We start from the raw sequence: 72,089 nt of genomic DNA, 5'->3' as shown, positions 1-72,089 counted from the left end.
AAGCCTCAATTGGTCATCGTTGTTGCCTATAAAAAAAGGTCGCGATTATTAGTTTTCGGCGGGATCGCTTACAGCGCATACAGTTTGGCCTGTCCCTTCTTTTCCCCAGGAGCTCCTCAGGATTAGGTGACCTGACACATACATAGTGTGTGCCCTTTTTTGGGCGCCTCGTTCACTGCGAGTTCCACCAATACGTGACTGATGGAACATAATTACCGCGGCGCCTGTAGCCTTTGCCAAGGGACCGCGTAAATTTGAAGACGGTGGCCAAGTCTGGTCGTAAAGGCTAAGAAAAGATACATTAATTACTAGGAGAGCCATTAATGTAAACTTTAGTACTTACGGTGATTATTAAATGTATATGAAGACCGAAATGTGCGAGTGAGTTGTCGCTGTGGGGGAGATGGAGCTGTCTTAGTCGCGAGGAGTGACTTCGACCAACTGATCATGGGTGATGCCTCCGCAGAATCCTCCGGGGCATTCTGGGTTGGGTGGGTGTGCTTGGCTAGGTCAACGATAGCCACCAAAACTTTATATATTTCCCGTCACTCTTAATTATTTGCATTGTTTACATTCTGCTGGTTTTGATTGTTAGTGAGGACCGATAGTTTTTGTGATGTGAGACACGAGTCATCGATGTTTAATGTTAGGGAGCTGTAGGGAGCATTGGGGGTCCCTGCCCTTAGCAAACGAGCTAGCCGGGGCGGTCCCCATGAAAAATAATGCAGTTCCGTAACATAGTGGCGCCCAAAGTAAAAAAAAAAAAAAAAGTCGACGTCGCCTCGCAATTAGGAATTTGCCTCGCATAGCCTTCACACCGGTGACTTGCAGGGCAACAGCAGGTTGCATGCAACTGCACCGGGAGTGGTGGGCTGCGAGGCACCAGGAGGCTTGAGTCCGAATGGATACCATGGCTCCTGGTCACAGAGCAGACTGGTCGTGACTGCCGGGTGGCATCTTCGCCTGAAGGACTGAAGGATTTGCATCCAAGGTGGTCCGTGCAATAAGCACGAAAGACGATTATTTCTGTGATAACTCTGTGATATAAACTGTGATAAAATATGTTAGGGCGTAGTATTTATATTTTGTGTTTGTGGGGTAGAGTGCGTTGTACCTGAGGCTTTTGTTTCTCGGATGTGTTTGATATCTTCTGTCGATTGGATGCTTAAATGTGTGTTCGTGACCCGTGACTTACACGCGCTGAACGAACACCTCGATTTAAGGATCAAACTACATAACGGGAAAACAAAGCCAATAGGACTCAACCACCTGCCAAAGTCCTTAACTGGTGGCTATCACCACGAGTGATAGCCAGTTCAGTTGACCATTGGCTAGGATGTGACGGGAAAAATTGGGTTTTCGAGAAAGCGCAGGACGAGTTAGGTCGGAAGTCCACCGGCGGGGTCAGTTCCATCTCCCCATGTCAAAAAAATCTCAAAAGAATCAAATCAAAAAAGAAAAAATCATTTATTTATTAACTCTATTTATTTATTCTATTTATTTTCATATATTATTTATTCATTTTACGAAATACTTATTTATTTACCAAAAATATTATCAATTTATTTCCTAAGATTACACATTTATTTATTTATTTAAAACATTTATTTATTTATTTAAAATGTTGTTTCTATATTTATTATCCGTTATTACATGTTTATGTATTTAACTGTTTATTTATTATTTGCTAGTCCTTATTTTAATATTTATTATTCTTCTTAAGTATTTATTTCTTGTGGTGATTTGTTTAGGGTAAGATATAGGAATTCTGAGGGAGATAGGTATATTTTTGTCTTGTTGTTTGGTGCGATACAAAGATGCCTTCTAATTACGATCTCCGATCGAAGGTTCTTCCGGCCGAGGAAGAGGAGAATTTGTGGTCCACCGATTTAGATGAGGTTGCCGGGGCCGAACAGCCACGTATATCGATGGGACTGCCAAGGACAGAAACAGATCCCACGCAACATCAAGTTCTGAAGCAAGTGAACTCGGAGGCGACCCAGATCGACGGAAGGGATGACCATACTCAGGAGGCGTTTCTGGACAACTCGGCGGGGTCGGTCGTAAATGTGGCGTTGGCCCAGGCGGCAGAGACCCGCGTTTATATGCCAATACAGGGGCTGCAGGTGGCGGCATCCAACAGGTTCGCATCGAGCGGTGGGGCGTTTCTTTTGATGGAGGATTTCCTGTTCCGGCTTGTGTTCCTGCAGCGGCAGTACCAGTGCCCTTGGCAGGAGGTGCTCCGCCATTTCCATGTGCTGCTAACCGGACGGGCACGCGAGTGGTATTGGGTCCACGTGCGACACGGCAGAGTGGACAGATGGCCACAGCTGCGTGCCGCGCTGATGGACAGGTTCCGAGGCCACCAGACGGAGCACGAGGCCAGGAATCGGATCTTCTCCAACCATCAATTGAGCGGGATGAGATTGGTGTCTCGGAAAGTCCAGAAGGCCAGGGATCGATTCTGGAAGAGACGAGCGAGGAGGCGAGAAGTGGTTGCCGCTGTGAAGCGCAGTGGAACGGGAGACCCTCGACCATTCGCTGAAGTCCGGACCCTGACGCAACAGCTGACTGGATTGTTGGACACTGGAACGAGTGTCAGCCTGCTGGGCAAAGGTGGAAGAGAGCACGTCGAGGCGTTGGATGTGCCAATCCACAAGTACCTATCCGTGGACCGAACGGCGTCTGGAGAGGACCGCTCGATTATAGGACGCGTCGAGCTACCTGTGGAGTACAGAGGACAGATAAAGCGGATCCTGTTCTATGTATGTCCTTATCTGGAGCAGGAAGCCTATTTTGGAGTGGACTTGGCTCCAGCGGTGATAGGCCACAGCGACCCGGAAAGCGTGAAGAAGGCAGACGAAATCCACGCTAGGGATATGGAGCACTACGCCGAACAGGAATATGACGACGAGGAAAAGCCGGATCCCGAATCCTGGTCCTTATCCGAGGCCGACGCACGACGGCTCGCGGAGATCCAGCAAATGTTTCTCACGTTTGGGAAGGATGGTCTGGGAACGACCAATCTGAAAACGCACGCGATCGAGCTGATTGAGGGAGCCAAGGTCTTCAAGGATCGGCCGTATCCTATGTCTCCAGCTAAGCAGAAGGTAGTCGAGGATGAGGTGGACAAGATGCTAGTGCTCGGAGTCATCGAGGAAAGCAAGAGCCCGTGGAGCAACCGGACGACGGTAGTGTCGAGATCGGATCGGTTCTGCTTAGACGCCCGCAAATTGAACGATCTGAACATTAAAGACGCTTACCCGCTGCCTAGTATCGACGGAATCCTGTCCAGAATCGACCAAACGTTTTACATTTACAGCGTGAATTTGAAGTTCGCATTTTGGCAGATCGAGTTGGACCCGAAAAGCAAGGAACTGACGGCCTTTACGGTTCCTGGTCGGCATCTCTACCAGTTCCGGGTGATGCCCTTCGTACTCTGCAACGCGCAGCGGTTGGTGAGACTTATGGACCGAGTGATCCCAGCTGAGATCCGTTCCAACGTCTTCGTCTACTTAGATGCTCTGCTGATACTGGCTCCAGATATCCAGAACCAAAGCAGCGGTTTTGACCATCGGTATGAGTAAGTCAAAGTTTTGCTTCAAATCGTTGACCTACCTGGGCCTTATCGTTGGTGGAAGTCGTCTGCGAATGGATCCAGGACGAGTGGCAGCAATCAGGAGGATGCCAGAGCATAGGACGATGAAGGAGGTGAGAGCGTTTCTCGGGATTGCTGGATGGTACCGCCGGTTCATAAAGAACTTCGCGACGTTGGCCTCCCCGCTCATTGAATCAGTGAAGAAACTGGAAACTCGAAGTTTTCATTGAGTCCAGAAGCCCAGCTAGCTGTAGAGTCCTTGAAGATGGCGTTTACGACGGCACCAGTCCTGGCGGACTTCAGTGCGATGCGTCACACGTCGGAGTCGGGGCGGTGCTTTTCCAGCGAGACGACGACGGACAAGAGCAGCCAATTGCCTTTTTCTTGGCCAAGATGAATAAACATCAGGTAAATTACACCGTGACCGAGAAAGAGTGTCTCGCGGCGCTAATGGCCATTCGGAAGTTCCGGCCATATGTCGAAGGAATGCCATTCTCCTGCATCACAGACCATGCCAGCTTTAAGTGGCTCATGTCCATGAAGGATCTGTCGGGACGTTTGGCGAGGTGGTCACTGCAGCTTCAAGGATTCCACTTCAACATCGAGCACCGAAAAGGAAGTAAGAACGTCGTGGCAGACACCCTTTCACGGTGTGTGGATGAGCTCGTAGTGAATCCGACGGATTTGTTTGAGTTCGAAACCACCGAGTTCGCTGGAGAAGATTACCTCGAGTTAGTGAAGGATGTGGAGAGTAACTTGGAAAGCTTACTGGACTTGAAGATAGAGGATGGCCTCATCTTCAAGAGAGTCTCTTCAGCAAATCTGGACGATGAGGTGGAAGGTTCCGAGTGTAAACCGTGGAACCCAAAGAGTCTGACCCACAGCATAATCGAGCGTGCGCATACGGACCCAACAGCAGCTTATGGCGGAATGGGAAAGACTCTGGATATCCTATGACGACAGTTCTACTGGCCAGGCATGGTGCTGCAAGTCCGAGCGTTCGTACGCGGATGCAAGGTATTGGGGAAAAAGTCCAGACTGAGCAGCCGTTTCAGAAACTGTACATCGATTTTCTAGGAAAATATCCGAGGTCGAAGAAGGGCCACTCATGGATCTTCATTGTAGTCGACCATTTTTCGAAGTACACGTTTCTAAAAGACATGAAGGAAGCCTCGGCCGCCAGCGGCCTCATCCACGAGGTATTTTACAAGCTCGGGGTCCCGGATATCATTCACTCGGACAACGGTCGACAGTTTACGTCAAAGATCCTCGTGGAGACAATGGAGAGTTTCGGCATTTCCCACATCAAGACACCAGTCTACTCTACGCAGAACGAGTTAATCGAAGCGTGCTGGCGGCAATCCGGAGTTATTTGGAGGAAGACCATCGGGAATGAGACGCATTTCTCCCGGAGATCGAGGTGGCTCTTCGCAACGCGATACCCGCAGCAACTGGGGAAACGCCCTTCTTCACGATTTTCGGACATCATATGTTCTTAAACGAGGCCAGCTACAAGTTTGCAAGAAAGTTGAAATCCCTGTGCGACCATGAGATTGCCGGGATGCGAACGGTCGACAAGCTCAAAATAATCGCCAGCAGTACGACCAGAGAGGCCAGGAAATGTATCGCCATAACTTCGTCCTCAGCGACTTCAAAAGTTCCTCAAAGCTCGGGTGGTGAAAGCAGTCGGCAACAATGCTTACGAGCTGGAGGATCTTCAAGGACGTCGGTTAGGGGTGTATCACGCCAAGGACATCCGGGTATAACCTGAAAAAAAGGCAGCACAAATTAAAGGAACGCAACAAAAAACAAAGGCAGTACTTACCGGTAAGCGTGGGCCCCACGAAGGACACCGTTTGGAACTGCATTCGGATTTCGCCAGACACCGATCCCCAATGCTCCCAATGATTTCGTCGAGTGGCCACGGTTCAGAGGCGTCTCTCTAAATCCTTGGGTGATGTTGCATTTCAATTTGGAATCGGCTAGAAGAATTAAGAAGGAGGTATTCGTTTTTGGTAGGGCTATCGATTAAGTTGATTTAGTGGAAACCCCTACTGGAGTGGCGCCCCCTTTTGCTGATGCCCTCGGCTATCTAGCTATTGAAACTAGCCCGGTTCGCTCTGGGTATGGTTAGGATGGCCTTGATATGTCCAATGACCCAATTTCGAGGGAGGCAAAGGGAAAATGGCGATATAGGAATGATAGCCAGATTTTGATATAGTCGTAGCCATACTGTCCCAGTAGATGGAGCGGGAATTATTTAAGTAGTGTTTGTGCCGAAATAAAGAAAAAAGTGAGTGTTTGAGAAATTAACGTGTAAGGTTTATTAGTTCATTTTAATTATAAATAATTATCCGTAGGGCAACCGGGGTCCCAACACAAAGGGCCCCGGGATATTAAATCGGGAGAAATAATTTGGATATTGGCATACATACATATACGCACCTTCTTTCGACCCAGCGATACGATTTGGACCAGCATAACTCGCCATCCTCGGACGCCGCCAACGCTTTCTAACCTACGCCGGAGTCCGTTCCTGGCTGTTAAGTCGCCTTGGGGTTAACTGGCTACCAATTCGCGCCGCGTCGAGAGGCACCGCCCTTCGCCTTAACCACCGCTCCTCGTGGTGTTTCTGACCATTATTGCCGCTGGCCTCTGTTGGAGTACGCTTCGGTCGGGGCATATTTTGCCCGGTGCCTAGCCTAGAAGTGGCTGAAAATCATAAATGTTAATTAAATGTGCACATTACGAAATTTATTTACTTACGGTGTTGACCTATAAATTTATCCGGACTACGGCCGAAAGCCTCAATTGGTCATCGTTGTTGCCTATAAAAAAAGGTCGCGATTATTAGTTTTCGGCGGGATCGCTTACAGCGCATACAGTTTGGCCTGTCCCTTCTTTTCCCCAGGAGCTCCTCAGGATTAGGTGACCTGACACATACATAGTGTGTGCCCTTTTTTGGGCGCCTCGTTCACTGCGAGTTCCACCAATACGTGACTGGTGGAACATAATTACCGCGGCGCCTGTAGCCTTTGCCAAGGGACCGCGTAAATTTGAAGACGGTGGCCAAGTCTGGTCGTAAAGGCTAAGAAAAGATACATTAATTACTAGGAGAGCCATTAATGTAAACTTTAGTACTTACGGTGATTATTAAATGTATATGAAGACCGAAATGTGCGAGTGAGTTGTCGCTGTGGGGGAGATGGAGCTGTCTTAGTCGCGAGGAGTGACTTCGACCAACTGATCATGGGTGATGCCTCCGCAGAATCCTCCGGGGCATTCTGGGTTGGGTGGGTGTGCTTGGCTAGGTCAACGATAGCCACCAAAACTTTATATATTTCCCGTCACTCTTAATTATTTGCATTGTTTACATTCTGCTTGTTTTGATTGTTAGTGAGGACCGATAGTTTTTGTGATGTGAGACACGAGTCATCGATGTTTAATGTTAGGGAGCTGTAGGGAGCATTGGGGGTACCCTGCCCTTAGCAAACGAGCTAGCCGGGGCGGTCCCCATGAAAAATAATGCAGTTCCGTAACATAGTGGCGCCCAAAGTAAAAAAAAAAAATTCGTCGAGACGACGTCGCCTCGCAATTAGGAATTTGCCTCGCATAGCCTTCACACCGCTGACTTGCAGGGCAACAGCAGGTTGCAAGCAACGGCACCGGGAGTGGTGGGCTGCGAGGCACCAGGAGGCTTGAGTCCGAATGGATACCATGGCTCCTGGTCACAGAGCAGACTGGTCGTGACTGCCGGGTGGCATCTTCGCCTGAAGGACTGAAGGATTTGCATCCAAGGCGATTATTTCTGTGATAACTCTGTGATATAAACTGTGATAAAATATGTTAGGGCGTAGTATTTATATTTTGTGTTTGTGGGGTAGAGTGCGTTGTACCTGAGGCTTTTGTTTCTCGGATGTGTTTGATATCTTCTGTCGATTGGATGCTTAAATGTGTGTTCGTGACCCGTGACTTACACGCGCTGAACGAACACCTCGATTTAAGGATCAAACTACAAACGGGAAAACAAAGCCAATAGGACTCAACCACCAGCCAAAGTCCTTAACTGTTGGCTATCACCACGAGTGATAGCCAGTTCAGTTGACCATTGGCTAGGATGTGACGGGAAAAATTGGGTTTTGGAGAAAGCGCAGGACGAGTTAGGTCGGAAGTGCACCGGCGGGGTCAGTTCCACCTCCCCATGTCAAAAAAATCTCAAAAGAATCAAATCAAAAAAGGAAGAATCATAGATATAAATATTATTTATTTATTTACTCTATTTATTTATTCTATTTATTTTCATATATTATTTATTCATTTTACGAAATATTTATTTATTTACCAAAAATATTATCAATTTATTTCCTAAGATTACACATTTATTTATTTATTTAAAACATTTATTTATTTATTTAAAATGTTGTTTCTATATTTATTATCCGTTATTGCATGCAACATCAAGTTCTGAAGCAAGTGAACTCGGAGCCGACCCAGCTGCTACAGATCGACGGAAGGGATGACCATACTCAGGAGGCGTTTCTGGACAACTCGGCGGGGTCGGTCGTAAATGTGGCATTGGCCCAGGCGGCAGAGACCCATCGAAAGGCTCAGGAGTCCGGAGTCAGCCAGTCCTTAAGGGATGAAATCCGAGGTGGTTTCCTGGAAATGATGAAGCTGATGAACGAGGTGTTAAGGCCTGCTGCTCAGCGGTCACAGCTTCGGCGTTTCTTTTGATGGCGAGGGCGAGCGAAATTCGGTGGAGGATTTCCTGTTCCGGCTCGAGTTCCTGCAGCGGCAGTACCAGTGCCCTTGGCAGGAGGTGCTCCGCCATTTCCATGTGCTGCTAACCGGACGGGCACGCGAGTGGTATTGGGTCCACGTGCGTCCCGGCAGAGTGGACAGATGGCCACAGCTGCGTGCCGCGTTGATGGACAGGTTCCGAGGCCACCAGACGGAGCACGACCGGATGCATCAGCTTCTGCAGAGGGAGCAACAGCCGGGAGAAGCCGTGGAGGACTATGTCCATGCGATGCAGCAGCTAGCCTGTCGCCTAAAAAAACCACTATTAGAGCGACAGATGGTAAAAATAATTAAAAAGGGCTTGAGAGAGGGTAAGATTCATTTACGCAATGGATGTGATGACTGTGGACGAGTTGAGGGAAGAGTGCTGCGAGGTGGAGCGCAATTTTGGACGACGAGGACGTGCGGCCTATGCGCACACGATGCGTTATCCTCCGGCGGAGAAGGCCAGGGTTATAGAGGCAGCTGGTCCCGACACTGCAGAGGATTCCCAGTGGCAGGTGGAGGCGTTCCGAGCAGGCTGCTGGAATTTCGGAGCCGTAGACCTCGGGTTCAGTGACTGGCCAGACACCGTGTCTCCAAGATGTCCGGATTGCGCGGAAAACGGTCGGCTGGGCGATCCGAGGGCGGGAAGGATGCGTCCAGACAAGAGTCCCGCGAAGCAGTAAATGTTATAGGACTAAAAAAAGGTTTAGTATGTACGAGTAGTAATAAGAACAATTTAAAATACTTACCTTATGAGGAAAGGAAGCGCAGGTACTTGGAGGCCAGGAATCGGATCTTCTCCAACCATCAATTGAGCGGGATGAGATTGGTGTCTCGGAAAGTCCAGAAGGCCAGGGATCGATTCTGGAAGAGACGAGCGAGGAGACGAGAAGTGGTTGCCGCTGTGAAGCGCATTGGAACGGGAGACCCTCGACCATTCGCTGAAGTCCGGATCCTGACGCAACAGCTGACTGGATTGTTGGACACGGGAACGAGTGTCAGCCTGCTGGGCAAAAATGGAAGAGAGCACGTCGAGGCGTTGGATGTGCCAATCCACAAGTACCTATCCGTGGACCGAACGGCGTCTGGAGAGGACCGCTCGATTATAGGACGCGTCGAGCTACCTGTGGAGTACAGAGGACAGATAAAGCGGATCCTGTTCTATGTATGTCCTTACCTGGAGCAGGAAGCCTATTTTGGAGTGGACTTCTGGCAGGCGTTTGACTTGGCTCCAGCGGTGATAGGCCACAGCGACCCGGAAAGCGTGAAGAAGGCAGACGAAATCCACGCTAGGGATATGAAGCACTACGCCGAACAGGAATATGACGACGAGGAAAAGCCGGATCCCGAATCCTGGTCCTTATCCGAGGCCGACGCACGACGGCTCGCGGAGATCCAGCAAATGTTTCTCACGTTTGGGAAGGATGGTCTGGGAACGACCAATCTGGAAACGCACGCGATCGAGCTGATTGAGGGAGCCAAGGTCTTCAAGGATCGGCCGTATCCCATGTCTCCAGCCAAGCAAAAGGTAGTCGAGGATGAGGTGGACAAGATGCTAGAGTTTGGAGTCATCGAGGAAAGCAAGAGCCCGTGGAGCAACCGGACGACGGTAGTGTCGAGACCTGGAAAGGATCGGTTCTGCTTAGACCCGTTGCCTAGTATCGACGGAATCCTGTCCAGAATCGACCAAACGTTTTACATTTACAGCGTGAATTTGAAGTTCGCATTTTAGCAGATCGAGTTGGACCCGAAAAGCAAGGAACTGACGGCCTTTACGGTTCCTGATCGGCCTCTCTACCAGTTCCGGGTGATGCCCTTCGGACTCTGCAACGCGGCGCAGCGGTTGGTGAGACTTATGGACCGAGTGATCCCAGCTGAGATCCGTTCCAACGTCTTCGTCTACTTAGATGATCTGCTGATACTGGCTCCAGATATCCAGACCCATTTCAGGTACCTTCAGCGAGTCGCAGAGTGTCTGAAAGCAGCGGGTTTAACCATCGGTATGAGTCAGTCAAAGTTTTGCTTCAAATCGTTGACCTACATGGGCTTTGTCGTTGGTGGAGGTCGTCTGCGAATAGATCCAGGACGAGTGGCAGCAAATAAGGAGGATGCCAGAGCCTAGGACGATGAAGGAGGTGAGAGCGTTTCTCGGGACTGCTGGATGGTACCGCCGGTTCATAAAGAACTTCGCGACGTTGGCCACCCCGCTCACTGAATCATTGAAGAAAACTGGAAACTTGAAGTTTTCATTGAGTCCAGAGGCCCAGCTAGCTGTAGAGTCCTTGAAGATGGCGTTTACGACGTCACCAGTCCTGGTGCATGCGGACTTTAGTGCGATGCGTCACACATCGGAGTCTGGGCGGTGATTTTCCAGCGAGACGACGACGGACAAGAGCAGCCAATTGCCTTTTTCTCGGCCAAGATGAATAAACATCAGGTAAATTACACCGTGACCGAGAAAGAGTGTCTCGCGGCGCTAATGGCCATTCGGAAGTTCCGGCCATATGTCAAAGGGATGCCATTCTCCTGCATCACAGACCATGCCAGCTTGAAGTGGCTCATGTCCATGAAGGATCTGTCGGGACGTTTGGCGAGGTGGTCACTGCAGCTTCGAGGATTCCACTTCAACATCGAGCACCGAAAAGGAAGTGATAACGTCGTGGCAGACACCCTTTCACGGTGTGTGGATGAGCTCGTAGTGAATCCGACGGATTTGTTTGAGTTCGAAACCACCGAGTTCGCTGGAGAAGATTACCTCGAGTTAGTGAAGGATGTGGGGAGTAACTTGGAAAGCTTACCGGACTTGAAGATAGAGGATGGCCTCATCTTCAAGAGAGTCTCTTCAGCAAATCTGGACGATGAGGTGGAAGGTTCCGAGTGAAAACTGTGGATCCCACAGAGTCTGACCCACAGCATAATCGAGCGTGCGCATACGGACCCAACAGCAGCTCATGGCGGAATGGGAAAGGCTCTGGATATCCTATGACGACAGTTCTACTGGCCAGGCATGGTGCTGCAAGTCCGAGCGTTCGCACGCTGATGTAAGGAGTCCAAGGCGCCGAATTTCCGGATGCAAGTTGGTATTGGGGAAAGAGTCCAGACTGAGCAGCCATTTCAGAAACTGTACATCGATTTTTAGGAAAATATCCGAGGTCGAAGAAGGGCCACGCATGGATCTTCATTGTAGTCAACCATTTTTCGAAGTACACGTTTCTAAAAGACATGAAGGAAGCCTCGGCCGCCAGCGGCCTCATCCACGAGGTATTCTAAAAGTTCGGGGTCCCGGAAATCATTCACTCGGACAACGGTCGACAGTTTACGTCAAAGATCCTCGTGGGACAATGGAGAATTTCGGCATTTCCCACATCAAGACATCAGGCGGCAATCCGGAGTTATGTGGAGGAAGACCATCGGGAATGGGACGCATTTCTCCCGGAGATCGAGGTGGCTCTTCGCAACGCGATACACGCAGCAACTGGGGAAACGCCCTTCTTCACGATTTTCGGACATCATATGTTCTTAAACGGGGCCAGCTACAAGTTTGCGAGAAAGTTGAAATCCCTGTGCGACCATGAGATTGCTGGGATGCGAACGGTCGACAAGCTCAAAATAATCGCCAGCAGTACGACCAGAGAGCTCGAACGTTCCTTGCAAAGCCAGGCCAGGTAATGTATCGCCATAACTTCGTCCTCAGCGACTTCAAAAGTGCCTTTAACGCGAAGTTTGCTCGGAAGTTCCTCAAAGCTCGGGTGGTGAAAGCAGTCGGCAACAATGCTTACGAGCTGGAGAATCTTCAAGGACGTCGGTTAGGGGTGTATCACGCCAAGGACATCCGGGTATAACCTGAAAAAAAGGCAGCACAAATTAAAGGAACGCAACAAAAAACAAAGGCAGTACTTACCGGTAAGCGTGGGCCCCGCGAAGGACACCGTTTGGAACTGCATTCGGATTTCGCCAGACACCGATCCCCAATGCTCCCAATGATTTCGTCGAGTGGCCACGGTTCAGAGGCGTCTCTCTAAATCCTTGGGTGATGTTGCATTTCAATTTGGAATCGGCTAGAAGAATTAAGAAGGAGGTATTCGTTTTTGGTAGGGCTATCGATTAAGTTGATTTAGTGGAAACCCCTACTGGAGTGGCGCCCCCTTTTGCTGATGCCCTCGGCTATCTAGCTATTGAAACTAGCCCGGTTCGCTCTGGGTATGGTTAGGATGGCCTTGATATGTCCAATGACCCAATTTCGAGGGAGGCAAAGGGAATATGGCGATATAGGAATGATAGCCAGATTTTGATATAGTCGTAGCCATACTGTCCCAGTAGATGGAGCGGGAATTATTTAAGTAGTGTTTGTGCCGAAATAAAGAAAAAAGTGAGTGTTTGAGAAATTAACGTGTAAGGTTTATTAGTTCATTTTAATTATAAATAATTATCCGTAGGGCAACCGGGGTCCCAACACAAAGGGCCCCGGGCTATTAAATCGGGAGAAATAATTTGGATATTGGCATACATACATATACGCACCTTCTTTCGGCCTAGCGATACGATTTGGACCAGCATAACTCGCCATCCTCGGACGCCGCCAACGCTTTCTAACCTACGCCGGAGTCCGTTCCTGGCTGTTAAGTCGCCTTGGGGTTAACTGGCTACCAATTCGCGCCGCGTCGAGAGGCACCGCCCTTCGCCTTAACCACCGCTCCTCGTGGTGTTTCTGACCATTATTGCCGCTGGCCTCTGTTGGAGTACGCTTCGGTCGGGGCATATTTTGCCCGGTGCCTAGCCTAGAAGTGGCTGAAAATCATAAATGTTAATTAAATGTGCACATTACGAAATTTATTTACTTACGGTGTTGCCCTATAAATTTATCCGGACTACGGCCGAAAGCCTCAATTGGTCATCGTTGTTGCCTATAAAAAAAGGTCGCGATTATTAGTTTTCGGCGGGATCGCTTACAGCGCATATTACGTACCGTTTGGCCTGTCCCTTCTTTTCCCCAGGAGCTCCTGATCTGCTGATACTGGCTCCAGATATCCAGACCCATTTCAGGTACCTTCAGCGAGTCGCAGAGTGTCTGAAAGCAGCGGGTTTAACCATCGGTATGAGTAAGTCAAAGTTGCTTCAAATCATTGACCTACATGGGCACATTAAGAAATTTATTTACTTACGGTGTTGACCTATAAATTTATCCGGACTAGGGCCGAAAGCCTCAATTGGTCATCGTTGTTGCCTATAAAAAAAGGTCGCGATTATTAGTTTTCGGCGGGATCGCTTACAGCGCATATTACGTACTGTTTGGCCTGTTCCTTCTTTTCCCCAGGAGCTCCTCAGGATTAGGTGACCCGACACTTACATAGTGTGTGCCCTTTTTTGTGCGCCTCGTTCACTGCGAGTTCCACCAATACGTGACTGGTGGAACATAATTACCGCGGCGCCTGTAGCCTTTGCCAAGGGAAGGTAATCTTCTAGTTTGACCGCGTAAATTTGAAGACGGTGGCCAAGTTTGGTCGTAAAGGCTAAGAAAAGATAAATTAAATACTAGGAGAGCCATTAATGTAAATTTTAGTACTTACGGTGATTATTAAATGTATATGAAGACCGAAATGTGCGAGTGAGTTGTCGCTGTGAGGGAGATGGAGCTGTCTTAGTCGCGAGGAGTGACTTCGACCAACTGATCATGGGTGATGCCTCCGCAGAATCCTCTGAGGCATCAATTATATCTCCATGTCAACATGGATTTATAAGGCGAAGATCTACGACGACAAACCATTTGGAGCTAACGTCTTTTGTAATAAATGGCTTGAAAAAGAAAATGCATGACGTAGTATATAACAATTTTAGTAAAGCGTTTGATTCAGTAAATCACTCGATTCTTGTATTTAAGCTAGTCTTATTAGGGTTTCCATGTGATATTCTAACATGAATCTTATGTTATCTTTGTGGTAGTACTCAACGAGTCCTCTTTAAAAGCTCTATCTCGAATTTTTCCGACTTACTTCAGGCGTACCACAAGAAAGCCACCTTGGCTCACTTCTTTTTACATTATTTTTTAACGATCTCCCTCTAGTCCAGACAGTGTTGCGTGTCCTCATGTACGAAGATGTCCTTAAGTTATGCCTGCAATATAACGAAATTTCCAGCAGTTTTGACTTACAATCGGATTTAAGTAGCGCTAAGTGTAAAGTAATGCCATTATTTAGGGTGAACCCACAATATGCCACGTATACGCTGGGAGATGATGCATTGTCTAGAATCACGCATATTGATGACCTTGGCGTCCTTCTTGACCCAAAACTTAAGATTTGTGACCATATTACTTCCATGGTAAATAAAGCCCAGGCAGTACTTGGATTTATTAAAAGGTGGTCAAAGGAATTGAAAGATCCCTAAATTACAAAGACTCTGTTCATTTCACTAGTCCGTCCAATCCTGGATTACTGATCAGCAGTTTGGAGTCCTCAGTATGGTGTACATATAAACCGGGGCCTTAACTGAAATGCAAGCCTTATTTTACCATCTTACTATAGTAGATTTCTTCTAATTAATCTAACATTCTTATTAAACCGTAGAACGATGCTTGGCACTATTTTTATTCATAAAATTATTCACGGGGATGTGGAGAGTCCCGAGTTACTGGGTCGCCTAAACTTCTCTGTGCCTAATAGAATTACCATAAACTGTATTCCTCAAGAATATCAATAAATTTTAACGAACAGCAAAGTGACGCATTCAATAGACTCCGAAATATTTTAGCATCAGAAGATGTCACCCTCAAATACCCGGATTTCAAGAAACCGTTCGATCTAACCACTGATGCGTTAGCTTACGGCATCGGGGCTGTCCTTTCAGACAAAGAACCCTTAATTATAATATCCAGACCCGTTACGCAACAAACGAAAGAGGGTTGCTCGCTATAGTCTGGGCTCTAGGAAAATTAAGGCAATATTTATTTTAAACAGCGGAAAAACCATTAAATTGTTTAAGAAACCAAATGGTCCTAGAAAAGGCAAGTATTTATACCTTTCGTAAATAAATGCAAGCCGAACAGATCGAAATAATTACCGCAGAGCCAACCGTGCTGAACAGGAAAATATCAGAAAAGGCCTTCGCGACTACTATTTTCCGAAAATGTCCAAATAAGGGACCGATGCAGTGACGAATTGCAAGATCTTTAGTGCTGCAAAATATGACTTCGAGTACCACCAATTCCGTCATATGTCGGCGAAAGGTTGCATATTGACATATTTTCCACCAATAACAAATTATTTCTAACTTGCATCTACAAATTCTCTAAATTTGCAACAGTTCAACCAATAGTATCTAGGGCAATAGTAAACGTAAAAATGTCTACGAAGCATATTTTAACTCCGAATCGATCACATCGTTACTCAAAAATCAATATGGCATAGATCTTGTAAATGCACCCCCGCTGCACAGTAGTTCATACGGGCCAATTAAACGCCTCCACAGCATCCTTACAGAAATCGCGAGGTGCATCAAAATGGATAAGCAAATTAATGATACTGCGGAGCTAATCGTGCGGGCGACCGTTGAATACAATAAAACGTTGCATTTTGTCATTAACCAAAAACACATCGATGTAATTGTCCAAAAGGACAACCTTAAAAACTTCTCTCTTAAAATCACGCACACTTAAAAAAGAAAATCACGCACACATATTTAGAAGTAAGCCATTAGATTTAACATGTAACTTTCTTACACGATCGCGTGAATCATATAAACACATTAGCTAGCGCTAGAGTGACGGACTACTCCCACGCTCAGTACATCCTTATAACTGACGGAGTTACATTGGTGTGGGAACATTCAAGCAGTTTGACAGAGTTTTCAATTATGATAGACGAAACTGCAAGGTTGTCCGAATTTTTTCCACAATCACACATGCGAAAGTTGCTAGACGTTGATACTGATCATATTAGGAATATCTTATCCGTATTTTAGGTACACCACGGAATTGCCAGAAGCCTAAACATTTCAGGCAGCCCATAAAAAGTGGTAGCTGGCACTCCTCATGCTGCTGACCTCGAAATGTTAAAAATGTCCGAGTCCCGATTAATTGAGTCAAACAATAGATAAATAAAAATTAACACTGAACCGTCAACGAAATCATTAAGGCAAAAATGAGGGACCTAGTTGTCACCCCACAATTATACGAGGTTATTTTGGCAAGAAATATAATTCTAACTACAGTGATTCAGAAAATGATGCTCACGGTCACACTTGCAAAATCAAAAATCATAAGCCCAACCAATTTTAACCATGATGATTTCAAGTCCGTATTAATTGATCAGCCCACAGAGGTACCCATTATAAGCCTAATTGAGGCATATAATATTAAAGTCCTTCAGTCCGATAGTATTATTCAAGTGCTAATTGCACACGCTAAGATTACATTTACATGTGGAAAGCTTATCGTCTTTCCAGTTTCGCATCAACATGAAAGCTGAAGGCAACAATGAAGTTTTAGCGATTACAGACTGCGTATCGACAATCTACGAACCATTCTGCAAACTGGCAACCCAAGATAATTGCGCCCGAGGTCTGCACCCAGGGGTCACAGTACATTATAAAACACCGGCCAGCCCCTAAGCCCAACCACGCTGGTAGACGATGGTATTATGGCCCGGAAATAGTCAGCACGGATGATGGCCCCGAAATAAAAAAAAACGACACGCATCTAATTACATTTGAGCGACTAGCCTTTGTCAATGACACCAAATATTTACCCCAGCGTGAAAGTATAAGAAAAACCCCGGGTATGGCGGCTTCCCCCCGCTAAATATCATCGGGCATAATCACGTTTTAAGTATGCCGCTACTCCAGAGGATGAACAACCAAAACCTGCAAGAAATCCAAAACCTCAAAGATGAAGTAAGGTCCGCTGGATCAACTGACATCTGGATCGCTGTCGGAGTGGGATTAAGCTTCCTAATTAGCGGTTCCATTCTGCTCCATCTAGTGTGGAGGAGAAGACAAGTTGCATTGGAAGAGCGACAGGTGGCCGACAAATTCAAAGCGACTGAAGACGGTCTTACTCCTAACGGGGAAGTAGTTAACATTACTGAAGGTAACAAAGGGACGGTAGAAACCTTGGGAGATTCTTGGATTGCCCTAGTGTTTCTAGATGCCGACTCAGCACAGAAGCCTTTGGGGGCGGCGCCAGTATCCCATTGGTTCCCAGTGTGGTGAGTTTTGGGCATTCTTGCCGACCAAGCTAACGTTTTCGTACAGTTAAGTTCCTCAGTTCTGTTTTACATTAATTTGAATAAAGAGCCAAAATGCTCGCGAACAATACTCCGGCCATTGCCGTTATTTTATTGATATACGCCCACTGAGCATAAGGCCAGGGGTATAGGGGAGCAGTCATCGTAAACTTCAATTCATATATCGACACCGGACTCCCTTAAGCGGAAGCTACGCACAGGTACCATCTTATCTTATCTTATAAATTATTAACCAACACTTATGCATATGGAATTTTAGGACCCATCTCCAAAATTTACTGAATTTTAAATTTATTCCGCCCAAAAGTATGTATGTGGACCGTACAAGAGCTAACGATGCCAACACAGAGAGTCGAATTCACAAAGTTTTCTTAATGATTAGGCCAACAATGGCCAAAGAGTCGATGACAATGTACAAATACATGTACGTATTCCGTGTATGTATTCTATGCGCCTACAAAACCTTTCTGAACAATTTAAAACAGCACTGCACAAAAGAGCAGTGAAACTTAACGGCACAAACCCGTTTTAACTATAGCTGTCCTTTTGCAGTTTTACCGTTGTGCAGGTACCAACACCAAATTCTCCATATTTCCACATAAATTTTTGCACACAACAATTTTGTCACTTTTATTTTGGTTTGTATGGGTTTAAGGGTTTTTAAACAATTCTTTTTGAGTCGACTTTGAAATGCCGAACCAAGTTTCGCCAGCTAGGTTACGTTGCACACCGGAGAAAATGGAAACGAATAAGTACGACTTCTCTCACACGAGCGGTACCCAAATTTAGTTACAAAGTCGTATCAGTAGAAGAGTAAGCCACTTAGCTGTACGCAAAGCTTAAGTGCAAGCACAGTTAAGAAACTTGTATGTGAGAGCATTTTAGATTTGTTTAGTTTACATTTAATTTCATTTACATTAAACATAAATTCATACATTTATAATTTAAATAATTTTAAATTAAGCTACTGCTCCAACAAGCTTCCTAAAGCCAACAAGCGTCAAAACAAAACTACAAGTTGGGCTCCGTTGAAAGGACGACACTTGGCCTGTCAAATTAGCGCACTTGGTCTGCACCATCTTTTTACATAGCCTGCAAGTCATGTTACACCGGTCAGTCCTAATTACCAGGTTCTATTTTTTGCAGAAACAGTCTTAATTATTACACTTCTGCCCAAATTTATACGACACCCCGAAAATTTTATTTTCGACCCTCGTAGGAGAATGGGATAGCATATTACAACAAAATCAAGTATGCAGAATGGAAGCTTAATGAATTCTGCTTTAAATGTGATTTTCTTATTTCCAATGTTCTTGCGTTGCAGTCGCATTAAAGGCTCCGCAAACCATCTCGGATCCGCCTCCAGAATTGCGTTTGGAAAACATAATTAATCCTTACGCAATTCTCTCCAATAGTGCCGAAACCCATCTGGGCCGTCAAAACTACATTTTTTTCATCAGAAAAAATTATCTAAAGGAAAAATATTAAACAAAACTGTATAAACAAAATAAAGTTAAATTTTCATTTTATTCGGTTTTACAAGTTCTTTCAATACTCGAGTAACCCTTTCTAGGTCAAATTGTTCATCTGTAATAGTTCGTCTTAATTTATTTTTAAAGAAGATACAATTCTTTACTCTTCTCAAATTTCCTAGTTCAAAAATGTACTGTGATTTGAATTCGTTAATTGATTTTTCCGAAGTTATATCCGCTTCAGTTGATATTGTCATACAGTTTGTATTGAGTGTGACACGACTTAATAAGTCGGCAACCTTATTTTGTGACCCTTTCTTATACACCACTTATAGTCATCCAACTACTATAGTTGGAGTACCAATTTTGACTTTGGTTCTTTAAAACTCATTAGGGATGTTAGTCATACTCTAGTAATTAAAGTTTTCAACGCACCAATTTTGACTTTGGTTCTTTGAAACTCAGTGTTGCGAGGCTAATAAGAAGGTTTAGCCGCGCGCCAACTGTCCAATTTCAAAAGTCGATTTATTTGAATTTATCTGTTAGTTTAAAAATACTCTTAAGTTGTTTAACACTGTAAGTTATCGTTAGTATTGGAAAACTTAAGAATTTAAGAAGAAGAAAAGGACGCTATAAGAAGTTTAAGAGAGGCAAACCACAAGTGTAAGAAAAAATGTATTAATTTGATTAATTGTGAAATCCATTTAAATTTAAATAAAGATTTCAGCTATCTGTATGCTGTGAACCAGAGCTCGAAATAAGTGGAAACCCTCTGGGACCGTGAGTGTCCCAACATTCTGAAATACTTTGCCATCTGGAAAACTCGGTGCCAAGGGTGCACGTGATTTCGGGAAAGCATTCTTTTACCAAGGGTGTAAGAGAGTGAGGACAGAGTATACAAGATAGTGGTCATTGAGAGCCAAATTCGTAAGTTTCGACGACTTTGGCTGGTGAAACGTACATGAGTTGCGTAGTGGTACTTGTACAAGGAGTGACGTCACAAGTGCGAAATGGATGATGCAATAGGAAACGCATCTGGTGAACAGAATTTACACACCACGGGATTGGAAGCAGGTTCAGTTGGAATCGCAGGATGCAATTTCACTGAGCCATTCAGAGGTTTTGAGGATGAAAATGTATCCAGACAAACTGTTATTTACTCGAACCAGTTTGTTTCGCTTGAGAATGCAAGCACACCGATTATGTTTAATCATGCCGGCTACGACGCTTCGCAGAATTGCGCAGGGCATCAGTACTCACAGCAAGTTAACAAGCAAAGGGCCGCCACACCTCCGTATACAGAAAGGAGGGCGATGACTGAAATATTACCGAACGCATCTTCTTATGCGAATCTTCAGGGAAACATTTCAGGTCAGTTTATGCCGACATATACCGCAGCGCAATGCATACCGCCATGTAACACTGTCGGATTCATGCCACCAAACAATGCACCAATATCTGTACATCCAAATGGTGCCGCAGGATTTATTCCGCCAGCCAATGGGCTGGGTTTTGTACCACAGCCTAACTTCGTTTATAATGTTAGTAACGTTGGAGGAGGAAGACATATGCCACAGTTTGCCGGCACACAGCTCCCACATGCAGTATCATTGGGACACACATTGACGCCAGCTCAAGTTGCATCGCGTCAGGTCATATCACGGGACTTGCCAGTTTTCAACGGAAAGCCCGAAGAGTGGCTTTTATTTATAAGTAATTATGAACAATCAACCGAGAGATGTGGATTTACCAACGAAGAAAATCTAATCAGACTCCAGAAGTGCCTGAAAGGATCTGCGCTAGAAGCTGTGCGAGGAAAGCTTATGATCCCAGCTATGGTACCTTATGCTATTGGAACGCTAAGGATGTTGTATGGACGTTCAGAAATAGTGCATGCTCGCTTGCAACGGAAGCTAAAAGAAGAGCCGTCCATCAAACCCAACAATTTGGAATCCGTGATTCGACTGGCACTGGCAGTCCAGAATTATTGTGCAACAATGATGTCAGTAGGACTACAGGAATACCTTAATGATTATTCTCTGTTAAGCGATTTGGTTGCTAAGTTGCCAAGTGATCTTAAGCTGGATTGGGGTAGACATCGTTTAGCAGCTGGTGCCGCCAATTTGACCACCTTTGACAAGTGGCTTTTTGGAATAGCGATGTGCGCGACGATGGTTGCACCCTATGAATGTCACTCAACAGAGAAAGATAAAAGTGGAAGGTATTCAAAGGAGCGCCTGCTAGTGCACGACATGCTAGGAAGCAATGACGACGGCAAGTCGAAGGCACACGTCACAGAAGATCAACCTTGTCCAGAATGTGGCTGCGACCATGGTCTGGCAAATTGCAAAGGATTCTTATCCATGTCCATCAAGTCGAGAGTGGAATTTATTAAATCCAAACGACTTTGCTTTTATTGTTTTGGAAAGCATATTGTCCGTAACTGCAGAGTGAAGAAACTTTGCACCCTCGATGGATGTAAGTTACCGCACAACGTGCTACTGCATTATCCGAATACTGAGATTAACAGCGAGATTCGTAATGACAAAGAGGACAGCCCTAGAAAAACCGGCGATTCAGAGACCAGCGAGTCAACAGTTTTCTTTCATGAGAAATCAACAACAAAGGCCCTGTTCCGTTATATACCAGTAACTTTGCACAATAACTCCCGTAGCATAGACGTTTATGCTCTAATCGACGAAGGCGCGTCCTGCACGCTAATAGAACGATCGTTAGCCGATGAGCTAGGGCTTGACGGTCCTGAAGAGCACCTTTGTCTTAAGTGGACTAGCGACGTGACCCAGAGCGAGTCAAAATCGAGAGTCGTTAGCGTCAGTGTTTCCGCTAAGGGTCGTCCGGAAGTAAGACACGGACTTAAAGGAGTGCGTACTGTAAGCCATTTGAATCTTCCATTGCAAAGCATCGAAGATCGGACACTCAAAGAACGTCAGCACTTGAGAACAGTTCCAATTTCAACATACAAAGATGTTAAGGCTCAAATTATCATCGGACTAGACAATATTAAGATCAGTGTGCCGCTGGAGGTACGTCAAGCTGAAAATGACGATCTTATTGCCGTTCGATGTAAATTAGGATGGTCTGTGTACGGCCGCCAAGGACCGGAAAATGGCACGCCACCTCATGTATTCCATATCTGCCATTGCACAACAGTTTGCGGTACGCGGAAACTTGATGAAGCTATGAAGGCATTCTTCTCGTTGGAGTCATTCGGCGTGAGTGTTCCTTTAAAACCGTTGCGATCTAAGGAAGATGAACAGGCGCTAAAGATAATGGAGGCAACTACAAAATACATTTCCAACGAAAGGCGCTGGGAGACTGGGCTGTTGTGGAAGTACGACAAAATCAATATGCCCGATTCGTACCCCATGGCTCTCAAAAGGCTCAAGTGCCTTGAGGCGAAAATGTTAAAAGATCCGAAGCTGAAAACGTTTTTGAATAATACCATGCAGCACTACAAGGAAAAGAGATACATTCGCAAACTGGAAAAGTGTGAGTTATCAAACAGTACACGTTCTTGGTATCTTCCCATATTCACGGTTACAAACCCTAACAAAAAGAAGACACGCCTGGTCTGGGACGCGGCAGCGCAAGTTGACGGCATATCACTAAACGACACTCTTTTAAAAGGACCAGATATGTTGGTGTCCTTGATGGGTGTGCTGTTGCGCTTCAGAGAACGACCTATAGCGGTATCAGGTGATATACGTGAAATGTTTCATCAAATTAAGGTTTGCGCCCTAGACCAATATTCCCAGAAGTTCTTATGGCGTAATGGAGAAATTAATCGCCCACCGGATACATTCGTAATGCAAGTGATGACGTTCGGCGCTGCATGCTCGCCGTCACTTGCCAACTTTATATTGAGACGTAATGCAGAGAGATTTGGTGAAAGTCATCCAGAAGCCGTAAAAGCAATTTGTCGAAACACTTTCGTTGACGATTGGTTGGAGTCAGTTGATACAGAGGAGCAAATGGTTCAACTCGCAAATATTATTAAGGATATTCACGCGAAGGGTGGATTCGAAATGAGAAATTGGCTATCAAACTCCAAGCGCGTCGTGCGCTCTCTGAATGACGTTTATGAAGCATCGCCTAAGTATCTTGGCACACAGGACGAACTACAGGAGAAAGTGTTAGGGATGTGGTGGCTGCCCGAGTCGGATATGTTAACGTTTGTCATCAAGCCTGAGTTGCTGCAGAGGTCGTCAGCTGGCTCTCATACGAAGCGCCGAGTGCTGAGTATCGTTATGTCCATTTTCGATCCACTCGGGCTTCTTGGATTTTTTAACGTACGTGCCAAAATTATTCTCCAAAATATTTGGAGGTCTGGTGTGAACTGGGACGACGCAATCAAGGAACAGGATGAGATTGACTGGATGAAATGGCAGGCCTTACTGCCCAAACTGAGCGATCTGCGTATTCCTCGCTACATGTCATGTTCGAGCAATGTTAAGAGTCTGCAACTACATATGTTCGTTGATGCTAGTTTGGATGCTTACGCTGCGGTAGCTTATTTGCGTATTGATCTTGGAGGCGAAATCCGATGCTCCTTGCTAGCATCGAAAACCAGAGTAGCGCCTTTGAAACCTATATCGGTACCACGAATGGAATTAATGGCAGCGATTTTAGGATTGCGCCTGGCCAAGTGTTTGGAGTCTGAGCTATCAAACGAAATTGAAAAACGCGTATTCTGGACTGATGCTCAAGATGTTCTGTTCTGGATAAGATCCGACGCTCGCAAGTACCCGCAATTTGTAGCTCTACGAGTCAGAGAAATTCTTGAAGGGTCCGAAGTTGGTGAATGGCGCTGGATACCCTCGGAACTAAATGTAGCGGACGATGGGACTAAATGGACAAAAAGTGTTGAGGTAAATAGTTCAATACGATGGTTTACCGGACCGAATTATCTGTTTCAGGATGAATCGGAGTGGCCACGCGGAAATGAAATGTCTAAAACCAGAGAAACTCAAGTATTGTACCACAAGGAGGAAATTAAGAAACAAATCTCGCCTTTGGCATGTGTAATGCCGGATCCACTACGTTTCAGCAAACTGGAGCGTCTGCGTGCTGCGCAAAAGAGAGTTTTGGATTTTCTACGCCTTCTTTCCGTGAAACCGCACGGACCTGAGCTGGAGGGACTGCTTTTGCTTAAGCGCGATGTAGAAATGGACACAATTTTCATACGGACATGCCAAGAAGAAGAGTTTTTTGATGAAATTCGATGCCTTAAGGAAAATCGTTGCCTGACAAACCGGAAAAGCATAATATATAAATGCTCGCCGTACTTAGACCCAGTCGGAGTGCTTCGTATGCACGGTCGAATCGATGCTATCGAAAATGTTGAAGTCAGCGTAAAGCGTCCTGTTATACTTTCGCGTCACCACAGGATTGCATACCTTATAGTAGAGTATCACCACCGGAAGTGCCACCATCTGCATGCAGAAATAGTTGTCAACGAAATACGACAAAAGTATTGGATACCAGGTATGCGAGCCCTTGTAAAGGAAATCATCAATAACTGTCCCGTGTGCTGCATCAGGCGAGCACAACCCATTCCACCGATGATGGGAGCTTTACCAAAGGAACGTCTATCGGCACATACACTACCATTTACGTTTACTGGAGTAGACTACTTTGGACCCATTGAAGTTGCTGTAGGAAGGCGTCGCGAGAAGAGATGGGGAGTTTTATTTACTTGCCTGACAGTTCGCGCTGTTCATTTAGAATTGGTGCCATCTCTTTCAACGGACTCATTTTTATTGGCTCTAAAACTATTTACTGCTCGCAGAGGTGTGCCTCTTAAGATGCTATCCGATAACGGAACGAATTTTCGGGGAGCCAGCAGAGTACTCGCGCAAGAGATCGAACGTATATCAACGTCAGCAGTGGAAAGCCAGTATCCGGAGATGTCGTTTACCTTTATTCCTCCTGGATCGCCTCATATGGGCGGCAGCTGGGAGCGTATGGTGCGCTCTACAAAGTCAATCTTGACGGAAATTCTGTCGAACGTCGGACTGCGCGAGGAAGTATTGCGCGCTGCGTTGGCCGATGTCGAATGCACCCTAAACTCAAGGCCGTTGACCTATATTCCGTTGGAATCGGAAAATTCGGAAGCCCTTACTCCAAATCACTTCTTGTTTGGTAACTCCAGTGGTCTACGGGAACGCGGTGCGATGGAAACCAATGGATTAGGCTTGGCCAAAAATTTCCGCATCGCTGGTCAACTAGCAGATCGTTTCTGGAGAAGATGGATTCGAGAGTATTTACCCACCCTGACGAGACGTACAAAATGGTTTCAGCCGAACTTAGCTCCAATTTCCGTGAATGACGTGGTTCTTATTGTTGATGAAACAAGCAAGCGAAACTCCTGGCCTAAAGGGATCGTCGTGGATGTTCATTTGGCGAAGGATGGACTCGTTACTCGCCCGGCAGTTAAACTGGCTAAATTGGACATCATAAGGATTGGTAATACTCAGCGTAGTCACGCAGAAGAATCACAAGGTGGGGAATGTTGCGAGGCTAATAAGAAGGTTTAGCCGCGCGCCAACTGTCCAATTTCAAAAGTCGATTTATTTGAATTTATCTGTTAGTTTAAAAATACTCTTAAGTTGTTTAACACTGTAAGTTATCGTTAGTATTGGAAAACTTAAGAATTTAAGAAGAAGAAAAGGACGCTATAAGAAGTTTAAGAGAGGCAAACCACAAGTGTAAGAAAAAATGTATTAATTTGATTAATTGTGAAATCCATTTAAATTTAAATAAAGATTTCAGCTATCTGTATGCTGTGAACCAGAGCTCGAAATAAGTGGAAACCCTCTGGGACCGTGAGTGTCCCAACACTCAGTTAGGGGTCGGTGATCTGTAACGATCTAAAATTTGTGTCTGAACATATAAGGCGGCAGTATTTGGTTGCCCAAATGATTGCTAGCATTTCTTTCTCTACTGTGGAATAAGTTGTCTCCCTATCATTTAGCTACGTTGCTAGCGTTCGAGGCTAGTATAAATGGTTTTTAGAAGTCTGGGTATTTTAAAAGCCTTTCTTATATTTTTCACTAACTTGGACAGCAGTTTTACCCTTTAGCTGCGTTTAAAGTACACTCTTACCCAAAATGATACGACACCCAGAAAATTTTAGTTTCGACCCTTGTAGGAAAATGGGAAAGCATATTACAACAAAATCAAGTATACTATATATATAACCTGTCTCTAAGCTTTTTTTCCCTAATTGAAGTCGTGCTGTTTGGTGGCGCGGTTTTAAGAACGGACTACTCTGATATACACTACAATGATTGCAGCGTCCGCCAAACAGTAATCCGTGACATAGGCTTACTACAATTTGCGGCAAAAGTACAGCACGATGCAAAGGAATTGCTAGCTTTCTGTATTATGCGACGTTTATTGCGGTCAGACATCTTGGGTTTTCTACTAGAACTTCGCTTCACACAATATTTATCCGGATTGTTCAAAAATTTGTTTGTAACACAGCATGTTTGACTGCTTTTCCGCGTTATTTGGCTAACATTAAAGAAATCATCGTTGTAGGCTTTTATCCTTCCCTCTTCCTCCATGGATAACAATCTTCCACGCGGTATTTTATTATAAATTAATTAAATTGTAAACCGAAATATAAACAAAATTAATGTACACCAAATTGTTCTCTCCAGGCGCTATAATTGAAATATGTCATATAGCTTAGTTTCATTTTCAGACGTAACAAAAACCGAACTCTTGTGTTTTTTTTTACCGCTCCTTGAAAACGGTGTAAAGGAATTGCTAGCTTTCAGTATTATGCGACGTTTATCACTGTCAGACAACTTGGATTTTCTACTAGAACTTCGCTTCGCACCATATTTATCCGAATTGTTCAAAAATTTGTTTGTAACACAGCATGTCCGACTGCTTTCCCGCATTATTTCGCTAACATTAGAGCCATCATCGTTGTAGGCTTTTATCCTTTCCTCTTCCTCCATGAATAACATGTGGCTTTTTTTTATAAAGTTATTAAATTGTAAACCGAAATATAAACAAATTTAATTAATACCGAATTGATCTCTCATTTTGGCCAGGATTGTATGATTCATTTTATTTATTGGGACCACTGTATCAAGAAAACGAATGTAAAAAGGTTAGGGCTTAATTGTTTTCGTTTGGTGTTTATAATTTTTGGTACATGGACCAAGTGTGGGTGTTTTGGCCTAAGTGCGCGTTTGCTTAACATAATAGGAAATGAATTACGTTTTACACCCTTGCAGAGGGTATTCTAATTTCAGTGAAAAGTTTGCAACGCAGTGAAGGAGACATTTCCGACCCTATAAAGTATATATATTCTTGATCAGCATCACCAGGAGAGTCGATCTAGCCATGTCCGTCTGTCCATCCGTCCGTTTCTACGCCAACTAGTCCTTCAGTTTTAAAGCTATCTGCTTGAAACTTTTCCAAAAGTTGTATTTCTATTGCAGAAAGTATATAAGTCGGAACGAGCCGGATCGGGCGACTATATCATATAGCTGCCATATAACTGAACGATCGGAAAAGCCATAACTTTGGTGTTTTTTTAAGTTAGGCAGTTGGGATTTTCTGTGGGTTTTATTTTTGGCCAATCAATCCGACCTACCAAATTTCATAAGGTTCGGCCGACTATATCTTATAGCTGCCATATAACTGAACGATTGGAAATGCCATAACTTTGGTGTTTTTAAAGTTAGGAAGTTGGGACTCTTTATGAGTATTAAGAATGCATCATATGAATAATTTTGGAGAATATAATTTACAGAATATTCTGCAAGGGTATATCAACTTCGGCTCGGCCCAAGTTAGCTTTCCTTTCTTGTTTTCTTTAATGAATATTTTCTTTCTTGAATAATTTCTGTTGGTATGTTTTTGATTTCCTCCGGCTATTGTATTATATCTGATATGATCAAAATTTCTTTAGTATTCAATTTACACCAAGTTGAAGTTTTAATATTTATTATTTTTTCTGTTGTTATATTTTTATTAAAATCATAATTTAAAATCATCATTTAATAATTTGGAGTAAATATCTAATCTTGGGAGCTGCATTCTTAACTCAATGTCTTGTATGAATTCTGTAAAAATGTTTATATTGAAAATTGGCCATTTTGATTTACTTTTCTACTAGTGTTGTAATATTATTTTATTTATTGCTGTTATTCCTTGATTGACTGTTTTTATTATTATCTGCCGTTACCAGTGTATCAGTGTACCAAATAAGTATTTATAAGCTGTTACAGCGATGTCTTCCTGGCTTGCTGATAAATATTGTATCTGTAATACGTGGAACTTAAGGAGTTATATACCTTTTTCATTATAAAAAAATAGAAAATTTTGTTATGGCTTTATGTTGAAGAACAACTCCTTGAGAACATTTTCCCAAATATTCATAGAGATTTGAGCAGAAGAAAGAAAGTTACAGCGTTCCTAGTCGCGCGCCTCGTCCCCGCCCCAAACCCAAAAAATGACTTTGCGGTGATATGGATTGGCGAAAACCTACTGAACCGATTTTCTTCAAATTTGTTTTTAAATGTTCATGATGAATTTTGTGTGATCGATCGTTTTTTCATGCACAAATTTGCATAAAACGTTCCCGTATGCACAAAAAAAAAATTATAAAAAGCAATCGTTCAATAGTTCTAAACTAATGAAATTTTTTTATTTTTACGGTTTCAGTTGACCGGTTTTACATAGGGAATAATCACCGCAAGGCTGTTCCAAAAATATATTTCCCTTAGCAATGAAGAGCCACAATGTTATTGGAATTCATGGATTCTGCGCCGCTTCTGGCAAATACTCTGTATTTCTCAATGAAAGCGTCTCTAGAGAATGGGAAACTGTTAAAGTGTATATGCTAGAAAGGAATGACAGTATATATCTTACAGTTATAGAGTAGGCTTATTGCGTAAATATCTTAATGTATATGAAATAGTGGTTCTCATATGTATCTATACTACCACAGCTCGGTCTTCCTGATCACTGTTCCCCTGATCACTGTTATCACTTTAATGGAATTTTGACCAGTGGTTGATATTTTAAATGCTCCTGACACCTTGGTACGGGTTACGGGATACGTGAAACCCGTCTATTTCTTAATGCTTTTGAAATTACGTCAAGCCGTTTTTTTTTTGGAATTAACTTTTGAGAAAATCCTGCTGTGCTATCGAAATTCTTTATTATTACCTAGTCTCCTTTTGTGTGTTCTGACGGCTTTCTAGCTGTCTTGCCTTATTGTACTTTGTGATTTTGTGATTTTCCTTGCTTTTTTTATCGTTTCAAATTTTCTTCAAGTATCTGTCATACTGTACAACTCTTCTAACTTTTCTTTCTGATCATCTACTATTTCTCTTTGTTCTATGCCAAAAAGCATCTTGCTTGTAATTTGTTTTATACTGCGCTGTTGGGTGCTACTTATTACGTTTTCTATTTTATCAATCACTGTGTTCCAATATATACCTTTCTCTGGCTCTCAGTTTAGCTACCATTTGTCCAAAGCTTCTGTGGACTCTTTCAACTTGCCCGTTTGCCTGTGGTGATGAAGTTGCTATCTTTATATGCTTATCGTTAAATTATAACAAAAAATCATCGAACTCTTCTGACGTGCAGCAGATCCCCTATCTGAAATTATGAATTTGGGCTTGTCTATACTCTAAAGTAGTCAATAATGGTGCAATGACTTCCCTTGTGTTAGTGGTGCTAAACGTACGAACTTTGTGAAACCGTCGATGACCACTAAAACATGTTCTTTCTACCTGAATCGAGTGGGCCATAATGATCGATATGTATTATCTCAAAATCCTTTCTTGCCTGTCTAAGGGGAAAATGCAATGCATTAAAAACAGTTTTCAACATGGCTTGAACATATGTATTAAGCGTTAGAAATACAATAAGTTTTCGAAATGACATCTAACAGTTGTGATACTTATACAGAAGATGCTATTTCATATCCGTAGGAACATAAAATAATAATCTGCCATCGTTACATTTCCTAGAAACTATTTCGGTTCTCAATTTAAATAACTTTTCTCAAAATGTTTTTTTAATTTCATGAATTTTTGGATCCTTGGCTTGGCAGATTACTAAGTTTTCTACAATCTTATTGGATTCTTCTATCAAAATATTCGTGCATCTACTAAGAGCGTCAACATGTTGCATTTTATTGTCTTTTCTATGTATCCGTTCATAGTCATAATTTTGGTGCTCTAACGCCCACCTAGCTATTAATCTCAATCTTATTAAGCGCTAAAGGTTAAAAAAACCATATTTAATAATCTTAAATCGTTTTCCATATATATCCGAAACCTTCGCAATGCGTGAATAATGGCTTTTGTCTCAAGCTCGAAGCTGTGATATTTTGACTCTGCAAAGAATGTGCGCTTGGAGTAGTAAAAGATGGGGTGTAATTTTCCGTCTTCTTTATTTTGACACAAAACAGCACCAAAACCAAGAAGGGTGACATCACAGTGCAGTTCCACATCGTCTTTGTAATTGTCTAATTGCCAAAACCGGTGCCTGCACCATCTAATCTTTAAGAATTAAAAAATCTTCAAACTTGAATTTTTAGTCTTTTCTTAAAAGATTATATAATGAACATAAGCCAAGAAAACTTCTTTAAGAATTAAAAATCTTCAAACTTGAATTTTTAGTCTTTTCTTAAAAGATTATATAATGAACACAAGAGAGAATGCTATAGTCGGGTGCCCCGACTATCAGATACCCGTTACTCAGGTAAAGGGAGTGCGAGGGAGATGGAGATAGAAACTTTGATCACGCATAACTTTTTAACGAATGGTCCGATTTGAAAAATTTCTTCTACATTTCGATAGGTATTGATAAACACAATAAAACTGCATTTTTACTTTTCCGAAATATTTAAATTTTTTAAATCGTATATAAGCGATTGTGGGCGTTAAAGGGGGCGTGGCACCATTTTGAAACAAACTTGCGCTGCTTAGGAACTTCTAAAATCTACATGCAAAATGCCAATCTTCTAGCTTTTATAGTTTCCGAAATCTCAGCGTTCATACGGACAGACAGACAGACAGACGGACAGACGGACATGGCTATATCGACTCGGCTAGTAACCCTGATCAAGAATATATATACTTTATAGGGTCGGAAACGCTTCCTTCTAGATGTTACATACTTTTGCACGAATACAATATACCCTTTTACTCTACGAGTAACGGGTATAATAAGCCAAGAAAACAGATTGTGTTTTGTCTGGGGTTGGATAATGTTGTATGGTTTCTAACCCAAATATTTAATATTAGTCTGAAGGAAATTGTTTTTAACTAATCTGACAAACACTTCTTTTAAAACCTGTAAGTGTTCCTCGGTATCCGTGCTGGCGATCAAAATGTCGTCCATGTATATAATTACTTTGTTGTCTCCAATAAGATCCTCAAACATCTGTTTAACAAACCACCGCTGATGCAGTTTTTAGGCCCATTGGCATCCTGCGAAATTTGAATTGACCTAACGGTGTAATAAAAGAGGTGTATTTGACCGATTCCTTACTAACAAATACATGAAAATAGCCCTTTTTTAAATCAAATTTTGTAAGAACTTTTTTATTAACTAGTTTGTCTAATAGGTCATCGATAGTTGCGATAATTATCTTTAAATAACACATTGTTAAGTTTTCTAAAGTCTAAGTCTCTGAGTTTTCTGAATCGGATTTCAAATTAACTGTAAAGGATAAACTATTTAATTTAGCAAAAGAAATTTGGCGCCCAGTGTCTATGACGCATGCTGCAACTAATGGGTCTTTATTATATAAATAAACTTAGTCGTTGTCGGACGTGTATTTTATCGTTCCACCATCTGATCATATTTTACCCGTTAGTTTACACCGTTTAAAATGATCTTGTGTCGTTTTGACTAGTTTTCGGTGTTCGTTATTATTACAAAAAGCTTTGAACATATAAGACAGTGACTTAGCAAACTTAGTAAACTGCACGTCAACAGTATCTCCTTCGATGCTAATGTGATTGCTTTTTCCGAAACGTGGCGCCCCGGGCGCCACATCTAAGAGGCGCCAAATCGGGTCCGACTAGCAATATATGTTTCGAGAATTCATATTTTCCCGCGGCGCTTCGCATGTAACGCTCCCTATAGAATACAAGTGTAAGTGTTTTATGATGTGATCAAAAGGAAAAGGGACGCTCGAAGCGTCATAATAAACATTCTTGCTTAGAGAGAGAGAGAGCGAGCAGTATACGTGTTAGGTTATGCGCGCGTTTGTTTACATACATTCCAATCAAGGCAGTGTTTTTCTATTGCAACATTTAATCAAGGTACTAATGCTTCGCTGTTATTTATTAAATATTATTCACTGAACCTTCCATTTCTTGATGTTCTAAAAATATATTTCTACTATTTCAAATTAGGCGTGGAAAACACAAAAATGAAACGAATAAACCAAGTGGTGCCCAGTTCAAAAAAAATCCGGGCAAAAAAACAACACACCGAAACGATAAATGCAAATCATTAGCTGAAATTTATTCTAATGATTTAAATGGTACGGAATTGTATCACGATATCAAAGATGCCATTTTTCTTCTGAAAAGGGCCAATAAAAAGGGAGAAAGTCTTGATCTCACTCCAAAAGGAATACTATTGTATATTTCATCGTTGGGGTTAGAGGCGTACAAAACACTTGTGACGGCATTGAAAATTTTGCTGACTCTACCATTGTCCGTGGCTTCGTGTGAGCAATCATTCAGTAAACTGAAATTGATAAAATCTTATCTCCGCACAACCATGAACCAAGACAGGCTGTTAAATTTAGCTATACTATATATCGAAAATGAAGTAGCAGCATCACTCGACTACAATGATATTATTGCTGAATTTGCGGCAATTAAGGCCAGAAAAGTTATATTCTAAAAGTAATATTTTTTTGTCTTGCAAAAACACAAATAATAATGTTTTTTCCGTTGTAACTGACAAAAGAATCGATATGAAATACAATTCTTCAAACATCTAAGCTTTTAATAATTAATAACCTATTTACACTTAAAATACTCCTAATGTTATTCGTACAGCAAATAGGGAGGGGGCGGAATCTTTCGCTTTGCCCCGGGCGCCAGCAACCCTAGATCCGCCACTGGTTCGGTCCCCTCATTTCCCTCTGCAAACGGGCCTCATAAGCCCCCTTGGTTCTCTCGTAGACTCTCTTTCCATGTCTATACTTTTTAAGAAATTTAAGTTGACCATTCGATGTATCTAATAGCTCGTTCAAATTTCTTAGTCAACAATTCCGAATGTTACAATAGTTACCTAAACCGTTGCAGAATTGGATTACAAGACACCCCCAAGCAGTTCTACGCATTTGTTAATTCGAAATGAAAATCGCAACAATTTCCATCTTGCCTTCATCTTGATACGACATTTGCCTCTAGTGACGCCGATATTGCGAGCTTATTTGCAAAATTTTTCCAGTCCACGTACTCGTCTTTTAGTTACGATAACACTTCATCCTACCCATACCCTCTTCCTCACTCCAACTGTATTTTCACGCCCTTAATTAGTGAAGATGATGTTTTACAAAATCTGAACACAATCAAGATGTCTTTTTCTTCGGGCCCTGATCTTGTACCGAGCTGTGTTATAAAAAAAATGTGCCGATGCTTTGTGCAAACCTTTATCTAAACTTTTTCAGATATCATTCCACTTCATAAAAAGGGAAGCAAATCGGACATTAAAAACTACCGCGGTATTGCAAAACTAAGCGCGATCCCCAAGTTTTTTGAATAGCTTATTTATTACAGCACCAATGCAGCTCAGTAATGTCCCCAACTCAGCATGGTTTTATGAAACGAAGGTCAAAGACTACAAATCTTCTCGAATTTACCTCAGTCATCAGAAGCGCTTTTAAAAATAACAATCAAACTGATGTTATTTTTACGGATTTCAGTAAGGCTTTTGATTCCGTGAACCATCAGTTATTATAAAAAAAACGAACATTAATAGGATTCCCGATCATGTTGACTAAGTGGATTTCAACTTACCTTTCGGACCGGACTCAAAGAGTAGCTTTTAAAAGCACAATCTCAAACTCTGTTTACGTGAACTCTGGTGTTCCGCAAGGGAGCCACCTAGGACCCCTACTGTTTGGAATTTTCATAAACGACTTGCCTCAAGTAGTTCTCTCTTCTTATGTTTTGATGTTTGCCATTATCGAACCCCAATTCCCATGATCTCTTGCAAGCCGATCTGAACAACCTTCATTCTTGGTGCATCCAGAATTTGCTGTTTTTAAACAACTCGAAATGTAAATCTATGTCCTTTTATCGGAAGAGGCTTCTCCTCAAGTCTTATTCTATTGGGTCGAATGATCTTGAACGCATAAATTCCGTAACAGACCTTGGAGTGTTATTCAACCACAACTTAAACTTCTCTGATCACATTGACACTATTGTTAGTTAAGCTAAAGGGGTTTTTGCCTTTGTTAAACGTTTGTCTAAGGAATTTGAGGACTCCTACACCACGAAACACTTATATATTTCCTCCAATTCTTGAATACTGCTCGTGTGTTTGGTCTCCTCAATATACCAATCATCAAGACCTTATCGAATCGGTACAGAAACAGTTCCTTTTGTTTGCTTTATGTGGTTTAAACTGGGAAACACATCGTCACCTACCATCTTACGTGGATAGACTGCGTCTACTGAACCTGCCCTCCCTCAAGGATCATCCAACCTGCCACGGTGTCATGTTCCTTCATAAATTAATAACTGGACTTGTAAATTCAAGCTACCTACTGGGTCAAATACGGTTCTCCATCCCTGTAAGGTCTACTCGTCACTTTCGACCTATTGCCCTCGATATTTGTAAGACGAATTTTGAAGTACATGATCCATTTCGCGTTTTATGTTCGCAATATAACGAACTCTATTTTTTGATATATTCTGAATGCTCTGTTAATTTAATTGTAACAAACATCCTAACTCACCTGTCCTTGCCCCCTCCCACTTGATGTGTGTCGGGTACTATGTTTATGTTGGCAGATATTTGTTAACTTAAATAAATAAATAATTGTAGTGAAAAAATATCTTAAAATATCTTACATAGTTGTTTGTATTTGCGCTCCGGGCACTGTCCAACAAAATGTCCAAACGCCCCGCAGGCATAGTAGAAACCTGGCTCCCTTTTCGGCTTAAGGCACTCCTTGGCGAAGTGCCCTTTAAAATTGCAATTGGCGCATCGCAAAACTCCTGATAAGCCCTTCGAAGAAACGCCTCCTCGCTTCCACTCCGGCAAACGGACTCCTGAGAAAGGCCTCTACATAAGCTCAGGGCAACATTGTATGCGAGTCTGATCACGCAATCCGGCTGCTGGAATTCCCTCGATGATGTTTCGAGAGACTCCTCCACATCAATATTGAAATATGTAGCAAAATTTTCTTCTGGAGGCCAGTGACGATTTTGGAATACGTTTCTTAGTTTCCCGTTGGACATTTTTGCTCCAAGTGCCATGATCAACTGCTCCCAAAGGCAACCGGTCGGGTCCAGAATGCGTGCAGCGTTGAGCACTTCCCTTTATTTTGGCAATAAGTAGCATATGCATGTACCCGGTGTCCAGATTGTAGAGCTGCGCGATGTTTTTAAGCTGTCTGACCCAGTTACGAGCACACCGGCTGCCGCCACATTCCATAGTCACTTCTTTTGCCAACTCGAGCGATGCTACTGGAAATTTGAATAGACTGCTTACATTTGCTGGCGTTGATTTTTATTGTAAGCGGTCTCTTTTGCAACACTGGGCTTGCCAATACCAATGTTATCGTTGGCAGTGATAACTTCGGCGCTGTTAACTTTAACAGCGTTGCTGTGATCGCCACTGCTAACATCGCTGATTCAAATCATCGTCAGGCATTGTGATTAGGGACCAAGATACAATAACATAAGGCAGTCTTGTCGGCAAATTCTGGTACCTCTACAATCATAACAATGAGTGCGAGTGAAATGGGCACTGTTTAGTAAGTGCGAGCAGAGCGACAATAGAATGTGTGGATTAGATGGCTCCTGCTTTTTTATTGTCTTTCATAATAAAAGAGGTTTAATTATTTTCATAACTTAATTTTTAATAGTTTTGAATTTGAAATTAGGCGTCCTTTTTGTTTTTTTTTTCGGACGTTGAGCACCATGATCAGCGCAAACAAGCGGCCCTAACGACACCAAGCAGTGCTTGTTACGCGCGGAGCCCAATCTTTTCAATCTTTTGTTAAGATTCTAAATTCTAAAATATATTCTAATCTTAAAATAAAACTTTAATATGTCAAATAGTCATGTTGCACGGGTTAATTATTTAAAAATTTCGTTCGCAGACAACCTTTCTCTTCAAAAAACGAACACGCACTGACCAAAACCCGAACGTTTAGACAGCCGACAAGACTACCTTATGTTATTGTATTATGATTGTATCATGTGCAACATGACTCTTTGACATATAAAAGTTTTATTTTAAGATTATATGCAATATATTTTAGAATTAAGAATCTTAACATAAGACTGAACATTCAAAAACGACGCATAATTTCAAATTCAAAACAATTAATAATTAAATTATGAACAACAAGATAGGAAGCAAACTTCGGGGAGCAATGAACATATTTTAAGAGGACTCTTTGTATCCTGCCACTCAGATAATTTCAGATACATCTAAAGAGATCAACTGGAAATCCTAACAGGCTTAAATCGTACATGATAAGGATGTTCTTTTAAAGTGGTATACCAGGCGTCATTTGGAGAATCGAAGCAAGTCCGTAAGGAAAGTCAACATAATAATAACATCTGAAGCTGAGACCAATTAACTCAGGAAGTTGGAAGACTCGTCAACAAGGCGACCATTTTCGACAATCGTTTCGAGATTATTTGGTAAAACACATGAGAGATCCTGGCAAGGAGTCGCATCTCTTGATTAGTTACCACTTAGACAATATTGGCAATAGCTGTTTTTTCTGCAGGCTGGCAAAAATCTGCACACATATTAGTTCGATTTGCGGTTATTTGCGTAGGTCACTTGCAGTCAGTTACCAGTATCATTTATAGAGCTGTTGTGCTCATTTTAAATTTTGTGCAAAATGCAACAGGCTAGAATGATTAGCGACAGCTGTTTAGATTAGCTGTTATTGGATGGTGGATGTGCTCTGTGGGAATCGGAGTTTTAGATTTGTCAAAAATCACAACCGTTTCAAACGGATGAATTCTTTTGGAAGGGGATATAAGGGGTAAGCTGTTCGGCTGATAACATGATGTGACTTTCACACTCATCGGAAATCACACAGCCCAAAACAAAATTTTAAGAGTTGGCACTAAGCGGGTAAAATTTGTATTTTACGAATTTTTAGGTGAAGCCTAGTACTCAGATCGACAAACGAGTACGCTATCGTAAAAGCTTTAATCTTTCCTGTGTGACCAAAATTTCGGGAGTTCATCAAAATTAAACGTGCTACGGTCGTGCAATCAGCTGGGTTTGTTGACAAGCATTTAAAATTCAAATATCGTATTTGCGGGAAATAGCCTTTAAAATATATTATCAACTACCTTGGCAAGACAAGTCTGTACAAAAAAAATTCAAAAACAAAACAATTTAAATTTAACAGTTTTTTTGTTTATTTACTGATAATTATTTGCTAATTTAACACAATAAAAGTGCAGCTATGAACTCCTTTTGACCTAAGAAACATTTTGCTCTGACAAGAGGCACCCCAGATAGTATTAATGATATTATGTCCTCACATATAAACTCCTGCAATGGACTTTTGCGCGTGAGAAGCGTACGCCAAAAATTTAATTTTGTAATCTTTTCGCTGGGGTTCACCCAAAGTTAATTTTCGTAGACTGGCAACGCTATGGAATTTTCTGGTATTTTTTTAGTCGATCTAAGGACTGAGGTGAAAATAAACGTTGACGAAAAGTGAACGCCAGCTGTTTGCCTCCCCCTCTCTCTCATGACTGGAGTACAGTTTTCGTCGATCTGAGTACTAGGCTTGAATATTTTTAGAAATCCGAATTATAACAAGAGAGAACGCTATAGTCGGGTGCCCCGACTATCAGATACCCGTTACTCAGGTAAAGGGAGTGCGAGGGAGATGGAGATAGAAACTTTGATCACGCATAACTTTTTAACGAATGGTCCGATTTGAAAATTTTTTTTATTGATAAACACAATAAAACTGCATTTTTACTTTTCCGAAATATTTAAATTTTTAAAATCGTATATAAGCGATTGTGGGCGTTAAAGGGGGCGTGGCACCTTTTTGAAACAAACTTGCGCTGCGTAGGAACTCCTAGAATCTGCATGCCAATCTTCTAGCTTTTATAGTTTCCGAGATCTCAGCGTTCATACGGACGGACAGACGGACAGACAGACAGACGGACAGACGGACATGGCTATATCGACTCGGCTAGTGACCCTGATCAAGAATATATATACTTTATAGGGTCGGAAACGCTTCCTTCTAGCTGTTACATACTTTTGCACGAATTCAATATACCCTTTTACTCTACGAGTAACGGGTATAAAAATGCAATATGATCCCATTAAAAATTATATTTTGCTGCTTGAAAATGAACTAAAAATATGAAATATAAAATTGTATTGTATAAATAAAAAAAAAACTTAAGCTTAAAACTGTGGGTCTAATGGGTGCTGCTAGTGTATATCGAAGGGCTAACTATCGATAAAAATAAACTAAATAAATAGAACATTAGCAAAGGCAAAAAAATTAACTATTTTACTTTAAGTGGATTGAGATGTTATTTGATAAGAAATTTTGTATCTTATGTGGTGCTCGATTCTGTAAATTTGTTTGTGCACGCAAACGGTTGGACAACATAAATGTTACGGCGCTCTTCCAGTTTTTAATTTTAAATGACGTATTGTATCTATGGGGCTATCTGATTACTGTTCCATCATTCAATTTGGTCAGGTCAGTTATAGTTTTCATCAGTATGAGATTTCAATCAATAGGTTCTCTATGTTTGCTTTGAAAAGAAACGGATGAAATTGGCTTGCTCGGGAAAATCGCCGGTTAAATTACGAATCGAAACGCTTGGTTGAGAATGGTAATTCAAGACTTACTAACAGGGTCCTAAAAGGCACGGCAAAACAATCAACCCATCCCAGGCTGCTAATCTGGGAATAGGCTATTATTGGATTACCAATTTACCTATCATTAAAAAGCTATAATATATATGTAAACATAGCCGTGAAATAGGAAATATTTACATTTTTGGTTTCATTTCCATCGTTTCTCAAATGTCGATGATTTCTTAACCTGTCTTGACTTATTCGTGCGTTGTTACGCAGTACTAATTCTATAATAGACAGCGGTTAAGTTAACCTTATTAAATACAAATTTGTCACCCTAACCACGCACGCTGCCTATTACTAAGACGTGAGTATCATTACGCATGGTATTAAATATGCATAAAAAATATGGAATTAAAAAATGTATGAATAATACTGGACACAGCTTTGTTATGTTTACTAATACAAGCATTATTTGTGTAGTACCAGTTTATCTGTATTCTTGTGTAGCGAAGAAATTTACCTATGGAATTATACACATATATTGTTTTTTTATAGACCAAAAGCCGGTGTATTTTTTAATGAAGTTTACCTAAATTCGTCTGCGAGTATAGTTGTGGTCATGTTAACATTGGTGCGTGCATTCAATAATGGTCAGAATATTGAGAAATAATAGAAAAATCGTTCTCACAGTTTTATGAATACATACATTTAAAAATACAAATGCATATACACCTATATAATGTATATACATATGCTAGCTTTTTTTTGTAAATGAGTTCGCAGAATACATGTACATTTAAATCTATGTATTTATATGTATGTAAATGTAAAACCAATATGTACATCAGTATACTTGCGTATTATATAAATTAGTGCAAAACTCTAAGGACCATACCCGGCGTACGCTTTCGACTTTCCATCGGACACATTACCAAAGCTTTTAAGAGGCCGCCTGTTTTTGATGAACGACCTTTCCATTTTGGGTACGTTCAATACTTTGTAATTGTTTAAATATGTACATATGTACAAACATACGGTTTGTCAAAAAGCTTAAGAACATCTTATTCTGAAACTTCATATAAAATGTTTGTACCTTTTTTTTTTGTTGTGGTGGGGGGGGGGGCGTTGGATGGTCAAAGCCAGTTGGGGTGAGCGTTTTCCACAACGGAAGCAGAAGATTTATTTTGTTGATTTTTTATGATTCAATTCACAAATTCAAAATTCACATTCATTTAGTTTTTTATCGTTTTTCTAATCTGAAATGTCTTTGAATATTCGATGTCACCATGTAAAAACTGAAATCAGTGGAATATATATCATAGTTGATCAGCTTAGCTTTGCAGAATGTAGAAACACTGGTTAAGAAAAGTGCGCGCATTGTCGTCTACACACACACGCTGAGATCGATTTCTGATTTGGTCAAACTTCTCTTTCGTCCTTTCCGAAGTCAGTGTTTTTTTTCCTTTATTACAATAATAACAAAATTAAAACAAGAAAACAGCTTCGGCAAACCGAAGTTTATATACTCTCGAGTAATCCAATAGCTTCAACAAAAACGGAGCTATGTCAATTTTGCACTGCATTTTGCCATCGTTTCTATGGCAGCTACATACAGTGGATCGCAGCTTATTTCGTGCAGTTACCTAAAAAAAGTTCAAGTCGTTATTACTGCTAAACTAAGAAAGATAACAGAAAAATTTAAATGCAGTATTTTAAAAGGGAATATTAACTTGTTTATTAAATTAAAACGATTTCCTTAATCGTAAAAACAAAATACTTATTAAATAAAAACAAAATGTGCAGGCTTTTTTCATGCCGCAGCTTATTTCGTGCAGTTCATTTTTCTTAACTTATTATTTGTAATTTAAAAGCTAATATTTGGTATGTCCTCCATTCTGGCTCAGGACAGCTTTGAGACGATTTCCCAAGGAAGAAATTAACTTTTTAGTGGTTTCCACTGGAATTTTTGGCCATTCTTCCATAAGAACACTTTACATGTCGTTTTTTTTCGAAATCTTCCTCAATTCAATTTTTCCAAATATCTATCGGCACCCAAAAACCATCATTTTTATCGAACCATAATTTTTTAAGTTATGTAATTTTTATTTATAACGTCACTGCATATTTAAAAATCGGATCTCGCTTTTAGCTTGTAGTGTTAAAAGTGCAGTTCGGCAGATGGCCCAACATAAAACCATAAAATATAATCAGGACTAACACAAAAAACCATTTAGTTAAAATAGAAAATATATTTTAAATAATTCGTCAATGTGAACATACTTTACATTACATGGTCAAAAACAGCTATGTAATTCCAATTTTATAAGCTACCTAATTTTATATGTCGCCAAACATCTGATTTTCGCATTTTTAGCCATACCACGGAACCTGTTGGTGATAGAACTTAAGGGGCCCCCCCATTCTCGATTTCAAATTTGGACGATTTTTAATGGGCTAGAAAATGTACATATATTATTTTTATACCCGTTACTCGTAGAGTAAAAGGGTATATTGTATTCGTGCAAAAGTATGTAGTAACAGGTAGAAGGAAGCGTTTCCGACCCTATAAAGTATATATATTCTTGTTCAGGATCACTAGCCGAGTCGATCTAGCCATGTCCGTCTGTCCGTCTGTCTGTCCGTATGAACGCTGAGATCTCGGAAACTATAAAAGCTAGAAGATTGGCATTTTGCATGTAGATTTTAGAAGTTCCTACGCAGCGCAAGTTTGTTTCAAAAACGCCCTCAATCGCTTACATACGATTTTAAAAATTTAAATATTTCGGAAAAGTAAAAATGCAGTTTTATTGTGTTTATCAATACCTATCGAAATGTAGAAGAAATTTTTCAAATCGGACCATTCGTTAAAAAGTTATGCGTGATCAAAGTTTCTATCTCCATCTCCCTCGCACTCCCTTTACCTGAGTAACGGGTATCTGATAGTCGGGGCACCCGACTATAGCGTTCTCTCTTGTTTTTGATATCAAGTGAGCCGTACAATCGCATAAAAGTTGAATATTTCCTAATTCTGTTTTACTACCAACTTGACGTTATTTATTTTTGATAAAAAAATAATTTGTTTTTTTCTTTTTCTACACAGTGACAGTACCCTTGCAGAGGGTATTATAATTTTAGTCAAAAGTTTGCAAGCAGTGGAGGAGACATTTTCGACCCTATAAAGTAAATATATTCTTGATCAGCATCACCAGGAGAGTCGATCTAGCCAAGTCCGTCTGTCTGTCCGTTTCTACGCAAACTAGTCTCTCAGTTTTAATGTTATGTGCTTGAAATTTTTCCAAAAGTTCTCTTTCTATTGCAGATAGTATATATGTCGGAACCAGCCGAATCGGGTACCCATAGGATCAATCGGAATAAAACATCAAAAAATTATAATTTTGTTATACCCTTGCAGAGGGTATTATAATTTTGGTCAGAAGTGTGCAATGCAGTAAAGGAGACATCTACGTCCCTATAAAGTATATATATTCTTGATCAGGACCCTTCTTTCCTTTGCACGCAGTATATAAGTCGGAACGGCCGGGATCGGCAGACTATATCCTATAGCTGCCATACAACTGATTGATCGGAAATGCCATAACTTTGGTGTTTGTAAAGTTAGGAAGTAGGGATTGTCTCTGGGTTTTATTTTTGGCCAATCAATCAATCTGACCTACCAAATTTCATAAGGATCGGCCGACTATATCCTATAGCTGTCATATAACTAAACGATTGGAAATGCCATAACTTTGGTGTTTTTAAATATAGGAAGTTGGGATTTTTTATGAGTACTAAGAATGCATCATATGAATAATTTTGGAGAAAATAATTTACAGAATATTCTGCAAGGGTATTTCAACTTCGGCTCCGTCCGAAGTTAGCTTTCCTTTCTTGTTGTTAATTTTTTTGTTGTTCTTCGGGATTTGGAAATATTTAAAATGGAATGACGGTTTTAATTAAATTAAAATCTGGCAACAATATCATATAGCTGCCATAGAAACGATGGCAAAAAGAGGCGCAAAATCGACATATTTCATTGTATTTAGTAATAAAGGTATATATATCAAAATGTAGTCGATTTGTAATAACTGCAAGGGTATTTAAACTTTGGCTTGCCGAAGTTTGCTTCTTTCTGGTTTCTAAATAGTTTCTTTTTTTTTTATATAACTTATATTTTATTTATACGTTATACGTTATGGCTATAAAACGTAGGGAGTAGAAAGAGTAACAATCATAACATGGAAAACATAACAGCAGTGATAGAAATCAATATGTTTTTGACTTTAAAATTAACAGGAGTTTTTGGTGACGATCACGATTTAATTTTATTTACTGGGGAAGGACTCTCGTTCTTTGCCGCCCTCCTATCCATGGGTCTGCGTGATGCCTTCTTTTAGCCTTCTTCTGATCATCGGAGTTGCTAATTAAGCAGCTAGGTGGTTCGAGTGCGCTCGAATCCGTGCATTGTAGCGACTAGAGTGACAATTGATTTGTTCCCTCAGGGTGGGGATGTGATGGTCTCTTGTTATATCATAATTTCTCACAGTGCTCGGTTTTGCAGTCTTTGTACTCGCATGATGTTTGGTCGGACGCCGTACCCCATATTTGCATGCAATATGTCATGGAAGGGACTACTATTGCCTTGTAGATCAGAATTATATTTCTGAGGCTCAGATGACTCGCTGCTCTAAGCATCCAATTAAGCTTTCTAAGCTTACTACGGCATGTTGCTGCAATTTTGTCGGTTTGTTGCCTCCATGTGAGCCGCTTGTCTAGGATCAATCCAAGATACTGGGCCTGGGGGGATTGAGGGATTAGCGTGTCTTGGAATTTAACCCTAGGGAGGGTTTGATGCCTTAAGGAGAAGTTGCAATGTTGCGATTTATTTCCGTTTATGCTTATATTCCACCTGTTCGTCCACTCGCTGTACAGGTCCAAGAAGCTCTGGACGCCTCGATTCGACACAGAGAGTTTGAGTGAGGCTGAGTCGTCAGCATACGTTGCCAGGAGGGTACCCGGGTCTCTGGGATTTGGCAAGTCAGCACAGGACCAAAAACACTACCTTGTGGTAAGCCAGCTGGTATGCATCGGATAGATGATCTTTCGCCTCTCACTTCAACCATAAAGCTTCTATCCAGCAGATATGTTTTAAGAAGGAGATACTGCGCAGTTGGCAAGAGAGTCTTCAGCTTAAATAGCAAAACATCGTGGCATACTCTATCGAAAGCTTCCTTTACGTCCAAGAAGATAGCAGAGCTGTACTGTCTGTTCTCAAAGGCGAGGGGGCTGCCTTCCAGATGATAAATCCAACGTAGCAGATCAGTAAAGTAGTCATTTTTTTGTTTTGTGCAACAACTTTTTGAGATCGCCCTCAGCGCGACGATATGCACTTTTATCGGTTGGATCTCTCGACCACATGAATCTGCGCCGCAAGGCTCTTTTCAACCTCACCAGATCCAGATCCTCAGGTTTTAAAAAGGCATGAGGTGGATCCGATGGGTTTATTAAACCTTGCCTACAGGTTGAGGATTCAGCAGCGATGTGGATATTTTGGACAAAAAGCTCAGTAGCGTCTTCAATATCTTCAGGGGTGTTTAGGACCATGTTGAGGTTAACCAGCTGGTTAACAGCTGCTTGGAACCGCGAAACGCTGGCGTTTTGAGGAAGGATGTGCGTTTTACGGGAGAGCTTGTAAGCAGCTGTTTTTAGTTCAATTACCAAGGGGATGTGGTCAAAACTTAGTTCCAAGCTTTCTGAGATGGTGACAAGCTCAGAGCGAATACCTCCATATATGGCAAAGTCGGTTGCTGATGCTGTACGTTGACTGTAGGGGTAATGCGTGGGCCCTCCGGTTGCAAGGACCTGGATGTAAGCACTATAAATACAGTCAGCCAATGCACTTCTGGCTGGCTGTGCAGTTTCGAGAGGCCCAAAGTCGATGCTGTGCATTCCAGTCTCCAGCAATTATAAAATTCGGTCCTAGTTCCTCAAATAGTATTCTGAAGTCGACGGCGGTACGCAGAAGGACAATTTCGCCGAGGTCCGTTTTGACTTTAACTGTGACCCATTGAGCATTTTGATGTTCAATTTTTGGAACTGGTGGTATTGGAGAAAGGACTTTATAATGATGGCAGAGCCTCTACGATGGCGATCTGCCGAATGAGTTGATTGGTGAATGTCATACCCCTGCAGCTTGTAATATGACCGAGAGGAGAAATGTGTTTCGCTGACCAACATAATGTCAATATGATGTTTCCGCACAAAGAGCTCCAGCTCCAGCGCCTTGTTGGCCAGCCCGTCGTCGTTCCAGACACCGATTTTGAGCCCAATTTGACTAATGTCGCCTTTTGTGATATAAGGCCTGTAATAAGAGTCATCATTGACATCATCATCTGGAACACCTGGTTGGATTGAGCTACGAGGACTGACATCCTGCTGTTGTTGTTTGGTAGCTGGATGCTGCTGATGTTGATTTTTTTTTGGAAATATATGCTTTATTTATTGAATCTTCTCTATATGAGACTAACAATAAGTATATCAAATCTTAAGAATATAACTTAACTTACAGTCATGTAGACTGAATTCTGACTAACGGGCCCTAATATTTATTGCTGGGCTGGTAGATCGTTACGATGCAGACGAGTTCTGTTCGAAACCCGTCTTAGGTTCCTTGCGAGATTATTTGGGTGCATTGTAAGCTTGTTATGGTAGGCCGCTTTCTGCTTTGCTATTTCATCTTTGACCGGTGGTATGCCCAGATCCCTGAGGATGTTTTCGTTCCGAACATACCATGGTGCCCCAGTGATTGTTCGCAGGATTTTTGATTGTGAGCGCTGTATGATGTCAACGTTGCTGTTGCTCGCGTTCCCCCAGAGCTGGGAGCCGTAGGTCCAAATGGGCTTGAGGGTGGAGTTGTAGAGAAGAACTTTAAAGTCCAGACACAGGGGTGATCGAGAATTTATAATCCAGTGTAGGCTGCTAGCTTTAAGTCTGAGATGTACTTTCTTGCATTCAATGTGCCTCCGCCAGGTTAGGCGTCTGTCGAGGTGGACGCCGAGATATGTTATATCGCTGGCTTGGGGAATCTGCGTACTATTCAAAGTTAGCGGCGGGCACGATTGTCTGTTAAGGGTAAACGTTATATGTTTACACTTTTGTTCATTAATTTTGATTCGCCAGTCTGATAGCCACTTTTCAACTACCACCAAATGATCAGCCAGTTGAGCTGTTGCTCTAGTTGGGCATCTCGAGCGGCTCAGCTTTGCGGTGTCGTCAGCAAATGTGGACGTAGTCAGCCTCTCGTTCGTAGGGATGTCTGCTGTGTATAGGACAAACAGGGTAGGGCCCAGGGCGCTACCTTGTGGGACTCCGGCTTCAATGTTATACTCGTTGGATGTTGTTGTATTGCATCTAACCTCAAAGACTCTGTGGTAGAGGTACGACTTAAGTAACTTGTGAGTGTTTTCTGGCAGTAATGTTATGATTTTATGCATAAGGCCTTCAAGCCACACTCGGTCGAATGCCTGTGAGACGTCGAGGAATATCGCACTACAATATTCCCGATGTTCGAAGGCTGTACGAATTTCTGAAGTTATCCGGTTGACTTGCTCGATGGTTCCGTGGCTTTCACGAAACCCGAATTGATGTGCCGGGATTAAGTTTTGTTCTCTTAAATATGGTGTAATGCGCGTGAGCAGGCATTTTTCCAGTAATTTGGACAGGCACGATAGTAAGCTTATTGGCCTGTACGTAGAGGGAATTGTGTGGTCTTTGCCAGGCTTCGGTATCATTATAACCACGGACTTTTTCCATTTTTTGGGGTAGTAGCCAAGTTTTGCGATCCCGTTAAATAGCTTGCATATAACATCCACTGCGCAGTTTGGAAGTTCAATTATCATTTTTGGGGTTATTAGGTCGGCCCCTGGAGCCTTTTTCGGTTTTATTTGCTTCCTAATGACGTTAGCAATTTCAGGTGTTTGAAACAAAATCGGGTTAATTGCAATTTCAGAGCTAAACGGCGGTAGTTGAAGAGAGTTTGTGGCGGCGTTCGGCTGAAATACATTTCGTAGGTGTAAGGCAAATGTTTCGGCTCTGTCTTCGTCACTGCGGGCCCAAGTACCCGAGGAGTTTCTAATCGGAGTGACTGATTCTATCGGAGAGCTTAAATTTGGGTGAGCTCTCCACAAAGGATGCTTTGTACTGGTCGGCGACAGTTTCTCGATGTACCGGCGCTGCGCAAGCTCCTCTTCTTGCTTGAGGGTTTTGGTGAGTCTGCGGGTGGCATCATTATAGAGTTGCTTCGAATGGGGCGATCTGCAGGATTGCCAAACGCGTCGTAGACGTCGTTTTTCCCGAACCAGTTGTTCGATTTGCAGATTAGTTTTGTATTGGTTGCTACGCACGATTGTCTCTTCTGGTGTTGAGATTTTGGCTGCTGCCACGAGTACTGACTCCAGGGCATCAGCACAGAAGTCGATGTCTTTCTCTATGTTTAACTGTGGTGTTAGTTCAATGTGGGAACTTACGTACTTTTTGTACTTTAGCCAGTTGGTTCTAGTCGAGGTCAGCCTGAAGGGGTGCTCGATTACTTTCGGGCTTTGAAGGAAAGTTATTAAAACAGGCGAGTGGTCCGATGATAAGTCCGATAGCGATTTGGCGCTGACTAAATTTCTTGGGATGTTCTTGGTCACAGCGAAGTCAATTAAGTCCGGGAGTTTTCTGGGGTCAGCTGGCCAATATGTGGGGCTGCCAGGGGAGACATAGTCGAGTTTGTTGCTCAAATTTATGATTGCTTTATACAGTTGTCTTCCTTTGGGCGTCACTAGTAGTCTAGTAGTCTCCTCCTGCTATAAAGCGATCTCCGAGTGAATTGTAGAAGTCCATGAATTGCTCTTCAGTTATTGTAAAACGCGGTGGGCAATAGACAGCGGCTATAGTGATACTGCCGTTGCCTGCTTGTAGTTTTATAGATGTAGCCTGCAAATAATTTGTTGCAAACCTCTGGTGAAAGTGGTGCTTAATGCGTTCCCTGATTAGGATTCCAGTTCCTCCGTGAGCCTTACCGTCCGGATGATCTGTGCAGTATGAAGTATAACCTCTTATTTGGAAGTTGTATTTACTTGTGAGATGCGTTTCTGCCAGCAGCATTACATCTATTTGGTTTTCATTGAGGAATTGAGTTATTTCAAGTTTGTGCCGTGAAACGCCATTGGCATTCCACATGGATATTCGAAGACAAGACATCGATTATTTAGATTGTTGGGATGTGAGCAAATTTATTAAAATGTTTTGATTTTGCATAAGGTTTGTCATTGTTGTTTTCATGAAGGACATAAATTCCATCATACCCTGTTGTAAAGTCAGCATCATGGTTTCCATGCTGTTTGGTATTTGTCCTATTGCTTGCTGAGGTGTTATTATATTTTGCTCAGAGCATTGAGCTTGTGGGAACCCCGTCTGATTGGCAAGTCCTGATTTTAGGGCACTGGCGTATGAAACTCCCCCATTTGTGTTGAGGGGCCCAAATGAAGATGTGGCTGCTTTCGCAAAGAAAACATTAGGTGTGGTTTGGGATTGCACGTACGCATTTCGTGCATTCTGGGAGCGTGCTTGTTTTGCTTGTTGAAACTGACTCTTCAGCTCTTTATTGACCGGGCAGCCTCTGTAGTTTGCGGTATGGTTATCTCCACAGTTAGCGAATTTCTTTGTCTTTGAGTCTTCTTTGCTTGCAGGGCAAGGTTCGGATTTGTGGAAGCCACCACAGACTGAACGAAGCCCGCAGTTGTTTCTGGTGTGTCCATACTCTTGGCAGTTTGTGCATTGTAGCGGGCCATTCCGCTTATGCGGTTCTTCAACAGTAATCCTTCTGTGCAACAGGTATTGCAGTTTATAGATCGGGTGCACTTCATTTTTCTTCAAGGCTCTGCTTTCAGGCTCCAGTTTGACCTTAAAGAGTGGTTGCGGCTTTTTATTTTTGTTGATAATATTAATAATATTACGTCGGGCTCTATGCCCTTTAGCACTACTTGCAAGCCCTTGCTACTCTTGAGCTGGTACGTGTAGTAGGGTTTCCTAGCCTCGTCTAGGTAATTTGTTACAGCTCTGAATTGATCTTCAGTTTTAGCTTAAAGCTTTGTTTCATGAATATTCCCTTTAACAAGGGGAGTAACATAAAAGTTGTCATTCCCGACCAGCGCAACAATTTTCTTTACTAGGGTATTTGAGTTCTGTTCTCTTAAGTAAATTGGTGGGGGCTTTGGTTTCTTTTGAACAGCCTGTCCAGATTCGGATTGATTATTATCAATTTCCGACAATAGGGCGAATCTGTTGTTTTTATAATAACTTTGCACTAGTTTTTTACATTACTAATTATTATTTACTGTTTTTAGCAATAAGATTGCCTTTATTACACCACTCCAGTATTTTTAGTTATTGTCTTTCACTTTTGAGCGGTTTTTTTCCGGAGCTCGCGCAAAACACGTCTGCACTCTCCGGCTGTTGTTTGTTGTTTTTTTGCTGATGTTGATGGAGTCCGTTATATTGGCTTTGCTGATGTAGTTTCCGGTTTCTACTTCCTAGTGGAGGGAACTGTTGATGCTGCAATCGGCTAGCCTGCTGGGTTTGTTGTTTTACAGATCCCTTGGCGGCATTCGCGTATGAAACAAGGTTGACAAGCTTTGATTTGTCGAAACGGCTTCTAGGCCTGTTAATAAAGCGCACATTGTGTCCAAGAGAAGTCAGACTTTCCTTTACTGAATTACCTGGGTGGCATTTTATGGAGTATTTCGTTGGGTGGACAATCTTATCAGTGAATCTGATAAGTCCGTTTAGGCTTTCACAATTTTTGATTACAATTGGGGGTGGTTTCTGATTTCGTGAGGTTTTCTTGTTGCCTGTGATCTGGTTCGTATTACGATTGCCGCTGTTACTAGTGCTGGTCGTGTTGTTGTTGCCATTGTTGCTGCTACTGATGTCAATGTTGTTGCTGTTAATGATGTTGGTACTGTTCTCATGGTTGTCGTTGATGTTGCTTGAGATGGCAATATTGGCTCCATCGGAGTTGTTGTGGCTGACGGCTTGAGAAGCGACGGTGAGTTCATCTTTAGTGTCCATGTCCGACAGTTCCGAGAACCGATTAACATATCCAGTTGGTTTTGGGCTTTTAGAACTCCTTTGAATTTTTCTATTGGCATCGGGAGACTTGAAGTCTAAGCGGCGTTTGTTAGTGCTGGGACGTGGGGTCCACCAGTCGTCTGTTACAGTTTCATCGGATGAAAGGTCTTGAGGTTGTCGAGCGTTGGAAGAGGTACATAGAGAGAGCTAAATTCGCTTAATGAGGAATTTAATGCTTCCCTCATTTTCCTTTGGTCCGAAGTCTGGTTCAGACATTATGGTAGTTAGTGACTGCCTGACACTACGCCCTTTTGTGTAGGCTCCAAAGAGGCGGTTGTGGCCCAGTGAGGAAGGCGCTCGTCCCACCGCCAGTTGGAACCCGGTTCGAGCCCCAGTCGAGCAAATATTTGAATTTGTTTTTATTTTTTAAAATAAAAATACAATTGATCTGTTGATCTCAGAGTTTGGAGAGGTGATTTGCAATTTCAACAAGCTGCAAATTTTTATTCGGACGTTGATGCACTATGATCAGCGCAAACAAGTGGCCCTTACGACACCAATCAGCGCTTGTTACGCGCGGAGCCTAATAGGCGCAAAAAAGAAGATCGCGAGAAGTTAAAAAGGACAATGTAGAAGCGGACAGACTAAGATTAGAAATACGTACGAGACTAATACTAATACTAATTTTGTGCTAAGTAAGATAAAATGAATGCTTTTGGGCTTGGCAAAGTGTCGGTAGTAATATAGTCTATTATAGTCGTTACACAGTACTCTAAACGGTTCATGCATATCATACAAATATTTAAAGTAAGAGGAACATATTTCCTGGTAATTCTATTAGGCACGGAGAAGCTTATGCGACCCAGTAACTCGGGACTCTGTCTGTCTATCAGTTCCTACTTCACTTGTTTTCTCGAAAAGGCACAACCAACGGGATGTAAGATCACTGACACCGCGACTCCAGCCACTGAGTTCACAAAAACAGTCAGTTTTGCCACGAAAGTGTACTTGTCCATAGACTCGCGCAAAGAATTTCGCAATAATGCAATAACACGTCTGCACTCCACGAAAGCATGATCAAGACTGTTTCTAAATAGTCTCGATATTAAGTATTCCACGAAAAAGCTTTCTTATATATTACGAATTTATGATGATCTAGTTGTTTACCCACAAACAATCCAAACAAAAAGAAAACAACTCAGTATTGCTTTGAGTAGGATCGATAAATGTAATCTTGTTATACAGAGTGTTTTCTAATTAGCGATTTAGAAACTGCAACGCCAACATATTCTCCCGGGCAAGACGACCCTGGGTGTGTGCTTAAGTGTTGAAAATAGGTTTACAATTCTTAAACTGTTTCGTTTGTCTACCTCAACATTAGTTTTTAAATCTATGGGAAATGATTCTTTTATTATTCTCCTCCATAAAAAGTTAGAAAAGTTAGATGCTCATAATTATAGAATTATTTCGAGAGCATGGCAATTTTATTTGCGACATTTATGTTCCTCCTCCTGTTAATCGAACCTACTTCAATTTACATTTTTTGTAGTAAATAGATTTAATAATGAAATGCAAGTTGATCCTATATAAACCGATTTTAGCAAAGCCTTTGATTCGGTAAATCAATATCTTTTTTATTCACATTAGATACGCTCGGGTTTCCGAACATCTTATTATCTTGGATTCCCATTTGAATAGACCCATGTATATCCGGTCTTGGCGTTGATGACGATGCGTGGCCGGGGTATCCATGCGACTTTCTATTTTGGGGTTATCGTAATGGATCCACTTTTCATTGCCAGTGACGTTGGGATGCAAAAAAACTTTTCTTTTTTTGACGTGTGAGCAGCTGTTCGGCTTTGGCTCGTATGGCACCCAATTTTCTTGCTTCATAGCGACAATACTTCGAGCGCTTGACACGGATCTTCGTCGAGTAACGCTTTCAATTCTTTTTCGGCTGACCAGGACGTTCCTTGTCATCGGTGTCAAAATCACCACTTTTGAAGCGGCGAAACTAGTACTCATATGTTGAAAGCGATGGAGTAAAATCCCCGTATGCTTCCTCGAGCAGCAAACGACTCGCAGCAGCAGTTTTCTTCAAATGGAAGCAGAACAATAAAGCTTCTCGACATATTGAGTGCTCGTTTCAATGTACGTTGTTTACATTTGCGCGATGACGCATACTGATAATACAAGCTATGATATTCAATGGCACGAGTAATTGTTTTGGTGTGCCCGCATGCAACATACACTTATAACTCCATATCTTAGAAAACCTTTAAAACTAATTCCAACACCTATTATAATTATAGAATTCTATATTAAAAAATTTGCACATCCCTGTAATGAAAATTATAATTTTAACGTATTTAGTTTTGTTGCTTTCCTTTTATTTCTAAATTTAGTAACATTTTTCTCGCGAACTCTACTTTTTGCCCAGGGCTTACAATGCCCCGTGCGTAACAAGCTCGTGCTTGGTTTTGTTGCGCCACTTTTGTTTGTACTGTTTATAGTGCATCAACGTTGTTCAATATAAAATCACTACGTAGTAAAAGCGATCTTTATATTTATGATATCTTAACTTAGGGTAGGCAATAGATAATTTTAATGCTATGTTCTCGGACTGGATCGGATCGCGACGCATCGGATGGGCCGCTCTTTCACTCCTAGGGCCGTTCTTCTTCGTTTCTGTACACCCTGATCGGTACGGGTCTGGTTCTTTATCGACTTTGTTTATTGGGATTTGGGTGACTTGTGCATCCTTAATTCGACCTGGCGCTACTCGCAATAAACACGATCGGGTGACTACAAAACCACAACGGACGCCGGTGATCATGTTCAGGTAGCCGAACTGTTACGGATCCACCACCTACAAAAACTATTTACCAGAACACTTCTATAAATATACATACAGTTGCGAAAATAATAATAGCACCACTACATCGCGCTGCTTTCATTGTAAAAAAAAGTTAGTTTGCTGTTGTTGTTTTTTTTTCAAAATAATTTTTTTTAAGGTTTAGTATTGCTTTTGTCTAAAACAAAGTTTCCGTTTTTATTAATCCCGCCCACATATTTTATTTTTAGTTTTTTACTAAAAAAGTCAGAAAAACAGCGAAAAAAAAAATAGCACCACTTACAAGTTACTTAGAGAATATCTTATATTTCGCCCAACAGCCTTAATAGAAAGTACCTGCTGATAAGATTGAACTATTTTTTAACTATTTTGTTAAAAAAAAAATTAAAAACAACATTAAAATGGGACGTGGAAAACCCTGCACTGCGGAAAAGCGTAAACTTCTTAAAAAATTGATTTTGGAAAGAAATTTTTACATAAAAGTTGGTCGATTGGTTGGATGTTCCAATAAAATGATTAGGAACGCCTTAAATCATAAAAAAAAATCCAAAACACGTGGAAGAAAACGATCTGTAACACTTTGACATGCCAAAAGGTTGATTCATGAGAGTAAGAAGGATCCTTTCAAGTCTGCTACTGAGCTTAAAATGGAGCCTAAAATTAATGCGACAGATGAAACAGTTTGCAAGTGTCTCAGACAACATAACTTAAAAGCCTGCAGTCCCAGAAAGGTTACCACTTTTAAATTCCAGGCATATTGCTAAGCGCATGAAGTTTGCAAAGAACATGTTAATTGGCCACTTCAAAAATGGAGGAATATCTTATGGTCAGATGAGAGTAAGGTCGTTCTGATGGTGGAAAAGGATCTCGATCGTACGTCAGGCGTCCTAAAAACTCTGATTTTATGCCGCAGTCCACCACAAAGACCATAAAACATGGAGGGAGTAGTCTGACGGTATGGGCCTGTTTGTCCTATTATGGAGTACGTCCAATACATTAGATTAAAACCATACTGGATCAGGACGTGTAAGAAAATATTTTGGATACGATTATGCTACCCTTTGCAGAGTACGAAATGCCACTCGTAAGGGTCTTCCAACAAGATAATGATCCCAAACATACCAGCAGAGAGGCAAAGGATTGGTTCGGAAGAAACTCTGTCAATGTGTTGGAGTGGCCTGCGCAGTCGCCTGACCTTAATCCAATATAGAATCTGTGGTCCGATGTCAAGAAGGCAGTTGCTGCATTCAAGCCAACCACCGTAAGATCATTTTGGAAAGGAGTGGAGGTGTCTTGGACCCATATTCCCACTAAACGGTGCCAGGACTTGGTTGAATCCATTCCGAGACGTTGTGAGGCTGTTATTGCCAATAATGGATGCACAACCAAATATTAAATGAAGAATCTACACTTCATTTGGATGTATAAATATAGAAAACTCAATAATTTTTTACTAACTAGTCGTTGTTATAGTTTTAATTCAATTTTTTTAAAGTGGTGCTATTATTTTTTTCGTCAAATTTCTTTAGTTTCAATAAAATATCTAACATATCTTAGGAAATTAAACAAATTTGGTAATTTTTTTTTCATTTCCAGTTGGTTTATTGTCTTTCGATTTCAAAATGGTATTCAACGTTTTCATAGTGTAAAAAGTATAGGTATAGTGACCGTTTAAACATAGCTTGAGTAGGTGGTGCTATTATTTTTTTCACAGCTGTATATATATACTTTGAATGCTGAAGAAAATATTTACTCGGCTATTCAACACTTTGATGATTCTTACAACCATTTCTGTGTTGGGATTCTTGTTCACACTGGCCGGCATATATATTTTGTCATGGCGATGCCTCAGTTTTTTTTTCCAATTATTATTTATTTTAAAGAGAAAAATAATTATGTAAAACAATTAAACAAAAAAACAATTAAATTATAAAAATAACTATTTTTAATTTTTATACCCTTGCAGAGGGTATTATAATTTCAGTCACAAGGTAGCAAAGCTGTGAAGGAGACATTTACGATCCTATAAAGGATATATATTCTTGATCAGCACCACTAGAAGAGTCGATCTAGCCATGTCTGTCTCTCCGTCCGTCCGTTCCTACGCAAACTAGTCCCTAAGTTTTTAAGCTATCTGCTTGCAACTTTCCCAAAAGTTGTCTTTGTATTGCAGGTAGTATATAAGTCGGAGCGAGCGGGATCGGGCGACTGTATCATATAGCTCCCATAGGAACAATATATATTTTCATTTCTTTTACTTAACTTTCATAATACTTCCACTATCTGGTGAGTGAAATCTAAGTGAAAAACGTAGTGTTGAAGAAAACATGAAAATAAAACCAACGTGTGGCCTCGAGTTTAATCTATAACTTCAATTATTTCAAAAAATTATTAATAACCAACTCAAAACTTAAAATGGGATAACACGCCCAAAAAATTAAGCATTTTATCTATATTTACTGTTATTGTATTTACAACAAGTCTCCATATCGGAAAGCGGATCTTTTTCAACCGACAATATGCACTGAACTTTCACACACTATAGATGCTTTAACAACAGAACTCCATTTAGGCAACTAAAAACCTTGAAGTTTGGCAACACCCAATTGGAAAACTTTCCTGATCTTAACATAGAAAAAATTCTGATGCTCTGCTTCCATCCAATAGATGGCTAATGAGTCTGAGGTGACGTGTAGACGAAACTACCTAGTCCTAGCATAGTCGGGTTCACTATCCAGTGGGTGCAAGTGTGATGAAAGCTAAGTGAAAAAAGTTGTGTTATAGAAGAAATGAAAATATAACCAACGTGTGACCTCGAGTTTAATCAATAACTTCAATAACTGTTTTTCAACATATACGCATAAAAATCGATGTTTTATACAAAATTCAAAGAAACGGTCGTTGCTATAGTTGGCACTTTAAACACATCTCTTAAAATCATTCTATTTCTAGTTTAAGTAGTTTACTTCGAGATGTGCTCCGATTGGTAACTGGTCTTTATTTTTCAAGTGACAACACAAATACAGTTGCTTAAAAAGAATTCCACCTGATTAAGAAAAATTTGAACTGTTTAAATAAATGAATGATAAAACTAAACTAAAATACTGTGCAAAATCTCAAAACGATCCGTCCGATAGAATTTGTACGTGTACAGCGACTTTAAAATGGCCACTGTTCAGGAAGCGTCTTAAATATTGGACACCCAAAAATCGAATACAAAACGAGCTAACTTACCTACGTTTAACTGCCCATAACTTCGGAAGCTTTAAACTTACCGAATCGTAATTTTCGCTCTGCTTCTTGTTAAAAGACAACAAATTTGTTTTTATTTTTGAAAAATTTTCAGGTGCCTATTGTAAACGGGACATTAAAAAAAAAACAAAATGATCACAAAACTGAAAATTTTTAAAGTAAACAAGGAAATTAATCGTAATTTGTTAATCCTGCCTTGGGTCGGCGCTTAGTCGCTTAATATTAGAAAATTTTTTCCGCGAAATTGGAAATCTGAATGATAGTTAGATTTGGTACTAGTTCCGCCACCATAAATTGATATAAAGCTGATTATTTGTAATCTAATTGGGATTGGGATTCTCGGAAAAAGTCTTTCTATAAACATAGAAACACAAGTTATAACGAATTTAGATAAAGGGGATATTACAAGGGGCTTCCAATAACTTTTTAAAAAGGGTAGTTATCAGAAGATAAATTCGGAGTGCCCTTCTAGATTTAAAGCAACAGATCATTTGGAGCAACATCTTTCAGTTTTTAAAATTAATAAAATCAATTTAATTGCCCAATTGTCAAAAGCAAAAATACGACAAACCAAGGCCAGGAATAAGATGACCAGAGAGTGATTTATATTTACTGGATTAGAAATTTAAAACGTAACGGAAGCCGTTCGCTGTAAAATTTCATAATTTCGTTAATTTTAAATCATGATCATTACGATGTGTAATGTTAAATACTTACTTTATATTTATAGAACGAGGAATACTTTAAGTTTAATTCGCTAGAACAGAATTGGGTAATAAGAGAATTGGCTAAGAAGAGGACTGACAGTATTGCAGGCAGAGGAATAATAATAATATATTACATAACTGCAATTGAGCAACTCATAAAAATAGAGGAATTAAGACGACAAAAAAGAATCGACAGAAATCAAAAAAGAAAAACTAAACTGGAAAAAGGACGCAAACCTCAACTTTAAGAAAAAAAATAAAAGAATGATGTTATAAAATCAAGAAAACCATTTGGAACTGGAAAACAAGAAAGGAAGCAAACTTCGACAAGCCAACGTTTATATACCATTGCAGTTATTTTAATTTTTTGATTTTCTCATGGGAGCTATATAATTTAGATGTCTGATTTTAATTTAATTTCAACCGTAATTCCATAGTATTTATATATTACCAAATTCCAAAGAACAAAAAAAAAATTAAAAACAGCAAAGATATAATTTATTTAAATTTTTTTTTCTGACTGTTCCTATGGTAGCTTGTTCCGACCCATATACTACCTTCGATAAAAAGACAACTTTTGTGAAAATTTTAAGCAGATAGCTTTAAAACTAAGGGACTAGTTTCCGTAGAAACGGACAAGCGGACGGACGGATAGACGGACATGGCTAGATCGACTCTCCTGGTGATGTTGATCAAGAGTATATATACTTTATAGGGTCGGAAATATCTCCTTCACTGCGTTGCAAACTTTTGACTGAAATTATAATACCTTCTGCAAAGGTAATATTGAAACTTAAAAAAAATTTAAAGACTGCTGCAATATGAACTTGAACTAAAATAAAAGAAAAATTTAAAAGTGTATCACATTTTTTTTTAAGTTTTGGTTAATTCGGCCAAAAAGGCTTATTTTCATGATTTTTTTACGCGATACGGTTAATGTCAGTTCAATTATTTTATAAACATATTAAAGTACAACATTTAACTACGTTTTCACAAATTTTCATAAAAAAAAAAATAAATGAGCCGTTTGCAGCAAAGCTCCGTAGCCGCCTCCAAGAAAAACAACAGCATAACTCAGAAAAAACCAAAAAACAATTGTTTATTAGTTGATTTGTTTCTAGAGGTAACTACGTTGAGTTTTTTTTATTAAATTTTTAGGTTTGTGGTAACACTTTAAAATTTGTTATTTGTTATTATAAAATGAAAAATAATCAGTAAAAAAAAGAACTCGACGTCGGTACCTGCGGATTTAGGTACATAAATTATGTGTAAAATTTCAGAACGATTCGTTTTGTAGTTTTTGAAATTGCAACTTTTCAGGAGAGCGTTTTAAATTTTTGGACACCGAAAAATCGCATTCAAAACGAGCTAACTCACCTACGTTCAACTGCTCATAACTTCGGAAGTTTTGCTCGGATGAATCTAAAACTTTAACGCAATATTCTTCAAATGTTGTGCATTCAGAAACAAAAATTTAAAAACAAGAAAGGAAAGCTAACTTCGGGCGGAGCCTAAGTTGATATACCCTTGCAGAATATTCTGTAAATTATATTCTCCAAAATTATTCATATGATGCATTCTTAATACTCATAAAAAATCCCAACTTCCTAACTTTAAAAACACCAAAGTTATGGCATTTTCAATTGTTCAGTTATATGGCAGCTATAGTGGGCCGATCCTTATGAAATTTGATAGGTCGGATTGATTGGCTAAAAATAAAACCCATAGAAAATCCCAACTTCCTAATTTTAAAAACACCAAAGTTATGACATTTCCGATCGTTCAGTTATATGGCAGCTATAGGATATAGTCTTCCGAATCCTGGCCGTTCCGACTTATATAATGCGTGCAAAGGAAAGAAGGGTGTGTTCGATATCTTTAAAACTGAGAGACTAGTTTGCGTCGAAAAACACAGACGGACATGCTTATATCAACTCAGGAGGTGATCCTGATCAAGAATATATATACTTTATGGGGACGGAGATGTCTCCTTCACTGCGTTGCACACTTTTGACCAAAATTATAATACCCTCTGCAAGGGTATAAAAAGGGCCAAAAAAAATGTATATAAGCCTATATATAGGTTTTTCAGTTTCTTTTAATTTAAACCAAATAACACAAATTTATTTCAAAGGTATTGCTACTGTCTTAAGAGTATATGAAAGTTCCTCACGAAGTGCGAACATGTTATAGTGTGTACTTATCACTGATTTAGACCTAACGCTTGTGTTTTGATGCTCTCCGTCCTGCTGCGGCGATGCTTCTTGCTGGCGTCACGCCCTGGCTGACTTTTTTGGCTGTTGCTCCCTCGCTGCAAGTTACTGCCAGGCCAGGGCAATAGCCCTTTGGTAAATTTTAATTATAAACAACCATCTGAAACCCACTGTACTCCTGCACCCAATGTGCTTGGTAGATTACTCCGATCACAAAGTTTAATTGCTCTATTTAAAGCAATTTTAATTAAATAACTTTTAGAATTCTGCTAATTATTTTATATTCCAAATACCAATTTTTCAGAGTTTGGGTAACTAAGATTAATCTATTTTAGATCACCTATTTTCTTTTTTGTAGTGCTTTAATGCACTAGCGCGCATTGTTTCACTTGAGAGTGGAACTTTAAAATTTAAAAACAGTCAGTACACGGTCTTTTTTTTGAAAGTAATGATTTTAAACTTAAATGTTTTGTCATATAAGATCCAATATAATATTCATTTAATAAGTTACGTTTTCTTTACTTTCAGACTGTTGTACAATATTAAAGTGGTTGCTAGGACCAATCGACTAAAAACGGAGTCAGCTCACAAAAACCTGATACATCCTGAACGGAGTTTTAAGGCAGAAGGAGAAAAAAAGGTCGAATTATTCAACGAAATGACACTTCCAAGTGCGGCTCGTGTGTATACAGATGTGAATGCGCACAAGCCAGATGAATATTGGGACTATGAAAACTATGTGGTTGATTGGGGCAATCAAGACGATTACCAACTGGTCCGTAAATTAGGACGTGGAAAGTATTCCGAGGTATTCGAGGCTATTAATATAACGACCACAGAGAAGTGCGTTGTTAAAATTCTAAAACCTGTAAAAAAGAAGAAGATTAAGCGTGAAATCAAAATTTTGGAGAACTTGCGTGGAGGAACTAATATAATAACTTTGTTAGCCGTTGTGAAGGATCCAGTTTCCCGGACACCGGCGTTAATTTTTGAACATGTCAATAACACGGATTTTAAGCAACTTTACCAAACATTAACTGATTATGAGATACGCTACTATTTGTTTGAGCTTCTTAAGGCACTTGATTATTGCCACAGTATGGGAATAATGCATCGCGATGTGAAGCCCCATAATGTTATGATCGATCATGAAAATCGAAAATTGCGCCTTATAGATTGGGGACTGGCCGAATTTTATCATCCCGGTCAAGAATATAATGTTCGTGTGGCATCAAGATACTTCAAAGGTCCCGAATTACTGGTAGATTACCAGATGTATGATTATTCACTTGATATGTGGTCATTGGGCTGTATGTTGGCGTCGATGATATTCCGAAAAGAGCCGTTCTTCCATGGTCACGACAACTATGATCAATTGGTGCGCATTGCTAAGGTGCTGGGCACCGAAGAGCTTTACGCATATTTAGATAAATACAATATTGACCTAGACCCTCGATTTCACGACATTCTTCAACGCCACTCACGAAAACGATGGGAAAGGTTTGTTCATTCTGACAACCAACATCTTGTTTCCCCTGAAGCATTAGACTTTCTTGATAAACTTTTGCGTTATGATCACGTTGACCGACTAACAGCTCGCGAAGCTATGGCTCATCCATATTTTTTACCTATCGTCAATGGACAAATGAACCCCAATAATCAGCAATAAGAGGTTATTTCATTATGATGAATACTGTGTTTTCGAGATCGGGATAGCAGCCATTTAACATTTATGATAATAATTATGAAAAATATAAAATCTGAAAAGAAATAAAATAAATTAAGCTACTGTCTTAAAAAAATCTGATGAACTGTTTGTAGAGGAAATAAACACGGGAATAAAACTAGTTCTTACACTATAACCTCTAGTTTTTTAAAAATTATAAGTGGGCTTTATTGTGCTTTAAAACTCAAAATTTTGAATATCTGGTTTTTTAAATTTGCGATTGAAAGTATTTTATTTTCGAATTTAATGCAATGGCTGGCGGCCTTAAGCCTTCGTCAGAGAAGACCCTAAACAATATTCTTGAGCGAATAAAAAATGCCTTGAGGCCTATTTTGACCTTTTGAAATTAAACATACATCAAGAACTACATTTAAATTTAAAATATCCCTTAAATGTACATTGACATTACTTACTTTTTTAAAAATTATTTTGTATCCCATTAAAAAAAATACCAACACATTAACCAACAGCATTTTTTTTTTATATAGAAAAAAAACCAAAACCAAGAAAAAATGGTATTGGTGATTTTAAAATCATTAGTTGATAAACTTCAATCAACTAATGATTTTAAAATCACCAATAAAATCATTAGTTGATAAACTTCAATCAACTAATGATTTTAAAATCACCAATACCATTTTTTCTTGGTTTTGGTTTTTTTTCTAGAACGCGTACATACATTTTTGTGTTTAATTGTAGCAAATCGATCTCGATTTACTTTTATCTTATGGCAGGACCAATTGCTTGCTTTCCTTTCTCTGTGATTTACTGCATTGAAAACTTTTGACTAAAGCCAATTGATATTGATAGGCATTGATTAAATAAATATATGTACCAACAAATAATATTTTTTTACCTTTTCACGAAATAATTTCACGATTTGAGAGTGTAAGAGTGGAATAAACTTGCTCTGCATATGCATTTCTACTAGAGATAGCTTTTATACTGCAAAAATGTCATAAAAATAGAAAAAAAATTTCGCTGCCTTTAACAATGTTTCCTACGGAAGCTAGAAGATAAATAAACTTTTATATTGTTTTAGTTTTCGATTGAAATTTATATAAAAATCATTAAAAGTTTACTTCTTGATTTAAAGTAGTAACACAAATTTCAGAAAATCACTTCAAATATTTTTGTCTGTACTTTATAGTGATTAAACAATTTGTTATTTTCAAAGATTAAAATTATACAATTATTATATGTATGTATATTTATCGGTAACTAATCCGAGCGGCGACTTTCAAGAATAAACATACATAAAAATATATACAACTAGATCATTAAATAACAACAATTACCTTGCGAATCAAAAAAAAATCCACCAAAGCTCATTAAACATAAAATTCAAATTCAATCGTCGGTAGGGTATGCAACAACAACCAAAGCTGATTTGGTTTGAAGTTTTCTCAACCACTAAGCGCAGACACCGACTGCGATGTGCCCTATTCCTATTTCATTAGATTGATTTGTATTATTTGGAATACATACATATATGCAAAACATTTTTCTGCTACCACTGATTTGAATTTGTAAACCAAAATGAAATATATGCGGAAATATTAAAAAATATACTATAACATATAATATTCTTATTTTTATCATCAACCCAATAGTGAGTACGCCCCTATTGTTAGGGTACCAAGTCTGAAAAGTAGCAAAAGACAAAATATTCTTGCTGCATCGAAATGAAATGATCACACACATGCACCCCTGTATGAGAATTCATGAACACCCATACATACAAAGCCCAATTCAAGAGCAGGGCAACCTTCTTCAAAATGCGCGTCTCTGCGACTGAACGACCGAACTCGAGTAATGAGCGCTCGCGCGTCAAAATGAGAACAAGAATGAGAGCGAAAAAAACCGGGGCCTGCCGCTACCAGTTGTGGTGCCTCCCGCTTCGAAACTTTTATGACCATTTTCGTTGTATGAAATGACCAGTCTACATGTTGTATGGTTAGTGGCGGTAGCCACTTCAAAACATTCCCTACTTCGATCAGATGTAACTTGGTCGAGTAGGGTTGATAAAAAAAAGCTAAGAAATTTGCTTACATCAAACGGCAAAAGCAGAACAAGGCCCTTGAACTTTGACGCCTACCGATAGAGATTCCTTGGGAGTTAACTTTAACCGAAACAAGAACAACCCAATCTTGTAGCGTAGAATAGAAAATAGAGCATAAGCGTGGGCCAATGTAGCGATCCGTGGATTTAGATCCGCAAACTTGGATGACGTGGCATTCATGACGTGGCATGATCCATCTCCACTTGGCTATGGAGTCCGTGGCTGCTGAAACTCCCCGCCAGATACACCCTGTACATTCGTCGGTGTGCCGGCTGATGTGGTCGAGGTGGTCGCCTTTGTGAAGTCGGCATTGCACCATACAGGAGTGCGAAATAGACAGGAGTGCGAAAAGAGATTCCCTGGAAGTTGACTTTAACGAGCATAAGCGTGGACCTTAAGCCGGGTGTATTATTCTATAGAAGAAATACATGTCGTTAACCTTATTTTAACAATCAGTTTTACATACCGCAGTTTTGCTTCCTCCAATCTCTTTGATCTCTCCGATCGGAATAAATCAAAGCGGGAGCTTTGGCTCTCAATTCAGCTTTCATATGACCATTAACATACATACATCGATACAATTACTGATACTGCTAACAAATACTTAAATACTGGAAGCGTTACGTTAATCCGTTCCACGACAGGCGTGTCATGATAGTTCTTTTGTTTTATCCGGAACAGTGTAAGCATTTGAATGTTTTGATCCCAAAGAAAGGAATCTCCACCGGTGGCGCCGAATATAAGTAAATTGCCGACCCTCTCCAAGTTTTCGAGCGAATTCTGCAGAAACGGCCAGAAGCATACATTCTTTAAGAGCGACGTATACAGATGACACTGCATTTTTTGCGACGAATGCCACGGACATGGTGCAGAATAGCTTAATGAGTTTTTTAATCAGCATGTCACGTTTAACACCGCCCTACATTGGACGGAGAACCCGTCAAGCGCCCTGCCATGGTACCTTGAGCTTGCCCTAGACAGGAGACTTACTTGGAAGCAGCATATTGTGGCTGCCTGTGCTTCAACTCGGCAAGAAGCTCAGAAGATGAGATGGTGCCTTTCAGGCATTGGACTCACGCTTACGGAGTGGGCAAAAAACACCTCCAACAAAACTAATTGAATCATGCCAAGACATCATTTTAAGACAAACGGTTGATAAACGCTTCTAACTATACACGAAACTATACTTGACCCAGACTCATAGTCTGAAACACTCGTAAAGATCAAAGCGACGACTTATATTAAAAAAAAATTTAACCAAAAATGTTTTTGAGTACAATAATCAAATCTGAAAGCTGAAAGATAAATATAATAATTTTTTATATATTTTGTTTTGTATTGACCTTTTACAATAATTAAAATAAAACGCTTCTCTGATCGTAACATTGAGAAGTTTCTGACGCTCTACTTCCATCCCCGTAAATAGCTGAGGAGTCTAAGGTGACGTGCAGCCGGAACTATCTAGTCTTATCATAGTCGGGTTCATTCCCCAGTGAGTGCAAGTGTGATGAAAGTTTAATGAAAAACTCGTTGTGTTATAAAAGAAATTAAAATATAACCAACGTATGACCTCGAGAAATCCAATTGCTAAAATGATTTATATATTTATTTATACAGCTAAGGTATTGCCTAAATGACTGAAAGGCTGAATCGTTTCAGGCAGCTATCAGCTATCCCACAGAACCCATCCGAGTCGCACTACGAGCAGTCTGATCAATCAGTATCGTGATATTACTTTTATATGTGGGATCCACCATACCCACCATTTCTGTCTTGAGAAGCGATAATCTCCCAGACCCGCACTTTTTATCTATGGAACCTTACTCCACTATTTAAAACATTTTGGGTCGGCAAAACCCTATGGACCATCCCGCTAATGTTTGGGTGTTGGTATTTTGAAAAATTAAAAGATAATGAAACGCTATAGTCGACTGCCCTGATTATCAGTTAAACATTACTCCGTAAACCAATTTAAAATCACCAAATTTTCATTTTCATTAAGGGGGTCTTCTAGTCTAGAGGCTCGAATTTCGACCTTTTTTTAACAATTAATAAAAAAAAAGCAATAGATATTTTTAGTATCCGTTTTTTTATCACTTGTTTATTAAACTTAAAGGAGTACATAAAATAAATTTCAAAAAAAAAAATTAGTTTTCATTGAGTTATTCCTTCTTGAAGAAGAGGGGAAAAAAAAGAGGACGTGTCCGCGTCGCCATGATATCTATGCTTGTAGTTATCTAAAAACTAAAACAATGATAGATTCTTAATGAGTACGAATGTCGCTATGGCAGGAACCACCAAAAAAAAAATATCTTTTTTTTCATGAAATGGCGGCTACTCAAAGAATTTTTTGATTTTTTTCACTAATTTTTCCACTTTGTCGAATTTTTAAAAATATTATATATTTAAAATTTTTTTTTTTGTTGGTTCATGCGATAGCGATATATTTAAAAAATATTCATGCCAAATTTCAAGTAAATCGACTGATTAGAACTTGAGTTAGAGTGGCGACCGCATCAAAAAAAGTAGTTTCGAGAAAAACGCGTTTAAAGTTCCAGTTGTTCCCTCAACCGGTCTAGTTGCCACGTCACTAAAACGGCTATAGCTATGAAAATAATTTGAGTTTTGAAAAATCCTTTTAGGAAGATATTTTTGAATATCCAAACTATCGAATTATGAAAAAAAAAATTTTTCGATTTTCTCAAATTTCTAGACTAGAAGACCCCCTTAAGCCAGCAATTCTAAGGCGCAACAATCATACATGAACGCATATTTGACTTGATCTTTGTGACAGGCAGACACAAAATTGCTTACCTTTGATTTTTTTACAGATCGCTATGGCCATCTTTAAAAGCTACAAATGTTTGCTTTTTTCAAGTCCATTCCATTAGCTAAAGATTTTCCACGGTGGGCATTTGTTTGTCAATTCAATGGGGTGACATTAAAGTTTTTTCTGGTAAAGTTTGAATTAATGACCTGCTGGACTTTATCTATGTGTTGGTACCATTTTGTCGGATTGTCCAGGCTGAGCATGGCAAGATCTGAGATAGCTTTCAATCTTTTTAATCTGGGTTATACTTTGGCGGTTTCTCACAGAACTTATGTTAAAGGAACTTATGGAAAATCAGGAGTAGGCCAAAACCGTGCTTTGCTGACGCAGTTTCATTATAATTCATTGGTGGCCTATAGCCAACTGAACTTTGTAAGGGAATTGATAACAGCTAAAATGTTTATGACACGTTTGCAGGTACTAAGAATTTTTGTTGTTGGTCGGATGAAATTATTATTGCAAAGGAGGACCATAAACGACAAAGTGTCCTCTGTCACGACCACAGCTTATTATTTGACGCTGCGTTTCATATTCTTAGACTAGATTGTTGTCGTGTGAGATAGCTCAATTGTCGAGTATTCGATTAATGTTTTGAATGCTTCTAATTGTGCAGTTATAATCTGCAAAGGCCATCTCTCAAATGTTAATTGTTTTGTTGAAAACATCGCAGTCTGTGAAAAGTTTAGAAAAATCTGCCCAAAGATTTATTTAAATCTCAGAAACTGCTTTTACAACGCATGGACTTCTAGTTTAATAACTGAGATTATCATTTTAATCTAGCGTTCATATTCAAGAGATTTCTTGAAATCTTTTAGCATTATAATTTTCTCTTCCTATTTCGATTTTTGAATTCATATTTGATCAAATACGTGAGAGGTTTCGCTTTCCTGAATTTGTGAAAGTAGCCAGAGAGACCAAAAAAGCTTTGAATGTGCTTAAAAGTCTGTGGATTTTCAAACTTCAGAACTGAGTCTATTTTTGGTTCACGGATATAGCTTGCGGTTTTCTATTATAAGACTTTGAAATTCTTTTGGTGTTTGAAGAATAGCACATTTTTCGTATCTAGGCCATATTGTTTTGAACCCATTCGTAAATTTTCTCCTTCGAGGCGCAAGATTCAGAAATGGTAGTAGTCGCGGTCTTAACAAAATTGTGGATCGAATTAAGAGACTTACTCTCTCACCAATCTATTGTAAAGACATTCAAGAAAGTTTCTGTTCCTAGGAGCAAAACAATACTAAGAGCCTTGTAAAAGCTCTCATTAGCTAGTGGTGAGTGGGAAGGTTCAATGAAGAAATCCGTTTCGATTCTAGGTGATCATTTAATAATTGATTTTCAATTTTGATAATTTGTGACATGACGCAGAAATAAAAAATGCAACTCGTTAGTGATATCTCTATGATCTGATTTCGATCTGCTTTTGTGTATCGCCAATCTTTCTGGGCGATATCTATCGCGTTGAAATTTACCTGAGAGCTATGTGTTCGAGCTAACAGATTATGTTTATTTCAGAGCTCCTTAAAAGGCTTTTGTGTATCGCCAATCTTTCTGGACGATATCTATCGCGTTGAAATTTACCTGAGAGCTATGTGTCAAGCTAACAGGTTCTGTTTATTTCAGAGCTCCTTAAAGACCCTAATATGAAAAAATATGGAAACTGCGAAGGAAATCATACGGCGAACAAGAGCTGAAGAGTCGCATGCGACAAGGGACAGCAAATAGACAGTTTAAATAGACAATGCACCTTCACCAAAGGTGAAAACATATCTCGCAATCTAATAAGTACCAAGGCGCTATCTGACCTATCTTCAAACCACTCGCCTGTGTTATAACACTTCTTCAAAGCGCTGACATAATCGAACACCCCTCAGGCTGACGTCGCACAAAACTAACTGGCTCAAATACAAAAAATTTGTGAGTTCGCAAGTAGAGCTCGCCCCTCAGCATTAGCCAAAATCCCCACACTAAAAGGGAAGGAAGTACAAGCAGATCGCCGACTTCAAAGCAACGCCTTAAGGAAGCAACCCACTCTTTCGACCTGCCTCTTCTTCAACAAATAGAAAATGCACAGCTATGGTACATCGAGAAACTTTCGCCAATCAGTACAATGAATACCCTATGAAGGGCTCACAAAAATGTTGGCGCTCCGATAAGAAACTCGTCAGGAAGTGTTTTTCAGCCAAAAACTTTTACAAATTAATTTTTCCAACTACATCTTTACTACATTAGGAAACTCAAACAAAAAAGTCAAATCATTAATTTTGGCTACTTCCCAAAGAAATGGAAAAAATCTATCAACATAATGATGCCCAAGCCCGAAGAAGAACACACAATTCCATCAACGGACAGACCAAAAGGTCTACTGTCAAAACTGTTCGAAAAATGACTTCTAACGCGAACGAGCAAGTTAACAAATTAACATAGTAAATACGATCAAAAAAATCTAAATCAAATTTGAACCAGGAGCCACACGCCCACGCCATAGCACATTCCGTAGGAGGCGGCAACGGCGAAGAACCGGGGGCGGTGCCTGTCGAGCCTCGGAGTACGTGGCAATGAAACTGCAACTGAAATTCTGGTCAAAAACAAACTGATCGTGCAATTCTACATTTGTTACCAATCCCGAAACCAATCCCAACCCGCCCACCAAGATGACGGCCACGTTGCGTTATCGTGGCGACAAAAGCAATCTCCTGGAGCTTGCCAAGAATTTGGATGCGTTCAAAAAAGTACCGGAGAAGTACACGGAGACCACGGAAATAGGGGGGGGACACTATCCCTTTTGAGTCGCCTGCTGATTGTGTACTTGGTCTATACGGAACTGCATTACTACTGGCATGAAACGGACATTGTGTACCAATTCGAACCGGACATTGCTTTGGACGAGCAGGAGCAGATGCACGTGGACATCACGGTGGCCATGCCCTGCGCCTCGCTATCCGGCGTGGATCTGATGGACGAGACGCAGCAGGATGTGTTTGCCTACGGAACGCTGCAGCGCGAGGGCGTCTGGTGGGAAATGTCTCAGCACGACCGGCTGCAGTTCCACGCCATTCAGATCCAAAATCACTATCTGCGCGAGCAGTTCCACTCGGTGGCCGATGTGCTGTTCAAGGACATCATGCGGGATCCGCATCCGGCGCGGGAGAGTCCCTCGCAGATGCCCGCTGCCCCGCCGCCAGGTGCTCTGCCCGTGGTGATGGACCTGCACCTGCCCAATGGCCAGAACAACGGAGTTGCCCTGCCGGAGAACAAGTTCGATGCGTGTCGTCTGCACGGAACTCTGGGCATCAATAAGGTGGCCGGAGTGCTCTATCTCGTGGGCGAAGCACAGCCAGTGGTCGGACTCTTCGAAGACCGCTGGATAAACGAACTGCGGCGCATGCCGGCGAACTTCAGGCATCGCATCAATGGGCTTAGCTTCGGGCAGTATTCGAGAAGGATTGTCCAGCCGCTGGAGGGCGACGAGACAGTGATCCACGAGGTGGCCACCACTGTGCAATACTTCCTGAAGGTCGTGCCCACGGAGATCCATCAGACATTCAGCACCATCAATACTTTTCAGTACGCCGTCACCGAGAATGTGCGGAAACTAGATTCCGAGCGAAACTCGTACGGCTCTCCTGGAATTTACTTCAAGTACGACTGGTCAGCTCTCAAGATTATGGTGGGCAACGATCACTTGGTCACCTTCGCCATCCGCCTGTGCTCGATTATATCCGGAATTATTGTCATCTCGGGCGCCATCAATTCGCTGCTGCTGGGCATCCAACGTCGCCTGCTGCGCACTTTTGCTCCGGAGATGTACCAGCGGCTGACCAATGCCAAGGCCGCTCCTCCCGCTGCTGCTGCTGCTCCATTATCGATTTCCGCCCAGGCTGCGGCAGCGCCGCCCGTCAACGAGCTGCTGCACACGGCCAACCTGATGGCCAACGTGGACATCTCGGCCTATCTGCCCACGGCGCCACCGAAGCTCAAAGCTGGCCTCTAGTCTTTAGAATGCCAGCGAATCTCAGTCTGCAATCTGCTAACCGAATCTTCCCCCGTCACTTTAAACTAATTTTTGTATTCTTTCATTAAGGTACGAAAAAAAAGGCAAATACAAATATTGCAAAAATGTTGTACATAAATATTGATAAGTTCAAGCTGGAGGTGTTGTGTTCTTTAATCGCTGCCCAGGATGCCGGTGTCGATGTTGCTCCAGTGGCCGGAGCGTCGGTAGCCGAAGATGCTCTTCAGGATCTCCAGGCCGGACTCCACTGTGGTTCGCACGTCGCGCTTGCTGCACCCGCTTGGTGTCCCTTAGTGCCACCACGATGCTGATGCCCTCGCGGAGTGTGAGGCCTCCTCGCACGGCAGTGCCCGTACTAGACGCCACATTGCTGTCCAGGGCGTCGATGTCGAAGCTCACATGGATCTTATTCTGCGGATTCAGTGCGTCCAGCGTCATCTCGATGATCTTGGGCACGCCCACGCGGTCGATGGTCTGTTGACGGAGCGGGAAAACAAGGGGCATTATTCTCTGTGGTTGGACATATTTTCGGCAAACAGGGAATGTTATGTGAATAAATGTCTTTCTGGGCGGTGAAGGATTATGAAATCTAAATCTTATGTTAGTATCTTTCATGTTGTATATATAGAATTGGATTTTACAATTTAAATTCAGTTAAGAGTTCCTTTAAGTTATGATAAATTAGACATTTTTGTGGCAAATAAGTAATGATAGCTGAACAGTGTTTTTAAAAATAAAGGTTTATTTTTTGTATATTGATACGCTTGAAAAAAAAAAAACCTTATACACGGTGATATTGACTCCCCCGACTTAGTAAGTCGGCTAAACTTTTCTGTGAACTAGAAACTAACTAGAAATTATATTCCCCTAATATTAAATCATTGTAGATCTAACTATGCCTTTCAGAGTATTGTGTTCTGACTATAATAGTTTTTTTCCTATAATCTCAAATCTTGACTCTCTGCCGCTCTTAAAACGATTAATACTAGCTTCATTGGCACAAAATTGATCTTACTATTACTTTTTTCCCCGGGCTTTTACCTATATTTCCTTATCTCGCGTCTATCTTCTCGCGAATCTTGCCGTCTGCGCCCCTCGGTCGGTTGGGCGGGTAACTGAGCCGTGGGACTCCGCGCGAAAAAAAAAAATTTGAGCGTCGAGAATATTGTAACGTATTCCTCGATGTATCACAAGCCTTTGACCGAGTCTGGCTTCATGGTCTCGTGCGTAAAATCAAAATGCATTTGCCTATATACGCCCATAAGCTCCTCGAGCCGTATATCTACAATGGAGTATTTTCATTGAGATTCATGCAGTAACATCAGAGTTCCACAACGAAGCGCACTTAGGCCTATTCCTATATACTGCCGATATCCCTACGAACGAGACTCTAACAACGTCCTCGTTTACCGACGATACTGCGATCCAGCCTCTCTTCAGATGCCCAATAGTGTAGAGGTTGCTACCTGACTGTCTTATTAAACTATACGAGCCAAAGTGTAAACACGTAACGTTAATCGCCGACAGGCGATTAAAAAAAGCCAGCGGACTCCACTGGATTATTAACGCTCAATCACTTCAACACCTGGACCACAAGATCCTGCACTCCAACTCAACTCTTAAGCCCATCTGGACTCCCAGCTGAAGGGGAGCGCGGGCAGCAGCAACATATACATCATACATCGCGCTAGTTAACTAAAGGAAAGGTATTCTAATTTGGTTCGGGGAGCTTTTCCAATAATTAACAATACCAAGTTGTGGTTTCTTTGACAATATATTTCAAACTGAATTCTTTAGTTAATTATTCACCTTTCAATGCTTAAATGTTCGCCTGTAGTTATGCAGACCTAGCGGAATGGAATTTTGGATCCGAAGTGGTCCCGATGTTTGTGTTTGGTTGGCAACTTTATTGCCAACGGGGTATTTGGTTACTAGACGTTTGGATGCCGTGGGAATTCGGTGGGGTACCGCCGAGGGTATTTGCTGAGGCGGTACTTTGGCTGCTAGATGTTGGGCTGCCGTGGGGGATTCGGTGGGGAACCGCCGAGGATAACTGCTGAGGCGGTAACTCCTCCCTCTGAACTAGTGGCAGGTGGAGCAATAGTTGGCGTAAGTGTCGTGAGTGGTGCCGCTGGTGTAAAGGTAGTCGTTCTTTTT

At 40.9% G+C, this 72,089-nt stretch overlaps 4 protein-coding genes and 1 long non-coding RNA gene across 6 annotated transcripts; 3 read left to right on the top strand and 2 right to left on the bottom strand.

Moving 5' to 3' along the window:
• Positions 1–10,755: 10,755 nt before the first annotated feature.
• LOC108040060 lies at positions 10,756–11,534 on the bottom strand. Its single transcript, XM_017117292.2, has 2 exons — positions 11,182–11,534; positions 10,756–11,124 (listed from the first exon to the last, which is right to left on the bottom strand). Exons 1-2 carry the CDS (start codon positions 11,297–11,299, stop codon positions 10,826–10,828), a joined length of 417 nt encoding a protein of 138 aa, XP_016972781.1. The 5' UTR covers positions 11,300–11,534; the 3' UTR covers positions 10,756–10,825.
• Positions 11,535–17,206: 5,672 nt separating this feature from the next.
• LOC123037474 lies at positions 17,207–25,651 on the top strand. The gene is made up of 2 exons (XM_044458365.1): positions 17,207–17,583; positions 20,641–25,651. The coding sequence occupies exons 1-2, from the start codon at positions 17,207–17,209 to the stop codon at positions 25,649–25,651; spliced, it is 5,388 nt and encodes a 1,795-aa protein (XP_044314300.1).
• A 13,757-nt stretch (positions 25,652–39,408) lies between these two features.
• On the top strand, positions 39,409–61,491 carry LOC108041886 (casein kinase II subunit alpha). 2 transcript variants are annotated; one of them, XM_044458327.1, is made up of 2 exons: positions 39,409–39,531; positions 59,831–61,491. In XM_044458327.1, exon 2 carries the CDS (start codon positions 59,961–59,963, stop codon positions 60,969–60,971), a length of 1,011 nt encoding a protein of 336 aa, XP_044314262.1. In that variant the 5' UTR covers positions 39,409–39,531; positions 59,831–59,960; the 3' UTR covers positions 60,972–61,491. The 2 variants fall into 2 exon arrangements, with proteins under 2 accessions (XP_044314262.1, XP_044314261.1); XM_044458326.1 differs by lacking the exon at positions 39,409–39,531 and adding an exon at positions 40,054–40,150.
• A 1,296-nt stretch (positions 61,492–62,787) lies between these two features.
• On the bottom strand, positions 62,788–64,357 carry LOC108041885. The gene is made up of 3 exons (XR_001769177.2): positions 64,081–64,357; positions 63,557–63,870; positions 62,788–63,503 (listed from the first exon to the last, which is right to left on the bottom strand). It is a non-coding gene; the product is annotated as an uncharacterized LOC108041885 (long non-coding RNA).
• Positions 64,358–67,512: 3,155 nt separating this feature from the next.
• On the top strand, positions 67,513–69,954 carry LOC108041884 (endoplasmic reticulum-Golgi intermediate compartment protein 2-like). The gene is given in 2 exon segments (XM_017119938.2): positions 67,513–68,682; positions 68,685–69,954. Coding segments are annotated over 2 exon segments (1,338 nt in total). The 5' UTR covers positions 67,513–68,571; the 3' UTR covers positions 69,912–69,954.
• Positions 69,955–72,089: the final 2,135 nt, after the last annotated feature.

Source organism: Drosophila rhopaloa, unplaced genomic scaffold (assembly GCF_018152115.1).
Source record: "Drosophila rhopaloa isolate 14029-0021.01 unplaced genomic scaffold, ASM1815211v1 contig_164, whole genome shotgun sequence".
NCBI classification, from domain to species: domain Eukaryota; kingdom Metazoa; phylum Arthropoda; class Insecta; order Diptera; family Drosophilidae; genus Drosophila; species Drosophila rhopaloa.
Note: the sequence above shows the minus strand (reverse complement) of the source record. Positions and strands in the feature narration are given on the sequence as shown.

What these genes read in the sequence shown, in the direction of transcription:
- LOC108041886 (XM_044458327.1), top strand. Translation starts at nt 59,961, where the DNA reads ATGACACTTCCAAGTGCGGCTCGTGTGTATACAGATGTGAATGCGCAC.
- LOC123037474 (XM_044458365.1), top strand. Translation starts at nt 17,207, where the DNA reads ATGCCGCTACTCCAGAGGATGAACAACCAAAACCTGCAAGAAATCCAA. An exon ending in TCCCATTGGTTCCCAGTGTG is followed by an intron (nt 17,584 to 20,640) that starts GTGAGTTTTGGG and finishes TTATAATGTTAG; the next exon opens with TAACGTTGGAGGAGGAAGAC.
- LOC108040060 (XM_017117292.2), bottom strand. Translation starts at nt 11,299, where the DNA reads ATGCTGTGGGTCAGACTCTGTGGGATCCACAGTTTTCACTCGGAACCT. An exon ending in ATCCTCTATCTTCAAGTCCG is followed by an intron (nt 11,125 to 11,181) that starts GTAAGCTTTCCA and finishes AATCTTCTCCAG; the next exon opens with CGAACTCGGTGGTTTCGAAC.